At 38.7% G+C, this 60,948-nt stretch overlaps 6 protein-coding genes across 8 annotated transcripts in view; 3 read left to right on the plus strand and 3 right to left on the minus strand.

Moving 5' to 3' along the window:
* laptm4b (lysosomal protein transmembrane 4 beta) overlaps nt 1-8,692 on the plus strand; it is a 12,934-nt gene extending 4,242 nt beyond the window's left edge. The window contains exons 3-7 of the mRNA XM_072674794.1: nt 1,345-1,418; nt 2,822-2,944; nt 3,586-3,684; nt 3,832-3,927; nt 6,138-8,692. Coding sequence (XP_072530895.1) covers nt 1,345-1,418; nt 2,822-2,944; nt 3,586-3,684; nt 3,832-3,927; nt 6,138-6,212 — 467 coding nt within the window. The 3' untranslated portion in view covers nt 6,213-8,692. The remainder of the gene's footprint in view (nt 1-1,344; nt 1,419-2,821; nt 2,945-3,585; nt 3,685-3,831; nt 3,928-6,137) is intronic.
* Nucleotides 8,693-14,638: 5,946 nt separating this feature from the next.
* Nucleotides 14,639-17,110, minus strand: rpl30 (ribosomal protein L30). Its single transcript, XM_072674795.1, has 5 exons — nt 17,059-17,110; nt 16,894-16,942; nt 16,014-16,159; nt 15,186-15,316; nt 14,639-14,737 (listed from the first exon to the last, which is right to left on the minus strand). Exons 2-5 carry the CDS (start codon nt 16,912-16,914, stop codon nt 14,685-14,687), a joined length of 351 nt encoding a protein of 116 aa, XP_072530896.1. The 5' UTR covers nt 16,915-16,942; nt 17,059-17,110; the 3' UTR covers nt 14,639-14,684.
* A 1,552-nt stretch (nt 17,111-18,662) lies between these two features.
* Nucleotides 18,663-23,786, plus strand: LOC140552055 (uncharacterized). The gene is made up of 4 exons (XM_072675991.1): nt 18,663-18,884; nt 20,430-20,609; nt 22,977-23,030; nt 23,117-23,786. Exons 1-4 carry the CDS (start codon nt 18,794-18,796, stop codon nt 23,134-23,136), a joined length of 345 nt encoding a protein of 114 aa, XP_072532092.1. The 5' UTR covers nt 18,663-18,793; the 3' UTR covers nt 23,137-23,786.
* On the minus strand, nt 23,698-28,101 carry rida (reactive intermediate imine deaminase A). Of its 2 annotated transcripts, none has more exons than XM_072675990.1 (6): nt 27,989-28,101; nt 26,842-26,947; nt 26,616-26,670; nt 26,429-26,497; nt 24,631-24,686; nt 23,698-24,063 (listed from the first exon to the last, which is right to left on the minus strand). In XM_072675990.1, the coding sequence occupies exons 1-6, from the start codon at nt 28,051-28,053 to the stop codon at nt 24,004-24,006; spliced, it is 411 nt and encodes a 136-aa protein (XP_072532091.1). In that variant the 5' UTR covers nt 28,054-28,101; the 3' UTR covers nt 23,698-24,003. The 2 variants fall into 2 exon arrangements, with proteins under 2 accessions (XP_072532091.1, XP_072532090.1); XM_072675989.1 differs by lacking the exon at nt 27,989-28,101 and adding an exon at nt 27,688-27,777.
* A 1,425-nt stretch (nt 28,102-29,526) lies between these two features.
* Nucleotides 29,527-35,566, minus strand: stk3 (serine/threonine kinase 3 (STE20 homolog, yeast)). The gene is made up of 11 exons (XM_072675992.1): nt 35,372-35,566; nt 34,922-35,002; nt 34,633-34,761; nt 34,375-34,489; nt 34,097-34,261; nt 33,824-33,991; nt 33,597-33,734; nt 32,984-33,109; nt 32,663-32,864; nt 32,393-32,565; nt 29,527-31,650 (listed from the first exon to the last, which is right to left on the minus strand). Exons 1-11 carry the CDS (start codon nt 35,392-35,394, stop codon nt 31,492-31,494), a joined length of 1,479 nt encoding a protein of 492 aa, XP_072532093.1. The 5' UTR covers nt 35,395-35,566; the 3' UTR covers nt 29,527-31,491.
* A 2,628-nt stretch (nt 35,567-38,194) lies between these two features.
* nt5c1aa (5'-nucleotidase, cytosolic IAa) lies at nt 38,195-59,114 on the plus strand. 2 transcript variants are annotated; one of them, XM_072674796.1, is made up of 7 exons: nt 38,195-38,614; nt 44,511-44,555; nt 50,756-50,923; nt 51,246-51,375; nt 55,391-55,513; nt 56,594-56,778; nt 58,013-59,114. In XM_072674796.1, exons 1-7 carry the CDS (start codon nt 38,471-38,473, stop codon nt 58,367-58,369), a joined length of 1,152 nt encoding a protein of 383 aa, XP_072530897.1. In that variant the 5' UTR covers nt 38,195-38,470; the 3' UTR covers nt 58,370-59,114. The 2 variants fall into 2 exon arrangements, with proteins under 2 accessions (XP_072530897.1, XP_072530898.1); XM_072674797.1 differs by lacking the exon at nt 44,511-44,555.
* Nucleotides 59,115-60,948: the final 1,834 nt, after the last annotated feature.

Genomic DNA, 60,948 nt, shown 5'->3' on the forward strand with positions numbered 1-60,948 from the left:
GAGCCTTAGGTGCACATGACCCTTTGTTGGACCACTTTTGGTATGCATACCAGAAAGAAACCCACAAGACCTTCTTTGACTCAGTTGTCTAGCCATTCGCAATTTGACCTTGACAGATTTACGTCTCCTGTCAGTGGTGCTAATGCCAATTAGCTAGAGTGACATTTCCCTAAAGCACAGCAGTTTGGGCTGTAGTTGAGTTGGCCAGAGTGCAGTGGGCAGACGCAGGATCAGATGGTTAGGAGGATCTGATCGCAGAGGCGTATCTTTAAAGATATATTTCACACAGCTTCAGTCAGCACTTGTTGTTTTTAAATGTTTTACATAAATCAGTTTGTAAAAAACTGAATTCTTCTTCACCACCTTTTGAATTAATGTTTGGTTTAATTTAGGGTTGACCCGAGCTGTGTAAGTACAAGATAGATAGATAGAGATAATGCTGTAATTTTGTGCCAAGATTTACCTGATGGCGTCAGGCTTCATGATGCTCGCTCATAATCCTAAATGAAGGGTATTTCAGTAATCCTTGTAATCCCTGGTTGTGTCAGGCGGTAGTTTCAGATGTGAAAATTGTGTAGATTAGGAGAAAACGCAGCACTTTAGGCGAAAATTCATCCGCAGGCTGAAGTGCTCTTGGTGTTTTAATAGGTGTGGCCATATAAATCACTCATTTTAGCTGAAGATAAGTGTTACAGGCAAAGTTTTGGCAGTGTGTACTTTTAGTTCTGTATTTAAAGCTGTGTTTCTTGTTTTTCTGTGCATTTACATATCGCTGCTGTCCAATGAAAACCATGTATCTCCATTTTTGTCTACATGGTCTGAACTCTGTAGCTGCTCTGTACCCTGTGTGAATAATTCTAGATGAAATACTTCTTGTATAATACTGCTCCTGTAAAGTCACCATAATGGAGTGACGAAATGTAGATTTGTGCTCTTAACTGGAGTTTGTGAAGATTGTTTTTAAGTAAATCAAAAGACAGAGAGATGAACAGAAAGACTCCCTCATCACAGAACAAAGAGTGCTTTGTTGAGAGTAGGGGATTCTGTTAATTCTGTCAGTAAACCTCCTTCAGGTTCTAGTAAAGTTGTGCAACAACATGGTTACAGTTTTTTATTCAAATGATTGAAATCTACCACAATGTCAAACCAGTATTGTAAATCAGATTGAAACCCTATCTACACCTATAATATATAAATAATAATAATAATAATAATAATAAAAACATAAAACAAGCTTGAAAACAGCTGTCTTTGTTAAAGAGGGTTATTGGTTGCTCTTCATAGTTTTCTGTGGGAACTGAATCTGAATTTTGATTCTAATGTCTGTAACTATTCCCTTCACAGACATGTGCATTGCTGCAGCAATTTCCCTACTGATGATTCTGATCTGTGGGATGGCAACCTACGGTGCTTATAAGGTATTGCTACAATTGTTAAGATGGATAAAAATTAATAATAATAACCTAGTGACAGCAAAATATATTTTTACAGCTGTATATCTGCATGCAATACTGCAGATACGTATTTACATCACCACATTTCTGTAATTGAAAAGCAGCACAATCACCACTGGGCTCTAATCACAGCAAATCATGCTGCTTTAGCCTCAGTGTTTTCTCAGTTTGTCTTATGTGAACAAGGATCCTTTAAAGCCATTGAAAGGAAATCAGTGTATGTTGAAGCAAATATTTATTTTTTACATTTGTGTAGAAACAAAATTCTGTCAATCAAAATGAGGTAGTAGTTTGCATTGTTCTGTACATTTAGTCAGGTGCACAAACATCTGGTGTGGTGCTCGTGGGCATTACAGATTTATCGATGAAAGGCTACGTTCAAATTGCCAGGCTGACTTTTCCAGAGCTGTGTGGATATGTCAAATCTGATCTTTTCAAATCAGATTTGAGTCACCTATATATGTGGTCCTAGATTGGATACATATCTAGTTTGTGGGCATGCAACATGAATGTGAACGGTCAGATTAGATTTCATGCTTTTTGTTTTGCCATTTTTATGATTTTTTCACTGTTTTGTTTTGGCTGTATGCATGTGCTTAGTGCTGTCGTCATCAGCCAGCACCGGCAGAACGGCAAAATAATAAAAGACTGGAACAGCTATGACAACAGTCAGTGGAAGGACAATGAAATTTGCTTGATATTTGGGGAAAAGTGACTTGAAGGAGCATACCAAAATTGAATCGTAGGTGATTGAAGCGACGTCTGTAAACTTAAAGATGTCCGCATGCGTGTTTCTTCAGGGACAGATTCATTCACATTACAGACAGATGCAAGTCACTTCCATTCATTAATGTGAATTGTTTAGCCAAATCCGATCTGAGCAAACAATCGGAAGCCAAAATGTTTTTTTCTGTTACTTTGTTGACTTTTTTTGGAGGGGGGGGGGCAGTTTTTCAACAGTTGGACCAGCCATCTAATTCATTAGAGTACACTTGCTGGTACAGCCAAATTGTGTCACAGATGAAAAAATCATACTATTGAATAGATGCTAAATTGAAAGTAATAGAAAATAATAGTTTGCTCTCTTCTACTCTCAAAATTAGTCATGTTCTGAACTAATGGCTTGTTAAGTGGTCATAATTTACCTTCTCTTATACATTGAGGGTACATGCATGCCCTTTCCTGTTATCCTTTCTGGTATGTTTTATATTTAACATACACTTTATGTTTTTGTGTTCTTCATTTTAACATTGGAGCATGTCTGTGTTAAAACCTGCTGGCTTTATTGGACTAGCTGTTATGTGAAATGTAATCCTAGCTGTGTTAAAACTACTCTGTAATTGTAATCATTGTGTTTTCCTTCACAGCAACATGCTGCTTGGATCATTCCATTTTTCTGCTACCAAATCTTTGATTTTGCCCTTAACACCCTGGTAGCAATAAGTGTTGTGGTTTACCCGAACACTATTCAGGACTACCTTCAGCAATTGGTAAGCTGAGTTATGATATTTAATTAGATTATTATATGTCTGCAAGGACTTCTGTGTTTCAGAGATTATAGACCCTGTTTACACCAGGTCTCTTTAGTTGCATCAGGATTATATCTGGATAAAAGTGTAAGTGTAAACACACCCAAGACGCATTTATAACACCACTTCAGAATGAGGGCTGATGTGAGCCACGTTATAACTGTGTAAACACATCCCTCAGTCCAAAATGTGTTCACCAACCAAAACCCCACCCAGTACAACCGTAACACCTCCTCATTCAGTACATTGCTTGGCACGTGATCAGTGTCTTTGAAAAAGATAATCATGACGGACGACGGCATATAAACTCATGCACAATGGCATATAAACGTGTACATTTCAAGACAGCAGCCATCTTTAGTACAGCACAGGCTGAACGAATAAACAACTAGTTACCGTGTTACAAGCAGATTTGCATATTCCATCCCGCACCGCAATTAGATTTCAGTCTGACTAACTGGAGATGCATTTGACTACCTAGTGTAAATGCATGTGGTAAAATCTTGATCTGGATACAATCCAGATACTAGTCACATGAAGTGACCAGGTGTAAACAGGGTCATAGACTGTCTCTGAAAGTTTTTGTCTTTATATTTTCACAGCCAGGGACCTTTCCATACAAAGAGGACTTGATGTCCACAAACAACATGTGCCTAGTTTTTGCAGTTCTGCTCTTTATCGGCTGCATCCTGGCCTTTAAGGTAACTACAAGCTTACATTAATAAGTAGATAAGAAGTAGTAGTAGTAGTATAAGTAGTATAATAAGAATAATAATAGTAACTATTATTTATAATAAGCACATTCAATAAAAGAGTCAAAATGTTCATGTTGTTCCCCCCCTCACTAGGCTTACCTGATTGCCTGTGTGTGGAACTGCTACAGATACGTTAGCGGAAGAGGCACCACAGAGGTCTTGGTTTATGTCACCACAAATGATACCACAGTAAGTCAAGCAAACTCTACTATGTCAAAAAATGGATCTTTTGTAATTTTTCTAAAATCAACACGATGTGAAAATTATACATACTAGTGTACTTGGATCACTAGGATCATTATTCTATACTCATTAATTAATAACCTGCCAAGGCCTCCTAACTTCTAGCTAGTGATCATGATTGACTATGGCTGGTAGCTTCTCTGAAGAAGGGTTTCTTTGTTGATTTGTTAAAAGAAAGCAGTTCATTGAAAGCCCAGTATTGCCTTGACATTTATGTTCATGATTAATGTTTGTCAGTTTAGAGTACTACACTTTAATAAAATGGTCATACATCTTCTGACACATCGAATGATGATAGTTACCATCCCCTCATGTTCACAGTGGTGATTAGTCAGGGATTGAGTGGAAAGTAATAACGAGGGTACTGTGCTGTGTCTGCCCAAGCCTAATCCCCTACAATGTCTGCCACAAGTAATCCAAGCTCCTGTCTCACTGCTTCTGCCTCATCGTAGCCTCTGGACAATGCCATGTTATATTTGTTTATTTTTACATTAGCTCTGTAAGTAACTGGATTGTCAGTATTGGTTAAATAGATTAAAGTTGTGCTTTGGACCAGTGTTCAGCTGCTTTGGGAAAAAAACAACATTGAAAAAACAGGGCTTTCTCGCTCTTCAGCTCCAACCCGTTACATAACTGGCCATGCTTGTCCGGTTCATTTGAAATCCTCTCATTGATGCAGTCGGACCCTTCTTCCAAGGTTAGAATAGCATCCCCTTCGAGCATATTCTGGGCGCATTTGAAATTAGCCCTTGTTTCATAATGCAGTTAAGGCTTATCTTTCTGATTCTGTTGCTGGTCAAGGGCAAAGAGCAGCCACATGATGCCCTGCAGTTACAGGCAAACACTGAGCTCTATGATGAAGGTAAAGGAAGCAGGAAAAAAAAACCTTCATTGTAGCTCTGAGTGATATCATCTACACCAGTACAGTACAGTGTTATTTTTAGTGATATTGAAAGATAACCAAACTGAACTGCAATATTTAATTTACTGGGTGCTTCAGATATTTTCAAAAGGAAAGGAATACACATGTGTGCTGATGTATTAGCGCTGTAATTTTCCCACTCTACTAATACTACTTATTAAGAATTAAAAGAAAGTAAAATGTATTTTTAGCACCGTTGTAAATTGTATTCTATTAAATAATTTTCTTTAGCTTTGAAACTGTAAAATTCACACATGATAAGCACAACTATCTGTGACTCACTTTCATGCACCATGTTTCTTTGGTCTTAAGTCATGTTTGTTCACAAATAATTTTGTGAGTTCTTGGGTTTTAAGATACAGGACACATTCTGAGAATGTGAAGAGGTTTTGTTTTTGGCTTTATTTGTTGTAGTGTAGGAGCCTTTATAAGGATGAAGGATGCAATGATAAACATTATGCCATTATGTAAGGGGTCTTTTACATTTTCCTCACTGGTTAGGATTTTATAAATCTTGTAATGTGAGCCAACCATGCCAAAAAACACACCCAGGGCTGGCCAGGCTTGTTGAGCTGGATGACCTGTTTAGCCCCTGACCAGCATAGAGAATGTTTTTGTTTGATTTTGATGGTTTAGTTAGTCTACTAGCATTACCAACTTGACCTGGCTAGTCAGCTAGTATGACCAAGCTGGTTGTCCTCCATGACCAACATGATCAAGCTGGTTGTCCTCCATGACCTGCATGACCAAGCTGGTTGACCACCATGACAAAGTTGGTTGATCACAATGACAAACATGATCAAGCTGGTTGTCCACCATGACTTGCATGACCATACCGTTCGATAACCATAACCAAGCTGTTCAAGCTGTTTGACAACTTTGACCAGTGCAATCAAGCTGGTTGACCTGCATTGCCAAGCTAGGTTGTATCTGTATGAACAACATGACCATGCTGGTTCACCAGCATGATTAGCCTAGCTTATGGGCGTAGGGTATGTTTTCCACTGGATGCCCAGCTTTTCAGTCAGCTTGGTTCTCAAAGACCAAGATCAGTTACCACCAAAGCTTGTCCCGAGCTTGATGAAGGAAAAAACCAAAGTTTTCTGGCATATAGTAGCAACAGTCCGGAATCATGAGTTAAACTTTTGATGGGTTCACGTTTTTTTCCAACCCTAAATACCCTCTAAGAGCAACTTGTCCGATGCTAACATTCTATCTTGTGTCGTTTCTTTAGGTACTGCTTCCGTCCTATGAGGAGGTTGTCGCCATTCCACCGAAAGAGCCGCCCCCTCAGTATGTTTCAGCATGAGACATTTTCCTCTCTCTCCGACTCCCCCGCTCGCCTCCCCAACCCCCTCCAAAGAAAGGATTTCTCTATCACTATTGCCTATTGCCCTCTACTTCTTACTATGTGGCGCTTTTCTTTTCTTCTGTGCTCCCTGAAGGCAGTAGTGTGACTTTGACATGTCCTTTCCTCTCCAAGGCACAGCTGTTCTGGCAGCCCAAGTGCTGTGCGTCAGCTCCAATTTGATTTGCACTTCCCGTGATTATGCACAGCACTGACCTCCCCTTTTTTTAAAACTGTGAACTTCTCAGTACTGCTGTTGTCTACTGAAATACCTGAAAAATGCACCACGTGCAATAAACATGAGGGTTATGTAAGAGCACTTTTCAGATGGCAGTTTGAAGCCCAGGATCTTGCTGAATGTAGTGACCAGGGTATTTTTGTCTAACCTTCTTTGTATTAATACTGAACTGTAAGAAAACCCAGAGACCCAAGTTGTGGTTGAAACGTACATAGATCAATCCTGAATAAAGTCCTCTAACAAAATCAGGTCTTTTATACCAACAGTATGCCAGATTTAATGGAGCCTAGCAGTTTCCAGTCTTTTGGTAAGGTTGTACATTGAATAATAATATTATGGTGAATTCAGACAATGCAAGGAGTCGAAAGGCCACATGCTTTAGTTTCAAGGTTAATGCACAGAGATATACTGTGTATACAAGTGCAGTTTAATTGGTGATAATGACTTGGGATCTGTATGTAATGATTTTCACAATATGTTCATTATTCTTCATGCATAGTTCCCCCCTCTTTGTTGTGGTCTAATCTGAATTGAGAGTATATGAATAAAAACAGCCACAGATGAGACGGATATGAAGATGAACTGAACCTTAAAGCTGACACTTGCTATTTTATTCATTACTACTTTGTTACCATTCGTTCTTTGGCTGCATGCTGCATTATTTTTGCACATAATTCATGATGTTCGTTCTATACTAGGTCAGTCACTGTAATGATTGAATAGTGGATTGTAGCTCAGTACCATAGTATAGCTAGAACGTAGCCTTTTAGCGTGCTCTGTTAACCTGACTATGAGTAAAATGAAATCTCTGGGTGTCTTCCCCAGCTTCATTCTGCTTCTTAGGTTATTTAATCATTTGTAATGTTTTATATTAAAAGAGCTATGCAAAACTATGTTAAAGCACCCTGATGCTGTATTTCTACACAAAGCTCAGTATCTTTCAATGCTTTTGTTACTGTACTTATATTGTAAAGTCTGATATAGTGGAATTGAATATTTTACTCGAATACTCAATTTGCAAGACTACAAAACCTCAAAGAACAGGATGTTTGTCCTCTTTTTCCATTCAGTTGAGTTTTCATCCTATTTTTTTATTAAGACACCCAACTAAACATGATGAACTGCCAACAATACACTAATAACTAATACTGCACCACACACTACCACACATACAAATAACGAAAGAAAACTTGCTATTGTAATTTTTGTATTGGACTTTTACTTAAGAGAATTTAAGAGGACTTGTTTTTCTGGGCAAGCTGAGAGACACATAACCCTCACTGAAAGTGAAAGAAGCATGTGGACTGAGGTGGTAGTAGTAATATTACCGGATAATAACATGGATAATAATTTGGTTTATGCAGTTCTCGTGAGTGTTATCCTGCCCGCTTTTCCAAAGTTACATACTGCAGTTAGCAGCATGCTGAGCTCTAAGTTACAGTGGGTCATCAATATGATTTTGAAGCTGTTAGTTTAAGGTAAAGACATTTCATCTGTACAATTTCCTTCCCCAACCAAAAACAGCCATTCATACATTAGGAGAGCAACGGGTAATAAATGGCTAAAAGAAGCCTCCAAACATGTTTGGACCTCCCGAATAAGTTGAAGCAGTGTGAGAGTCTGTTCATGCCAGAGAAAGGTACAAAAGAGCTTTGTGTTGAAATATAGTAAAATACTGCTTTAAGTACTTTCTACCATGCATCAACAAGTTACAGTAGCCAGCTACTTGCTGTTTGTTCCTATGAAACACGTAGAGGGGTAGATTTAGATCATTCTGTTTTATAACTGCAACCTTTCAGAATCCAAGATTATAGCCTGTTCCGGCAAATCGTTTGAAATTTGTAAGGGTATAATGAGTTGACTTAGGGGGGAAAAAATCATGTCACATTGTACTTCCAAAATGTACAATTTATTACTGATTTTTATTGTTGGTCTTTAATGTCGTCTGTAATCGAGGTTGTTCAAACAGACTTGTGATATTCCATTGGCTGTAATATTTGTACTGAACCTGTATCAACAGTAACAGATTGACACACTGTAATGTGTTTAATGTAGAGTGAATGAAACTTGCTGAAACCTCCAACAGGTCTTATGAGTAAAGAGAATGGGTGTGTGTCCTGTCCCGTTACGTATTCTGTTGTTGGGTCTGCACTTGTTTATGTCTCATTTTTAAACCATAAAGTATTCTGATGGTGTTTAATCATCCTGGCTGTGGAGGTTGTCTTTCCTCTTCGTGAGAGAGATCTAGATTGTGCATAGCTGAAATCCCATCAGATCCTGTCTGGGATGACTAAGTGGAGGCCTGTAAATCTGTCTCTGCCCTAAACAAAGTCACGTGCCTGTCTGCTATCACCCCCACCCCCTCCCCATCTCTTGCCCAGTTTCCAGAAAGGGAGTGGATCATAGTGGATTTGTAGAGATGGCTCCAAAAGCGAGGGATGGCATTACCTTTGCCTTACCAGAACAGACATGCTCACCTACTTTCCCCCGCCCGCATGTGCGCAACTGGGTCAGTTTTAGTCAGGCATGGGTCAGAGCAGTCATTCTGTCGTGTAAAGAAGACATGAAACAAACTCAGCAAGACACTCTGCAGTCCCTCCAGTGACCCATTTCATGGCTCAGCACTCTAAGGCTATTACTAAACACTCCACTTGTTCACTTCATAAACATGCTGCTTTTGACCGCCTACTAGCTCCTCATTACGCATTCGTCCTCATTTTATGGCAAGCCCGCTGCACGTGCCCAGCTGATTGAGATACTTTGACCTGTGAGAGCATTTAAGATTTAAGACTTAGTAAACGTGCAGTTTTGGCTGATCAAACTGGGGCAATCACTTAAGACAGAGATTTCAGCACAAAATCCCTGAAAATTAAATCACATCAACTTGTAGTAGCTGCACCCTTTCAAAGCTTCAGCTCCACTTTCCCTTTTCAAATGCTGCTGGATCACAGACATTCAGGCTGCAACACTCCTGAATATGGGCTGAAAATGTACTGTACTTAAGTTTACTGTATATATATAATTTAAGAGCTGGTACAGTGGTATACAAAGATTGAGGCACTGTGAATAGTTAACGAAGTAAAAGATGACCCAAATTTCCAAATGGTGTAAAGTTAAAGATGACACCATTCTTTTTATATTTTAAGAACGGTAACCTTCTATTTCCATTACAGTTTAAAAAAAACAATTAAAGAAAAATGATCCAAAGCAAGGGTTTGGGCACCCTGCGTGCTTAGAAACACCACCATTGGTTTATAACCAGTTTAATTAGAATAAGACAATTCTTGTTTAGGGGATTTTCACCCAATTCTTCAGTGCAAAAAAAAAGTTCTGTGAGATTCTTGGGGTGTCGTACATGCTCTGCTCTTTTGAGGCCTATCCGCTAAAAGTTAATGATGCGAGGGATTGAGGTAGTTTGTTGTGGATTTGGAAGTGTTTATAGGATCCTTGTTGGTATTTCATGAAATAAAATTTCCTCTACCAGAGAGATGTTCCCTCTGCAAAACAAGCCCAAAACATGGACAATCCACCCTCCATGCTGAACAGTTAGAGAGGTGTTCTTTCCATTCAATTCTGTTTTTCTCTAAACATCTCTAAACTTTGCTCATTACAGCCAAACTGTTCTATTATAACTTCATCTTGCCTCAGGACTTTTTAGATGGTCATATTTGTGCAGGTGTTGCTGCACAGTAGAATAGTGCACCAACACCCCAAATGTGTGAGTGTTAAATCTTGGTGAAGGTCTTTTTTGCAGTACAATGGGGTTTTCTTGGTCTTCTATACCTTAACATGACCACCATTTCTGTGGTGATTTCTGAATTACATTATGAACTGAGGAAATGGCTCCTTGAATATGTTAACCGGGGTGCCTAAATACCACAGCACATGTATATAATGTAGGTTGTTATATCCAAAAACAATGAACTTGCATGAACTGGGGAGTGAATGGAAGGTTTTCCTGTTCCATTTTTATGGCAAGTGAACAGTTAATGCATTACATTGAAAAAGAAGTGATGGAAAAAGTGTCCCATGATATGAACCCTTTAAGTAAGTGCAAGTGAAGAGTTATTTTTAGTATCATACCAAGAACACACTGCAAGAACATACCGCCTGTCTACTGCAGGTGCAAGTCCTTAATGTATCACATTAGCTTTATCCACCTACAATACAGCCATATAAAAATGTATTCACACAGTCATGACAGAAAATTTTCTCTCAATGTATCAGTGCTTATCCAAGGTGTTGAGTACTGGAAATAACCCTGCTTAGAGGGATTATTGTGAACCTTGGATGCCACTTTCACACAGCTTGACAAGCACTGGCTGACTGTGCTTTATCTTTACATATGCAACTAAGCAAAAGGGAATCAAATGCACTGTGTTCTAAAGCTTTCAGAGCGTGCCCTTCCCGGTAGCTCCTCTACACTCAAAAGAGGGCACAGGAAGAGCGTGTTCCTGAGGGCACAGTGCTTATGCCAGCTGCACTGGCTCTCTTCAGATTTCACATTGGTCAGCAGAGCCTGTGGGAACCAGCAGTGTTTACTATCAGACGCCGCATGAGAATCCATATAGAGTATGTAAAAATCACTGCCAACTATAAAATCACTTTAGGACTTTTATGTTCGGTGGCTGCATCTGCTGTCATTCCACTTCATTGCAAGACTGGGATTAAAAAAAGGATTCATTTTCACAGTGGGAAGCAATATCAACATCATAAATATCAGGCTGTTCAGATTCCAATTTCACAAATACTGTAAAAAATGCAAAGGAAAACCCGGGCTTGCACACGCAGAGCTGATTTCAGATCTTAGCGCCCTGTGATGCAAGAACAAACTTAAACCTGTAAATCCCTTAATGCGCCTGGTGTAAGGTTTACAGAGTGTCCTTACACTGTTACTGTCACCGCCCCAAGATACCCATCATGGCCACTGTTATGACACAGATTTAAAAAAGGTTACGAAACAGATACGCCTCATTGGTAGTTGCGTAATTTTAATTTTAAGTCTTAATTCAGTTATTTCTGATGCTGTGGTCTGATTCCTCACATTTTAAATGGTACAGGACAGTCTCATATTTAATGTGGGTATTTAAAGACTTTGCATATCACTCATATTATATATATATTAAATATGGCACCTAGAACAAGAAATACTTGCATTAAGAAAAACCCAGTATTACAGTGCAGTAATACTATCATGCTTCTCTTTGGTACATTCATAGGCACCAGACTTTATGTTTTTAATGCTGTTCTGAGTCAAAAACATGCATATAATTTTAATAACATGCAAGAAATGTATATATTCATATTAATCTCTCAGATGCATCATCTAATCGTCATCTAATTCTCCGCTGGCCACAATTTAACACTAAATAAAAAACTAAACATTAAGTTAGAATGATTGACAGAGCTTGAAACTTGCTCTTTTATGAATATCATAACTTCATTAAACCCTTATGCATTAATGAAATCTGCTCCAGATTCACACCACCTACACCACCTTATCATACACTAAAGACACTAAAAGAAAACATTACTTTTATACCAGTTGACCAAGCAATTTTCTTTGAAGTTTACATTTTTTAGACTGGAAACTGATTACATGCGTCTTATTTAAAGTGAACATATTCTAACAATCCCAGGGAAAAGTCCAGGGTTTCACGGCAGCGCTTGTTTCTACAGGCTCCACTTTGTTCAGTGTGCGGATTAATCAGTAAACACGACGCTCTAAGTCCCGCCTTCTCGACGATACGATTGGTCTATATGTGCCTGAATCTAGTGAACCTATTGGTCAAACTGCTTCACACCACAACCGACTGAACACAGCCTAAAAACGCCTAAACGCAAACGTAAATAAACACAAATCAGTTACAGAGAGAAAATGCTGTGGTTTGGTCTTGGTGACACATGTGGACCAAATATTCTGAAAGATCCAAAGTCACTGACTGTCAAATCAGCGACACACAATTATTGCCAATCAGGAGAATCAAAAGTTAACAGTGCCCAGTAGAATGTTTTTTTTTTTTTTTATGCAATTGACGAAGTATTTTTATTTGGTCATATACATGAATATATATATATATATATATATATATATATATATATATATATATATATATATATATATATTAATTAACAAAGTCAAATTGTTTTCAAGGTATTTACAGTGGGCCAAAAAGTATTTAGTCAGTCAGGATTTATTTATTTGTATTTTTATTTTATTTTAAGAATTTATTTATGTAAATTATGGTGGAAAATATGTATTTAGTCACCCACAAACAAGCAAGATTTCTGGCTCTCACAGACCTGTAACGTCTTCTTTAAGAAGCTCTTCTGTCCTCCACTCATTAATTGTATTAATGGCACTTGTTTGACCTAGTTATCTGTATAAAAGACACCTGTCCACAGCCTCAAACAGTCAGTCTCCAAACTTAACCATGGCCAAGACAAAAGGGCTGTCGAAGGACACCAGGAAGAAAATTGTAGACCTGCACCAGTCTAGGAAGAGTGAATCTTCAATAGGCAAGGAGGCTGGTGTGAATAAATCAACTGTGGGAGCAACTGTAAGAAAATGGAAGACATACAAGACCACTGATAACCTCCCTCGCAAGATCTCATCCCGTGGGGTCAAAATGATCATGAGAAGGTGAACAAAAATCACAGAACTACACGGAGGGACCTGATGAATGACCTGCAGAGAGCTGGGACCAAAGTAACAAAGGCTACCATCAGTAACACACTACGCCGAGAGGGGCGCAAATCCTGCAGTGCCAGGTGTGTCCCCCCTGCTTAAACCAGTACATGTCCAGGCCCATCTGAAGTTTGCCAGAGAGCATATGGACGATCCAGAAGGGGATTGGGAGAATGTCATGTGGTCAGATGAAACCAAAATAGAACTTTTTGGTAAAAACTAAATTTGTTTTTCTGCAAAGGGGACAGAACGACTAATCTGTGTTAAGGGAGGAATGAACAGGACCATGTATCGTGAGATTTTAAGCCAAAACCTCCTTCCAATAGTGAAAGCATTGAAGATGGAACATGGCTGGGTCTTCCAGCATGACAATGATCCCAAACACACCACTCAGGCAACAAAGGAGTGACTCCGTAAAAAGCATTTCAAAGTCCTGGAGTGGCCAGTCTCCAGACCTCAACCCCATAGAAAATTTGTGGAGGGAGTTAAAAGTCTGTGTTGCCCAGCAACAGCACCAAAACATCACTGCTCTAGAAGAGATCTGTATGGAGGAATGGGCCAAAATACCAGCTACAGTGTGTGCAAACCTGGTGAAGACTTACAGGAAACATTGGACCTCTGTCATTGCCAACAAAGGTTATTTTACACAGTATTAAGTTGAACTTTTGTTATTGACCAAATACTTATTTTCCACCATAATTTACAAATCAATTATTTAAAAATCCTACATTGTGATTTCCTAGATTGGTTCTCATTTTGTCTCTCATAGTTAAAGTGTACCGATGAGGAAAATTACAGACCTCCCTCATCTTTCTAAGTAGGAGAACTTGCACAAACAGTGGCTGACTAAATACATTTTGGCCCCACTGTATACATGTTCCCCAGGCCTACTTGAAGCTCTTGGCCACATTATCTTAACCACAATAATGGTGGTTTATAACCGCCACTCCAACAACACATCAGCTTAGCTACAAGACCAATAAGTAAATCATGCAATAATTCCACAAGGTTATTTTTCTTCTAAAAATGACCCAACAGGCCACAGGACCCTGAACACCCAAGCACAAGGCCCACATGGTCATGCTGATCTGGACCTCACTTAAACTCTTGGCAAGTATGGCTCAATTGTTGGGAGAATCTAAACCAAGGGTGGGCAATTTTGAGTCCCCATTTTTTTCTTTTACAGACATGAAACAAAATATGAATGTGTGTTTATCCAGCCACTGTACTGTGGCCTTACAGTACTTACAATATTTCATGCATTGAATTAAACAATTCAAAAACTAAATCTGGTGACTGATTGCAGTTCTGTGTTTGATTAGGCACACTGCAGTTGTGGAAGTATGAGACCAAAGTGAGACTGGTTGAAGCACCTCCCCATTAGAAGAAAATTAACATTAGAACCGCAACACTTCATTTACACAGCCCAGGCAGGATAGAAATGAAAGTAAAACACAAACATTGTCCATTTTAACCAGATTTATTTATAACAACAAGGAAAACTGCTCTACTTCTCGCCCTGCTGCTGGTCTGGCATGCTTCTGATGATATCAGAATCGCCTGTGGGTGGAAAAAAAAAGGATGATTAGATGTAGAATTAACTTTAACAGTCACATGTATATTTCAACTAAAAGCAAGGACCACTAAAGGACCACATGGTAGATAAATGTTTGACTAAACAACTGTTGTGACCAGAAAAGGATAGGGACGATCTGTACATTAACAATATTGAACGCTCAAAGAACACAAAACCAACCACTCTTCAGTCCCAAAACCACATCAACCTATCGTCCAGTTAAAATGTCTACTGCAGCCCTCATTTGTTATGGTCACTTCTAAGCAAACTGATTCACTACAGAACTCATTTAGAATTATGGGAATCACCCATTTAAGATTAAAAGATGAGCAAAGTTAGAGAAAAACAAAGAACTGGCTGTTTCTTAAAAAAAAAAAAAAAAAAAAAAAGTTTAACAGAAGACTGTAAAGTATTAAGGACATAATTACGTACCAGGATCAATGATGGCCAGTGTGCACACCCTGTAGTATTTACCACAGGCTGTGCCAAGCTCAATGTTGTTACCACTGTAGTGGTGGACACCGGTTTTGGCCAACATGGCATAGTACTCAATTTCTGATTTCCTGTAACAAACATGATAAACTGGTAATTAGTTTCAAAGAAGAAAAATAAACACCCTTTACTAATTAGTAGGCAACAAAAATACACATGATCATATCTAGTTCTTATTCCAAATGCAAAACAACTTATATTCAACATATTTTCAGCCCTGGATCTGAAGTAGCTAGCTTAAAAAAAGCCATCAGTATATCAAGGCGGGTGGTGGCTCACTGACAAAAAGGTATAGCAACAGGAACTTAAATTGATTTAGCTAAAGCTACACTACCCATACCTGCCTTGATCTTTTTGTTTAACTAAAACCTCTGATGTCATTTCTTTACTTCAGCATCACTAATGCACATTACCATAAATTGGCCCAGAACTCAGTTACTTAATTTGCCCGATTATTATAAAGATTCGTCAGAGCTGAAATATCCATAGTCACTGCTTTCCATGGACCAAGCAGATTTGCCATGCCTATCCCCTTAAGTGTGGTTCATTGTCAAAGCCAATTCATCAGAGATTTCATCAGCAGTTCAGGTCAGCTTCACTGCACATTAGTCTTGACTGGCTCATATGGTTAATGAAGGCTCATTCAGTTTAAGAAAGGTGACTTCTATATATTTACAGAATATACTGAACCTATTACAATTTACAGTAGCAGCATGTACACAAGCCAAACTGTAGCCATGTTAAATGAACAGTGCGGACTGCGATTACCTGAGGGCAGGGCAGTTGTTGGCCAGGATGACCAGCTTGGCTTTGCCCTGGCGAATCATCTTCTGTGACTGTCTGTATCCCAGGACATATTTGCCACTCTTCATCACCAGCTGGAGTCTGGAGTTGATGGACTCCAAGGACTTTTTCTGGAGTGTGAAAAAACCCATGGGAGGTATGGATAAGAGAATAGACCATGCCTTCACAATATACAATTAACTACCCAATACATCTTAATATACAACTTACATCTAATCCTCTGGGTGCTACATTTTTGTCTGTATATTCAATCAGTGCCCTTAAAAAATATACTTTTGAGGTTTAGTATTTTTATTGTACACAAAGGATCCATCAAAGACACGAGAACGAGCCCGACAGCCTCTCGTTACCCTGCTGATAGATGCTGGATGTACGCTAGCTAACGTCAGCCAGTTCGCCATGACTGGTGGTCGTTTTCCACCTGGTCCTTCTGTACTTTAACTCCACTTTAATACCAACTGTTTCACACGACTGTGAGCTTTGGCTACTTCCCCATCTCTGTATAAAACATAGTGCGTCTAGATGACCCGCTCAGACTGCCTGTACTAGAAAACCCCCCGAGCAGCCTGGTCCCACTTTAGCCGGAAAACCCTGCGTGTCAGTGAGCAACCGGACCGTCTCCGACCAGCCCGAGGCCCATTACACCCCACTCTGGCCGGAGCTTTATCTGGCAGGTTTGCAGCACGGCATATAGCTAACTATGTGCAAGTATCGTGCCGTTAACACTACAGTACAGTGTTGCAGTATTACGATATTTCTATTTTTCAGGCAGTCACTGATAACACAACGCCGAGGAGCTGAGACTCCCGGACTCGAGGCCTGCTGCTCCACGTGAATCACTCACCGTTTTCTTCGCGGCCACCATTGTAGCTCTTTAGTCCGTTTCGGCCAACCTGAACACAACAATACGACAGATGAGTGCCTTCCCTTTCACAACTGCACGAAAAGAAATCTCTACACGCGCGTTTAAACAGTATTTTTTCTCAATTTGCCGGAGAGCCGCGCTTACCGCCTGGTGAATCCCAAGATGGCCTCGTAGAGAAAGGACTTCCCAGCGTGCATTGCTCGCATAGAAACACACGCTGTCATCGCGAGATTATGTGCTCCGTGTGTTCAGTAGAGGGGGGCTGATTCCGTATAACACACAGGGCTGGGTTCGGCACAACACTCCGCTAGGCTTCTTTGCGCGACTTCATTTGGGCAAACTAAACGTTTTATATTTCAAATTGAATGTATTTATGTTTCATATAAAATAATCAATTATAATTGTTGCCATGTGGAAAAAAGCAAATCCCCCTCCCTAATGCCAGTATGAAAGATTTTAAGGCATCTTAATAACTTTAAGAGATGACTGAATCTGTTTGTTTGGGAAAATAATCATTTTCAGCATGTTTGCGCTCTTCAATGCGAGCTTCACCAGCTGTCATCACACACTGAGTGTAGGTTGCCTTTAAAACAGCGCCATCTGGTGGCGATTCTTAGGAACTACAAGAGGGGACAATGTAGTGCAACCATTGACAGTCACGCACCCCAGCACCTGTAGGCCTGTTCATTCATGCACTTATCTAATACTCCAACCGTGTAATTGAACTCATACAGATAATGTTCACATATATAATTAGAATAAGGAATATATGTGATTTTAAACGTTGTGATTTTAAGCGTTGCATGATTGTTGTTTGAGTATTTCTGTGATCTCCAGGGATTTTCAGCACAACAGTCTCCAGAGTTTACTCAGAATAAGAAAGCACATGTTGAACATGAAGAAGGATGGGATACTACAGCAGAAGATCAGGGTGGGTCCCAGTTGTGTCAACCAAGACCAGAAAGCTGAGGCCCGCTGGTGACACAGTAAAAAATGGTCATGGCCACAATTTAATCATCATAGGATGAGAATTTGGTGCCAACTGTATGTCTTCTTGGACCCAACAGTTCAGGCTGGTGGTGGCAGATAAGGGTGTGGTGGTGATTTTTTTGGCACGCTTTGTTAATACTGATCAATAATCTCTTAAACAAATACGGGTGATTATTATTTTAGGAGGTTAAAATAAAATTATTATTTGGCTATTTGTTCAGTATATTGAGTGAAAGTGACAAAAATAAGATATTTTGACAAAGTAATTGAGTACATTTTCTTCACAAAATATCAGCTAATACCCGCAGGTGGAAACCCTGTCCCATGCTAAGGTAACCTGAGTTGCTATGGATACCTGAAAGGCGTGGCCACAGCGGTTTCCCCAACCGCATATCGACTATTCTGATTTTAAAAAAAAATAGCGAAATTTATTAGTAATTTTTTTTAATTAGTAAATTGATCGGTAATAACCAGTGGTGAATTACTAAAAGAAAAAAATATTGAAATAAAAATTAATTAAAAAGATAAATTTAAATCGAGTCTTGAAAGTAACTATGAATTATACACTTCACTAAAAACACCTTCCAGTATATCTACAGCAAAATATTATTCGCAACTTTTAAACCAGTTATGTTTTATATTCATGAGGCGTGGCTTGACGGAATACGGGTGGGAACCGAAATAACAGAGTAACACACTGACAAACCCCCCCGTAGTCATGCGCAAAAGAGGCTGGCTGTGTGCGTGAGTTCAGTAGAAGTCTCCTGACGGTGTGATCAGCACTGCCCTCCTGTGTGTCCATACACAGCTCGGGCGAAGGAGCGTCTATCCCAGGATTTTTAACTTCCACAGACCCAGTCCCTTTGTGTTTCTATGTTAGCAGGACACAATGGGATGTACAGCTAGCACTCACACAACAGCTCAAGACACAACTCGACCAAACTCTAAACCAGATGAATGCAATGGGGCGAGCACTACAGGTGAGGCTTTTTTATTCATGTATACAGTCCATAAAAAGTTCCTATTGTAATTCCTCAGACTGGTAGGCATATTCTCTTGACTGGGTAATGTCACTGCTGTCATTTATGTCAGCTTTGCATTTCTCTTCTCTAGATTCAAAATAGCTTTTTATTTCAGACCTTGGCTCAAGGCTTCCTTTTCCTGATGTCTCAAGAGAAAAGTGTTCCACTGGAAAATAACTGTTGCCTTTGTTTCTGATGGGAAAACCTTGAAACAGCTGTATGCTCCCAATTCCCTATGCTAATTAACCTCCCAAATAAAAGATAGGCAGTTACTGTACTAGGTAGTATAGATGGACATATTAATAAATAAAATATTATAGTTAATGTTGTTAATAGAAACGTTTTAAGTAAAGAAAAAAATATTTCACAGAAACACCTCCTTACCTTCTTATTTGTTCTCCTAGTGGGATATCTTGTGCCATACTGTTTCAAGAGCCAGCACTTCCGATTCTAATCTATGGGAATCTAAGGGATATTTTCTTTTCTGATCTGGGCAGTTCAGTTGGTTAGACTACCTAAAGCAAGAATCTATAATAATAATAATAATAATAATAATAATAATAATAATTAGGTGGCACATTTAGGATTAAATAAATAAACATATAGGCATTTTATTATAAGGGCTGTGACACCATCAGGGGTGTGAAAAGTACCAACAGATCATGCTATATTAGTTTGTATAGCAGTGAAGTACAGTTACTCAATGTTCCACCCCTGTAAAACCAGAATTTATTTGTCTGAAGTGTGTAACTGATAAAAACGAGAGCAAGATCAGTATCTAAGGAAATGTCCATTTTATGGAGATGCAGTGCAGTCTCTATGACCAAGCCTAGGAGTTAATGTATCAGCAAGAACTTGCAATGTTACACAATGATTACCAAAAACACATTTCCCTCCAACGCAATGAATAAACCCGCAAGCATTAGATTACACATGTTATGAGGAAGGAGGAACTTTGGTGGTCGCGAAAGAGCAGATTATGCAGGCCTCGCTCTGCACTATGTAGAAAATTACTGATCATATCTAGATTTGGAAATACTTCCAAAAAGACAAGGAAAATGAAATGGAGCTAGGAAATTACAGTTTCACCATAATGTCATCCCATCCTGCCAAGAGTGCAAAGAGATTGCCCTCACAATTCACCTCGTCCAGTTGCGAGCGTAGAGTGTAATCTAAGATCACTCAGTTAAATAATGAAGTTTCCTGCCTAATCCACTAGCGATTCACTGACCTGCTGTTTGTTTGTGTTTGACTCCATCCACTATTATCTGTCACTTAAGTAAATGTTAGCTATCCAGTGCTGTACTGTCCTTCAAGCAGTAACTTCTCACAAAAATGATCTCTGGGCACCTTTAAACATTAAACCTTTACATTTAGGCCATTATGTGTCTGTGTGAGTGAATATATGTCATAAAGAAGTTGGTGTAAAGTATCTTTGGTCCCTGACAAAATAAACATAATAAACTAATCCAACATGGAAATGTCCCAATCTCACATTCAAAGGGACAGGTATTGAAAAGGCAGAGAACGAGGCGGGGAATATGTCTGCCCCAGAAGCAGAGAGTTCAGAGGCCCCATCAAGCTCTGAAGCTGCAGCTGCAACTGAAAGCCAGCCTGCGGCAGAGTCTTCTTCGGCTGAGGCTTCTGCGGCTGACTCCACTGTGCCCGCAACTCAAGATGAAGGTACGGAGCACATGCTCCTCTCCTGCTCCTGACCATGCAAATAAGCTGGCCAGTTTCAAGAAACATATCTCCACATGCAAAACAACCAAATGCTCTCTTTCTGTGGCCATGCAAAAGAAATGTCCTTCCAGTCTTGAGAAAGCTTAGGAACTTAATAAGACCAAATATGCCTAAAAATGCCACCAAAGCAGTTTAGCATCAGATCCTTTAACTCTTGTCAGTTGCAAGGTAGATATAACACAGATCCAGTTCATCCCACAAAAAAAATCTGCACACATTCCCAGCCATAAAACAGAGCTCATCAGGTCAGGTCATCCTGTTCCATTGCTCCTATGTGTAGTCTAGACACTTGTGTGTATGTTGTAGGCACTTTTTTTGGTAGACAGGTGTTAGCATGGGCACTCTGCCTGGTCCGCAGCTATTCCTCCAATAACCACTATTCCTCCCATAATCATCATGGGACCAGATAAGAAAGCCTTCATTGTCCTCTCACATCGATAAGCTTTGGGCAGCTAACACTTTGTCACCAGTGTGTGCCACAGCTACCTAGAAGCGTCCCACAAATCTTTCTATTTCCAAGATGTTCCAACAGTCATCTGGCCTTAATGAGTTAGTGCTTGTCAAAAGTGCTCAGGTCTTCACGCCTGCCCATTTCTCCTGCATCCAACTTGCCGACTACAAGAACCATCCGCTCATTTACAGTCCCAGACAAGTTGGCATCTATATCTGAATGATTTCAGGATAAACGCTGAATCACACATCTATTGGATTGACTGGAATGGTGACTTTAAAATGTATCTCAATGTAAATCAATGTAACAAGACACTACTATACAACTAATAATAGTTTCTAATATTTTCTTTTCCTGGTATTTTGATCATGACATTCAAACAACAGCAGATGTTTTTAAATAATGCAAAATATTTTCATCTACTCCTAAACTGAGGAAGAATAATCCAAAATGTTCCCTTATTTACTGTTCAATGATTGACAAAGTTCATATCTACCCTGGTTAAGTTTCCCTTTCCTCTCCACAGGCAATGTTTCTAAGGGATTCTATTACACAAGAACTTTCTATCACATAATAAATTGAAATTGAGAGGGTAGACAGAACTGAAATAAAACACGTCAGGCTGTAAAATATGTTGTGACCTTTTTATTTTTAAGACATTAAGAGTTTTTTTTTAATGATTGTCTAAAATATGACATTTAACTAGTTCAGTATGACTCATTGAGCAAATAACCCTTCATATGGCTTGCTACATCTTCCTGGACTGGGTCAATAATTGCAGGTTTATATACCCTGGGTATGAAACCATGCCTTACTGTCATGATGGAGATTACAAATGTAAACGTTGTTGAGTCGACTAATGCAAATGTCTGTGCTAATGTGAACAAGACTCTTTGGCAGTATTACATGCAAAATGGCCAACCACAAAGTAGAACTTCATCAGATATGATTGACAGGAAGTACTAAAGAAAATTCACTTTAGATATCTTCTGTATTGTCCAAAGTATCCAGTCAAGTGATCGTCCAAACATTTTTCTTAAAAATGTATTAATCGTATGACTTTGTTTCCTGCCTTACTAATATAAGAGCCTGCAGTCTTCTGGGAAGGCTTTCCACTAAATGCTGGAGTGTTACTTCTGGGGTTTTATTCCATTCAGCCACAAGAGCATTAGTGAGGTCAGCACTGATGTTGGCCAATTAGGCCTGGATCACCAATGGTGCTCTAACTACACCCAACGGTGTTCAGCAGTACATAATCAGCCCAGACCATCCCAACAGTGCTTTCTGCTGCTTTCTCACCCCAGAGAATGCATTTCCGCTTCTCCACAGTCCAGTGCTGGGCCCGTTACGTCACTTTATCCAGCACTTGACATTGCCCATGGTGACTTTAGGTTTTAGAGATGAATTGAGAATGTAGCGTTGCTGCCGTTTCTATACTACCAGTGCTTTTGTATGAAGAGTTTACAGCTATATGTGCTTAATATGTCATTACCACTAGCAGACAAATGTACTAATTAAAATGGATGTCTGGATACTTTTGGACACACAGTACTATGCAAATTTAAAAAAAAGAAAAAAAAATACGTGCACCTTTCAAATGACCATTCCTTACTTACCCAACTTTTGTTTAGGTGAGGAAATTGCAAGTTACATGTAGTCATTTAAGAAAATGAGGCTTTGATAAATCTGCAAGTTGGCTCGCAATTCTCATATAACACTGATCTTAATCATGTTTTTGGGGGGGGGGGGGGGGGGGTATTCAGAGATGATCAGAACTCGGATATAATGGCAATCAATGAAATTCCATAAACGAGTCGTAGTTTAATGACTTGTTTTTCTTGGTCCTTCTTCAAAAGCACCAGCTTCAACAGAAAGCGAGGCAGCGCCAGCCGCACCGGAGGAGACGCCAGGTAAGTAAACGTTTTGCAGAACCAACCAGAGGTATCCTCTGATCTTATCTCCCATGCTAACACCGCTTTCTCTCTCTGTCCTTCAGCACCCAGTGAGGGAAGTTAAGGCTCCATTCCCAAACAGACATCACAGCATCACGATTGGAGAACTGCTCAAACATTTCACGACAAACCAGAAGTTAAGATGCTTGAAACCTGAGATGATTTAGGATTATTAGCCTGTTGCCAAGATGCAGACCAACTGATCTTTCAGATTGGGGTCTTGCAGACATCACAGTGCCTTTCTTTATCTTCGTCGGTGGTGTTGGGAACTTCTACTTTTGTATATACTTTATCTTTCTTTACCTTCTTCAAATGAGAATATTAATATTATTACATAAAATGTATTACTCATAACTATAGTGCTTATGGAATAGAACGTGTATCTATGAAGATCCCAACAATAATGCTTATGGCATTTATATATGTTCTTTGTGTATGTACAGAACCAAAAAAACAAAATGGGACATCACTGTAAATGTACCTACTACACTACAAAATAATTTAGACTAATAAATCTTTTACTGTGTTCATGCAAAAAATCTAATCTTTTATTAGTAACAACAAACATTTGAGCTTTTCTGCGATATACCCTTGACATTAACACTGTTTGAAATAAGGATTAATGTGATTTGACTGGCATTTTATTGTCAGAAATGCAGAGAAAAATACAAATCACACTCTGTCTGAAAAGCCTTGCTACAAAGTTCAACATTTGGTAAAGCTATGGCAATAATACTGTTCATTAAATTTAACCAGTAAATCCTGAATTACACTGTATAACAGTTACAACAATTTATTTCAGTGTTAAGGAATGTACTTTCTTTGTATGTGTACAAACTCTAAAAGGCATTTATTAGGATGAAGGCTGTCTGAGGCCTAATTTCAGGCTACTCAATTTAATTCACAACTTATGCATGCTTGCGGCGGTTAGTCAGGATGCATCCGTGATTGGTCCCAGTACTGCGATTGCTTCGATCTCAACAAGACCACCCTTTGGAGAGGATGATAAAAACGAAATGAGGAAAAGCAAAGGGTGGCCATGCAAACGTGAAACATGCAAACACTTTAACCAATGTTTAAAGGCATGGACCTTTGTCAAAGGAAAAGAACAGGAGTGCAATGCAGTTCAGTTCATTACTTTCTAGTAATGTGTGTTTAGATACAGTGTTTAGACTAGACAAGATAATTGTGAACTTAACTGACTGAACAGGCTCATTCTTTCATTGACACTGCAGTAGAAACTGCCTGAAATATTAATTATAAATATAAATTTAATTCTGAGCCTAAAAGCCCATCTTACCTTTTCATGTTAGTTTTTGAAAATAAAAAGGTTTTGAAAGTAAATTTATAAAACTAGTATTCAGTCTGTACAGCACAGGTTTAAACATGAACATAACTGTAAATAATTTGAATTTCTGATTGGTTAAAGAATTTACAACAAGCTGTTAATTCTCGCATTCAAATTATATGTACAGAACAAGAGGCTTCACAACAGAAATTCAGTGATTCGGTGTGCTTCCGTTTTATATCCACCACACATCCACAATAGCAAACTTACTCTGGGAAGAGCCGCAACTTGATAGGCAGCCCTGGCTGGGAAGTTTCTGTTGAAGACTTGAGAGAAACAGAATCATCAAGATGACCAGTATATCAAACAATACAAGAGGTAAAATACATATTTATGGTAATACATATACAGTACTGTGTAAAAGCCGTAGGTCTCTAAACAGACAGTGAATTCAGTTTCTGCCTTTACCGACATTTGTGAAAGAATGGGTGGTTCTACAGAGCTCAATGAATTCCAGCGTGGTACTTTAATAGGATGCCAGCGTGTACTGACAACATTGACAACATTCAATAACTAAAAATAAAGTTTCAAACCTGCTGTTTTGTCTGCCAGAGTGGGGTGCAACTCTATATTTATGCCTATGGATTTAGAATAAAATGTCATTAAAGCTCCTGTTGGTGCAATGTGTGGGTGTCCCAATACTTTTGTCCATACAGTGTATTTTCTTGCTTGCACACATTAATACAGTAAAATGTAAGAAGAGTGTCCTGTTGCATGTAAAAATAGAGGCTATCTTTTAAACTGATTAGAAGTACAAATGTTTGGCTGCAAATTTCTGCTCAGTGCCCCCAGCCACGGCATGAATTTGTTCCATTCCACCAGCAGCAGCACATCTGATGATTTAACTTATAAGAGCAGGCACCCCCTAAGTCAGTCAGCTTTACCCTAGCAAAAGCAACTCTGCCTGATAAAGCAGACAGGATTGTTCATCTGGTTCTGTATCTATGATACAAGCCCTCATATCCTATTATAAAAACAAAATGTGTTTTGTTTCAGGTCATGTTTGCATGGGGGGGTAAAGGAAAGTTCTGTGGAGTGGGACTCAGTGTAGACAGGCTGTCTGGAACAGAGGAAGCTTTATTTTCACCTCATTGCACTGTATCCCCTTACACACAGATACTACTATTGAATTACCACGCTGCATGATATCAAAGAGCCAATAGCCAACCCTGGCCAAAGATACCCATGTGTGCCCTTTGACCAATGAAGCAGAAGAGACTAATGCAGCATCCTGCAAAGACACCAACCTGCTGATAATGTATTATTAGCATTATTGTTATCGTTATTATATACACTGTTATTATAAAAATAGCTTAAACTTCTAGTGTTCTTTTAGACACTAGTTTCGGTCTCAATACTAACATACACTGTGTCTAAAGGTATCTATAGACCCTTTTTAATTAGTGAATTTAGCTATATACAAGGAGGATTGTGCTATTGGTATTTTTGCTCATGGGCTCCCCCTACAGTTGGGGAGTGTAATTCACTTCTACACCACTGGCGTGAATACAAATTTGTTGACAAGCTGAGAGATCCAGAACTGACATCTGAAATGAAAGAAGAATGTCGACTGACATGGCAGAGTAATATTAAGAGACACCATTCTCCCTACCTTAGTCAGTGTACCATCGAAATCATTTTGCTATTATTAAATATTAAAGCTATTATTTTAAGGTAAGAGTGCAACTTAATGTAGCATTAAGGTGCATCTACATACTGAATCACCTTTAAAAGAAAATCATTGGATGCTCTGAAGTAGCTGCACATGAGCCTAGGGGTATAAAGCCTCCCAGCACTGACTGCAGAGCAGAAGAACAGTGTTCTCTGGAGTAATGGAGCACCATCCAATAGCTCTGGGATGAGTTGGAGAGCCAAACTCCCTAATTAAAATGAATGAGCAGGTATCTACAAACTTTTGGACATAAATTGTATGCTGAGGCATACAGTGATGTAGTTGTCCAAGATGTCCAAGCCTTGCAACTTTGCCGTGCTGACAAGTCTTACTTACATTGCTTATAAACTTCATTGACACTGTTGAAGTCATTTATGTCTGCCAGGAGGACGGTTGTCTTGACAACTGCAAGAAAAAAACAACAACAACAACAACAACAAAAAAAAAACAGGGCAACATTATACGCATGATTTACAAACCAACAGGACATGCTGAACACGTCTTCATGAGGGAGGTAACCTACCGTTTTCATATCCACAGCCAGCTGCTTTCAGGATCTCTCCCATGTTAACAAGGGCCTTTGAATAGAAAAAAATATTTATTTAAAAATATATATGTACACAGACCATCTCCATATTTCATATTGCCTTAGATGGATTATTCAGATCTCAGCTGGATACTCTAAACTGAAGAGGTAAAGCTTAAAAAAAAACAATATTGCTTTTTATCCAGGTTGCTCTCATGCTCACCTGTTTGGCCTGGGCCTGCACCCCTCCAGCTACTAACTGTCCTGATGCTACGTCCATTCCCAGCTGCCCAGAGATGTACACAGTGCGATCCACCACCACTGCCTGGCTGAAGTCATAAGCAACAACCATGTATTTACTCACAGAAGCATGCTAAGACTTTGTGCATATGTAATGAAAAGACAGCAGCATACATTAGACTTTGTACTTCCCTGCCCCCTGCTGCATTACTGCTCACACTCCGGTTAGTAATTGACCTACATTAGATTGACTTCTTCCACTATGCAATGGAGTTAAATGAGAGTCATCAGATCATTTTTTTTAATCAAGCATAATTGATGTTATTAAAAGTGATCTTAGAACCATTATATATTCAAACAAGTCTTAGATTTGCAGCAACACATTTCAGGAAAATAAAGAGGCATGAGTCCAGGTTCAAGCCTTGCTTAAACTCCATACTAATCCACTTGAGAAAATACACTTTTCAAAAAAAATAAAGGTGCTGCACAATGGTTGTTTGTGCAATACCACAGAAGGACCACAAAGCTTCAGAAGTTTGGGTCAAGTCTGGGTCAACTTGACCACCCTGCTGCTGGTCATTGGCTGAGACGGGCCCACCCCCAACCCACCAGTCCTTATAATAAAATCTAGACCTAATTCCATGACTTTTTAAAGTAAGTAATGCTGGACAACAGCTACACAGGGTAGTAATGTCTTCTGCAAGTTGTTACAACCACCTCTTCCATGTCTACAGACCTTTCTTCCAGAGTGAAACTGTTCTAAGGAAGTCTGATCTTTCAGTTAACCTCAATAAACTAAAAGATCAACATATCTAGAGGAGCAACCTACCTATATATGCCCTGTCTAACTGGAGCTTTGGGTGTATAAGGTGCATGTCTTCGAATAGCAGCCATCTCGTCCAACATGAGAAGAGAAGCTTTGCTAGGATGGCTGTGTTCACCTATAGCCTAGTCGAATCGCCTCCCCGAACAAACATCACACTGATCATTAACTCCTGGTCACTTCTGGCACAGATATGCCAGCTCTGTCTTATTAAAGCAGATGGACTGAAAGTGCAGAGATATTGATAACCACGTGCACGAAGATTCCGACTCCCAGCACCATCGCTCAGAAGTGCTCTGTCTGTTACCTGTACGGGCCAATAGCCGCTGGTGCAGCAGCAGTGTTGATAATCCGTCTTATGAGGGCAGACATGTCTGACAGCTCCTTTCTGAAAACCACAGGCGAAATCTCGCTGGTTTTTGCTGCCAGAGCTGATTTTTTTCCACACACGTTTTCCGACAAGACACACCTCCTCCTGGACAATCCTAACAGGAGGTCTGGAATTTCCGACCAATGACAATTCAGAAGGGGTGAATATTAGCCAATCAAATCTGGCGCAGGAGGCGGGGGTTGTCGGAATACGGGTGGGGAAATGACGCAGGACACCACATGACCTGGATGAACCGTAGCAACCAAGATATGAACGCATGAGCTCTGATTGGTCTTTAATAAATGAGTACACCCCAGGCACGGTACTAAATCTATACATATTCTATGAGGTGGATATATTAAAAATGTTAATGCAAGATTATGAGCTCCACTTACCACATAGGGGCACTGTGTAGTTCTATAATTACAGACTGTAGTCCACCTGTTTCTCTTCATACTTTATTAGCCCCCTTTCTTCCTGTTCTTCAATGGGCAGGAACCCACAGGGCTGCCCACCACAGAGCATGTGTTATTTGGGTGGTGGGTCATTCTCAGCACTGCAGTGACACTGACATGGTGGTGGCAGTGTGTTAGTTGGTAGTGTATGTTGTGCTGGTACGAGTGCATCAGACACAGCAGTGCTGCTGGAGTTTTTAAACACGTGTCCACTCACTGTCCACTCTTCCCTGGTTGATGTAAAGTCAGACAGAACCTCATGTGTAATATCATTGAATTCTGCCACTGAAAATCGAGTTAAAGCCCAGAGTGCCAAATATGGGCATAAAGCCCACTACAGAAGGATGCACGAAAGTAAGTACGTGGCTAGGTCAACCGCTAGGCTGCACTAAGGGATTCCTATATTGTATTTGTATGGAGCATTAAAGACATTTAATATCATGATATCAAATTGATCATGATGATGATGATGATATGTAATAATAATAATAATATTTCAAATTGTGAATTCTGTCAAACTAATTAGAAACAGAGATGTATTACAGAATACTGCATGCTAAACACTATTCTAGGCCAATTGTTACATTATGTTAAATCATCCAGGTACAAATATCCTAACTAGTCTTTTTTATTATTTTAAGACCCATTATTCAGTAAGTACTAATGATTTAGTAGCTACTGTAAATTAATCAGAGACTGCTATGAAACAATATGCACTATATCATCACTGTCCAATGAAAAAACATGTATCTCCAAAATGGCGAATTTACAGAAGACAAAAAAAGCTCTTTACTCGGAATGGAAGTTAATTCCAAGTAACGTAGAGCATATCTACTGGTCTATTCGTCCAGAATGCTTAAAACAGTGTACAGAAGCAGCTGAAGGGGTCAAACCATGGAGAAAAATGGAGATGCATGTTTTTCATTGGACGACAGCGATATGTTGTTTAAGGGTAAGGAATTGGAAGTGTTAGGTCTTCTTTAAAACACATAGATAGTCAACAAAAACATGCAACACTGGTTAGTTTATGTATCAGTCTTAGTTTATGAGATCCTTCATGAAAGGTGATACAACTTGGGTAAAGCAACGACTCCACGAGAGAGAGGGATCAAAACATTGCTGTAAAAATTAAGGAAATTCTAATTGTTGGAGTCTGAATATTGTAAAAGTCCACATCAGCTGAGATGAAAACCCCATGATACAAGAAACTGAACTTCATTAAAAATCACTCCCCCTTGGGGAGTCCCATTGCAAGAAAGCCTTTCTCCAAAACAACCTTTTTTCCTGTTATTACAAACCAACACACTTTTGAGGGAATTGAGAGGAGCTTGCTTTCAATTTCAGTTTCTAAAGGTTTTCATGCCACAGTAGCAATAATCAATCAGAATAATAAGTTAGTGTACGCAGTGGAAATGTGCCTTTGATGCATGTTAGAAAGTATGAAATATGCTGATATAATTCACAGAAAGAACATAAGGCATTTTGAGCACAATCTTACACTAACTTCATTAACAATTTCTTGCAAAACCAATGCAACCATTAAAAAAACATACTTCACACAATCCTAAATTTTAAAGACTATATTAGCAAAACGGCCACATAAAGTCCACATACCACATCATTCAATATTGTCTTCTCATACACAATCTTTTACTATCCTCATTTAGGACCGCTTGGTTGCAGAGGTTTTTTCAGATTATGTTTTGAGTTGTGTGGTATTGCTTAGGTACCAGTAACAGACAAACCAATAGTAATACTTCTTATAATAATAATAATTATAATAATAATAATAATGCTGGTAGCCATAGACGTAGTTACATTATAAAAGTCAATCGATCCTTGACCAAAAAAAAAAAAAAAAAAAAAAGAATAAAGAGAAGCTGTTATTCAGCAACCCCTGAGATAAAGTGGAGGAGTTTGAGGGCATGTGATTCACACTTCCTCAAAGGAAGGTTTTCCATACAGAACATGATTCAGGAGGCACTAGCAGAGAAGAGAAAATATGAAACAGACAGAACTTCCGACAAAACATTCAAAAATAAGAAAAATGACATTCAGAATGAAAACCAAAGCATATGAAACTTAAATAGTCCATGCATATTTACACAGCAAGATTGGGTCCCTAAGAATTGTTGTTGTAGTGGTGGGGAATACAGTCATATAAATTGCTCTATTTTTTTTTCAATTTCTGCTGCAAAGAAGACACATACAAAATGTCATTCAAATCCTTTAACAGTCGATCTCAGTCTACTAAAACATGGTCCCGTAGGTGTGAAACTCTCACTTCAATTTTACACCAAAAAAAGGGAAGTCTGTCTAAAATGATAAGTTTGGGCTGACAACTGAAAGCTCTCGAAGGCCCTTGTATGATTGTCTTTGGTTTCTTCTTTTTAATCAACGCTAAGAATTCCAACCAATAGCTTCTGGTGTTGTGTAGTCATCCTTCACAAATCCAGACATCATCATACTCGTCACTGTAGCTATGTTTAGAAAATCAGCTAGGTATTAGCTAGGGAAATAACTACTACAGGGGGCACACTGAAATAAGCTCCTTACCCTTTCTCCGCTAATCCCCTGTTTAAGGTGTGTTCAATGTTTTCCTGCACTGTTCACTGAATTTCACTGAATGTTTCTTCATATAACCGTTTGCTGACTATTATTTAATGCATGCAGCAGATTTTTTCCCTTGTCGATTTACATTAAATGAGGTTGTGTTTGTAATTTTGCATACAGGGACCAACTGAAGATGAGGCTCAGGTCTCAGGAGAGTTGCCATATTACTAGATATAAAGAAAAAGAGGAGGAGGGGGAAAAAGAACACCCTCATACTTAGTCAGATGCTCCCATGTCCAACAAACAGCAGGAGGCTTACAGTAAAAGGCGGGGTGTCAGTACTAAAACTGGATATAAGACTCGAAGGGGAACTTAATATCTGGCCTGCCAGTTTTGAATTCAATCCACTGATCTTCCTTTCTTCTGTTAGTCTTAGAAGTTCTGCTGCCGACGCTTCTTGGCATCCATCGCATCGAGGATGGGCTGCCGCTTAGCGGTGTAGCGCTGTCGTAACTCCTCAATTTCTCGCTCCATCATGGGGTCCAGAGCACTGAGGCGCATTTGCAGCTCCTCAAAGTCTAAGTTTTTCAGCTGTATACAGAAAATATAGAGCATATACATAACAAACATTATCTTGTAACTTCAAATCTGTGACTGCCTTCCATTTTAGTTATGTGCATTGTAAGAAATGCTGATATTGCTTTATGTCCACATAGTTTTTATCAAAAGTATCTCTCCCTCTTTGAGTTTGAGCAATCTAGAGAGCTATAGCTAATATGAGCGCAGGTAATCTGGTGGCAGAATTTCTCATTCACAAAATAAGCACCTCTAGATTCACATGTACAGGACTGAGTAATTCAGATTCAGAGTAACTATCTCTACTGTCCAGGAAAGGATTTCAGCTAGATTTTGGAGCATTGCTGTGAGGATTTGATTGCATTCAGTAACAAGAGTGTTGGTGAGGTCAGGCTGTTGGATAATCACCACCCCAACTCATCCCCAACTCTTGAAAAGTATTGACCAGCTGTGTGCATTTGCACATGTGTGTCAACAATGGGTACAACTTAAAGTAGCTGAACACATTCTTTAGAAGGGGTGTGTAAGGAGCCTTTTAAAAGGTTTCAAGTGGATGTAAAGGTTCTTTTCCCATTTAAAATGTTCTTCATAGTCACATCTTTAATAACAAAACAAATGTATTATAATGCTATATTGTGCCCATTTTGAGCTGCATTTGATCATTGTCTAAATTAGTTTAAATCATTGCTGAGAACATTTGGTATTATACAAATTGAGCATCAACAGAAGACAAATGACAAGAAGTACATGTACTTACAAAATCAAAATCGCCATCTTGTGGAACTTTCCAGTTGTCAGGGAAAGCAGTCTTGTGTATAAGGTAAGGGTCTTGCTGGTTGTGATTGTAACTCTCCTGTGCTTTATTTGAATCCTGCTTGTCAAAGTAGTCCATAAAAGAGGGCCGCTGGGCTTGCGGTGCCGTAGGATTTCCTACAAGTATAAATAAATAAATATTAAAAAACATATCAGAATGGATAAGATCCAGAGTAAAGCTAGAGAATACGTCTAACGACAAATCAACACTCACTCCTCATTGAGCCTACATCTTCGTCCTCATCTTCGTCATCACTGTTGATCACCATGGTGCCCAAGTCTGACTCTAGCATGGTGCTACCGTGCTCGATCATGGTCTGTGCCCCATCACTCATCGTGCCCGTTGCCCGCATGGTGCCGGCGCTCTCTGAGCCGGATTTCACCATGGTGTGAGAGTCCACCTCCACCTCCTCCTCCTACAGGACAGAAATATAGCATTTGCTATAAACAACATATGCTGCCTCAATAAATGAACAAGTCAAGCAGTCAATACTGCAAGTTCAACAGAAAGAATAACATTAAATGCTACTCCTACAGAGTTGTCATCTTCCTCTTCCAGTTCTCTCTGCTGTTCCTGTTGTCTCTTTGCTTTCATGTCCATGGCTTCTGTGATTAGGTCCCTCAGTATGGTCACTGGCTTGGCATTGGTAATGAAGGGATGCTACAAAATAAAACAGAATTAAAGGCCCAACTGAAACAGAAAAACACTACAGGAATAGCACTACTAGTCCTGAATGTCAACATTTATAGGTCCAGATCCCATTAACAAATATATCGTCACTATCCTGCACATTTATAGGATGAGGAGGACGTAAAATATTTTATTCCAAGGCATTTCTATTGGTCTATTCTAATTACGTTGATGGTAAAGAAATGTCAAAAAAGGAGATGCAACATGCATTTTTGTGCAACAGCGATGACATGAACTCTGATAAAACATGGATGTCATTTAAATCGGCTTAGTGATGAGACCAACTGTATTCCAAAAAAGATAAGAATTACATTCAATTACAGTACGGCACAATTTCCATCGTTTTGGACATCTATTAATAAATGGACCAAACAATACATTTCACAAAAAAACAGCACAAAATGAAATTGTTATAGTTAACTGCATAAGGACTAGATAGCTGTAGTTTTACACACACCTGTAAGAGCTGAGTAGCTGTGGCTCTCTGTTCAGGATTTTTTACAAGACATTTCTTTACAAAATCTGTGAAATCATCACTCCACAGCTCTGGCTTCCTGAAGGTTGGTGGGGGATTTGTTGGAATCATGAAAATAGCCTAACAAAGAGGAAGGGCAGTTACAAAAACAATAAAACAAACCTTTTCACTATTTAATGTCAATCATGAAATTAGTAAGTCAGACTCACTCTCATTGGATGAATGTCTGCATAGGGAGGCTTGCCCTCTGCCATTTCTATGGAGGTGATGCCAAGGGACCAGATATCTGCCACACAATTGTAACCGATCTCCTGAATCACCTCAGGAGCCATCCAGAATGGAGTGCCAATTACAGTGTTCCTCTTTGCCATTGTGTCCTTTAGTAGACAACCAAACATGGCTGAAATTGATCTGACACTTCAAGACCGGAAGCTAAAATAGATTTAAAAAATTTATAATAACAAAAATAAAACGATACTTACAGTAAGTTGCCCAGCCACTCCAAAGTCAGCAAGTTTAGCATGTCCCTCAGTATTAAGGAGAATGTTCCCAGCTTTGATGTCCCTGTGGATTTTTCTCATGAAGTGCAAATACTCAAGACCCTTCAAGGTGGATTTAAGGATCGTAGCAATCTCATCCTCTGTGAGCTGAACGTTCGGAAATGGGAAAATTAAGTTATCATGTCGATCCCGTCATTATGTTATCGCAGGTCAAAAGCCATTTCCATTCTTTCCAAGCACCATGTGATCAGTGTACTTACTGTTTTGTTACGTAATCTGATGATATCGGATACAGAGCCAGCACCGCAGTACTCCATCACAATCCACAAATCTGTGTTCTTAAAATAACTGCCATAGTACTTCACCACATAGGGACTAGACCGAAGACAGACAGAAAGAAAGGGTGGGGAATAGAGAAAGGAGGAGATACAGAGAGTAAAAAGCCATTCACATCAATGTGTTATAATGTGTGCAGAGTCTTAAATGCTGCAGATTTGAGAGACGTGGGCCTGTTTTACCTGTCACACTGCTGCATGATGGAAATCTCCTTAATGATTTCCTGCAGGTCAGACTCCACAGGAACCTGCTTAATGGCCACTACCTGGCCCGATTCTTTGTGGATGGCTTTAAATACACTGCCATAGGACCTGAACAGACAAGTTGCAGCAGATACAAATGACTCAAAGACATTTGAAAAATCAAATGAAACTAATGGTTGTACAAAGTCTAGGCTTAAATTGATACTAAAAGCTAATATAGATTATAAACATACACTTCTACCATATTCTGTTGATCAAGTTTCATTACCCTTCTCCAAGTTTTTCCAGCACATCGAAGACCTCCTCGGGCTGCTTGGTTAGACTGTCTTCACTGAGCTTCTTCAGTTTACTGTCAAAACAGATAAGAAGAGGTTTAACCACTAACTATCATCAAGAAGGGTTGACTAACGACACATCTGTGTACAGACAGGATCCACCAGCTGCTGAGGATTTCCGTTGCTACTGTAAACACTGGTTAGCTACAGCACTAAGTTAGCTAGCTAACTATCAACCAAAGAAACCTAATAAACTGCCGGACGTCGTCAGGTAGACATCCATGGGTGACAAAGTGACATTTTCTGAGAATTCAAGAGACCACAGGGATGTCATTGTGTCCATCTTAGTGAACCTACACGCTCGGGACTGGAATTCAGCGCGATATCAGGCCTGTAAACAGCCATGTTGGGTAGCTATAGCTAGCTAACTGGGCGCTACTTACTTTTTAGGCACCGGCTGCTCCATTGCGCATAAAATGACTAAATAAATAGCTACTGTGTTGTGTCCTTCACCGATCAGAGAAGCTAAAAGCCTAATGAACACAATGGCAAATCATGTCCCGATAACTTGTAGTGAGTTCTTTCGTATTGTGAAGAACACTTGGCTTCGCTCTTCATCGCCGTTTGCTCACAGCCGAATGAAGTCGCAGACAACTGACACTCGGAAAAGCTTCAAAATAAAAGCCCCAAGACATTTTATTGCACTTGATAAAATATGTTACACAGGGATTAAACAGGGACGGAGCAGTAAGATCCCTATGCAATGTTTCCCTGTCATGATACAGTTCAGATCGGTTCCACAACATAACATACTAACCTAGCTACACAAATCAGGCCATTTATGTCTGTATCTAATCTCACTCACTGTGTGTAAATGAAAAAGCTAGCTAATTCGTTAAATGTAATACAAAATAGAAAATATAATTTTATTACATAGCAGTATATCATATCATTACATATTATTATTTATCAGTAACATATCAGTTGAGTAATAAATGTCATCCCCAAGCTAGAGGCTCTTTATATATAGGCATATAGGAAGGAAGTGGTCTGTTTAGTTATTTATGTTCAAGTACTGTTCAAGTCATGGATATCAAATTTACACTGGTTAAAGTTCATATGGGGAGATATTGTAATAATAATAATAATAGTAATAATAATAAAAATAATAATAATAACAACAACAATAATAATAACAACAACAACAATAATAATAATAATAATAATAATAATAATAATAATTCTCTTTTATTTTTTGTTAGTTAATCTTTGGAAAGATAAATATAATGGTTAAAAGGAAACAAGACTCCAACATATATACAATATGTTTTAAAAAATTATTTTAGAAGCTCAGAAACAAGTTTGTATGGTTTTGCATTTCCAAACAAACTCTTTGTTTTATGCCAATTTTGTGTCAACATAAAATTGCAAGACATTATTTATGATCACTATTACTATTTAAAATAAATATTAAGGGATATAACAGCTGCTATGTTACCATGTTACTGGTTTGGCAAGAAATCGTTCATAAGCACTCTATATTATATGAAATAACCCCAGGCCATCACTGTTACGGTGACATTACAGATGACATTAATTGTACCTAGTTTAGAAATAATTGTACCGTGTTTCTGCCTGTATTCACAGCATGTGCTGTCACAGTAGATTGCGCTGTCAGCATGAATATATCAAGCCATACATCACAGTAAATTGACCTGTCAGATGGGGCCCATGGTCACGATAAGGACAGAATCAGAACAGCCAATCAGTGATAAGGAAAAGAGAGTTAGTCTCTGTAGCTTGTCAAATACAAAACACAGTATGTTAGAATGAGTTCTGTGCAGAAGTTTGGATATCCTAAGCACTGCAAAGGCTCAGATTTCTTTTGGCAACCCTTTAGCAAACCAGGCCTAAGACACATCACTAACTGTAATCAGAAACTGTCAGTCGAATCAAATTTCCAGGTTTTTATAAATTCTCTGCCTCTTCAAACCGTGTGCTAACACTCATGAAACATAGGCTTTTAAGCCACTGTCTATAGATCTAAAAGTAATTGATGCACACAAGGCAGGGAGGGGGGGGGGGTCTATTCAATTCAATTCAAAATGTATTTATATAGAGCCGTTCACAACAAATGTCACAAAGCACTTTACAGAGCTCCAGGTCCACGCCTCTTATGAGCAAGCACCACAATGGAGGTGGTAGCGACAGTGGAAAGGAAAAACTCCCTCATGCTAAGAGGAAGAAACCTTGGGAGAAACCAAGACTCAGTCCGAGGAACCCATCTGCCTTAGGTTGACCCACACTGCATACTACAAACAAATAACATCACACAAAGAACTAAACAATGAAGATATATAAAAAGGTAGTCACGTTTTTTCAGCTGGTGGTTTATACATTGAGGGATAATATTTGGAACAATCTGTTCTGGGGAACTGTGGAGGTGAAGCTCAAAAAAACTGGCTTCCTAAATAGGATAATAATCCAAAATATACCTCATAACCCACCATGGACTTCATAAAGAAACACAAACTGAAGCTTTCAGAAAGGCCCTCACAATCCTTTGATCTAAACATCATAGGAAATTTGGAATAAGACCTTAAATAAGCTTAAACAAACAACATGCATGCAGAACAACCCATGATTATCTCAGAACTAGAGGCCTTCTGCACAGCTTCTACAAGAACTGAAAAACATTTAGCTGTTGCAATTTTTTTTTAGAATAATTTCCCCTATTTTTAATTTCTGTTCCTACATTTTCTCTGTAAAACTATTGCCTACATTTCTATTTTATTGTTATCCTTATTTCAATGTTTAATCTGAATTTTGTTTGTTTGTCAATCTTTCTGTAAAAGAGACAACAAAAGCAACAACAATAACAACAACTATTAGTAGTGGTAGTAGGAGGTGGAGAAGGAGGAGGAGTATTTTCAGGCCACTGCACAAATGCACGAATCTTCTCCACAACAAAAGCCCTTTTGTGGTTTAATTGAAAGGTTTGGACCACGTCTTTACATATTCCCATACTCCAACATTCCAGATCAGGCTTAAATATCATCATAATATTGGTCACAGCACTGTTGCCTGTGCACAGCAACACACACAGTATGTAGTAGCTTGAAATAGAGGGGTATAGATGGGAGGAGAGGGGTGGACGTGTGTCTGTGTGTGTCAGAGTGAGAGAGGGAGGGAGAACCGGGAGGGGGCGGACATCAAACCAGAGCACAAGAAGCAGATTGCAGGCACCGCGTCAGAGACGAGAGGACATACAACACAACACGGCTCATAATACCCCAGCCAGAGCAGCCACCGGTGGCGGTAGCAGCAGCAGCAGCAAAACCAGCACCTCCACTAAACCCAGCATAACCCAGGAGCAGAGGCTTTACCATCAGCAGCATATACAGACATTTACAACATGGGGGTCATACAGAGGGCAACTGAATGAGTGTGTGTACTTGTGCAAGTGAGTGTGTATGCATCTGAACAGAGTTGTGTGAGTAAGGAATCCTCAGAACAGCAGTTAATGAGTGGAGTCCAGAAGAATGAGTCTTGACCCCGTGCAGGTCATGAAGGGCCAGGACCCCATGGCCCTTAGCCCTCCGCCAGCCTCTAATGGAGACAGCAAAGTGTCCTGGGATGAGAGCGAGAGCTTCTGTGACAGTGTGGGTCCCAAAAAGCCCAAATCAGTAAGTTCTGATCCTTTCGGATCTCTTTTCTGTGTTATTCCTCCCCCTCATTTAAACATTAGTGTTGAAAACGCCTCAGATGTTCCTCAGTGGTTCCTCAGGTTCCTTAGATTGCAAAAAATTGAAAAAATCTTTAATATTAGAGAGATTTTACAATATAATAATCCTTTAAACAATAGGCTTATTCTTTAACTACAAGATATAGAAACTACTCTACATTATTCAGTGTACTGTGTAGTGCAGTCAAGGTAGTTAAACTTATTTTAACCTGAATGGTTGATTAACCAAACTTTACTGGATGGTAACAGTACATACTAGAAGACCCCTTGAGGAGAGGTTGAGAAATGATCATGCTAGCAATCACAGCGCATTGTTTGTTTGTTTATACATATTTATTCCAGTGTTTTTAAACAAACAAATACTTACAATTTCTTAGACATGCAGGGTTTAGTAACTACTATGTAACTACGACCACTACAACTGCAGGCTTATTAACTGTAAGTATTATAATAAAAGTATAAAGTATTATAATAATTGTAATCAGCAATTACATACATTGTTAAATAATTGCTATGTAACTACAACCTCTTAAACTGTATGCCTATTATCCAGATAATAACCAGAAATATTATTATTGTGAAACTATTAGAATGTATAAGTTACCTTTTTTATAACTGCAATCACAAACTGCCGGATTATTAACTTTAGGTATTACAATTCAGTAATTACTATGCATGGTTTAGTAATTGGTATGCAGCTTCAATTAATTATATTGTAGGCTTATTATTCAGTTATTAACCTAAGTGTTATGATTGAGAAACTTTTATAAATTAATTGCAACTATAATCACAAACTGCCGCCTTATTAACCTTAGCTTTATAATTCAGTAATTACCACACAAGTTTATTTATTACTATGTAACTATGACCTACTAGACTGTAGACTTATCATTCAGTTATTAACTTTAATACTTATTGTTTTATTATTATTTATTACCTTTTATGTAAATACATCCACTTAAACTGCAAGTCTATTAAGCCTACGTATCATAAAATTAAGTAATTAGGTACATTGTTTAGTATTTACTATGTAGCTACAACTCCGCAAACTGTAGGCTTATGGTCCATACGTCATACTATATATTATGTTGTAATTATTATTTAACCACAGCCATTTAAAGTGCAGGGCCACTGTCCAGTTATCTATGTAGGTCTAAGAAAGAGAAATTGAACCCCTTACAGGTTAAAGGTCATCTTCTTTAAAGTTAATTTAGTGAACCAGAGGTGGTTCTTCTATGTCATCAATCCAACAAACCTTTCTTGGGCCTTTATTTTCTAGTGTGAGCTTTATTTCAGCTGTGAGCTTATGCATCACTGTGATGTTCGACCGTTGGTTAGTCTTTTTGCTCTGCTGGGTGGAACACAAAGGGCAGCAGAACACTTCTATACAGTTCAGCACGTCAGATGTTTACATTGCACACGTGTTTCTCAGGTCACCCCTGCAGCTGCTTATTCACTGCTCTCTCTCTCTCTCTCTCTCTCTCTCTCTCTCTCTCTCTCTCTCTCTCTCTCTGTCTCTCTCTCTCTCTCTCTCTCTCTCTCTCTCTCTCTGTTCTTTCCCTCCCTCTCTCGTTGTCTTGTTCTGTATCCATACCCTGTTGTTTAAAAGAACAAGCTAATGTGGCCTTGCACTTTACAGGGCATACATACTGTCAGCATTACAGATTTGTTAATACTTCTGATACACTGCCATCAAATTTAATCTATCCTTACATGAAAGCCATTCATTTTTTCAGTGACTAATTCTCTGGCAGCAGACGGCTCGTAGCCTTTAATGTTCAGTCTCAGGCTGTTTAATGTTGTTTGTGTCAGGCTTGATAAGAGAGAAATAGAACATAGCCACATATCCAGGGCTGAGGTGGTGGGGGTCGGGGGGCGAGTGAGAGTGGGGCTGTTAAGTAACAGAGCTAAAAGTGGAGGGATAATTCCATTTGAGCTGCAGCAGGTGCGGCTCACGTCAAGCTGGCCTCTGCTTATTTAGAGTGTGCTAACGCTGCGCTCAGGATATCGCTATGCTGTCTGTCAGATGGGACAGCAATAAAAATGTGAGACTGCTGACGAGGATGGGGGGCTGAATTACAGTGTGACTTGCTGTACACACTCCGTAAGTAAATAAAGTGCTGTATGTGGTGTTAAAGGGGAATTAAAGAGGAATTCCACCACTTTTTCAGAATTGTTGTAAAAATTAATAGTTATGATATAAACAATGGAAGAGAGATGAAGAGAGATGGAAAAAACTCTAATCTAATTTCTCTAATTTCCTTACAGTGTTGGTCAAGTCAAGTCAGGTCAAATGAAATTGTATAGCGCTTTTAAACACCCCTGGGCTCCCCCAACAGTTAAAGATGTATAATTCACATTTACACCGCTGCTGTAAATACCAAATGTGCTTTGAGCTCCCTCATGTGGAGGTATGCAAGCTATTAACATGCCTTTGTCAGTCAGAGAGTCAGAGAAATTTATTGACTCTAATTTCCTTACAGTAGTGGTCATGTCAAGTCAGGTCAAATTTATTTGAATAGTGCTTTTTACAACCTGATGTTGTCACAGAGCAGCTATTCAAAAATAAGACAAAAAGAAACTAATCATTAAACCCCAAGTGAGCAAGCCGAAGGTGATAGTGGCAAGAAAAAATTATGATCTCCAACCTACCTCATCAGCAACTCCCCAACTTAGGTACTGGATGTAGCATCAACCATCAGTCCAGTTCTTCACAGTTCACTGCTGAGAGGCTTTCTCCTATTTTAACCCATACCTGGCATTAGCCATGCTGCCAGCATATTGATGTTAAATCTGCTCCAAAGTGTCCTATTCTATTGGGAATACTTCTCTACAGGGCTTGTGTCAGCAATAGGTGCAACATAAAGTAGCTGAAAGCATTCATTAGAAGAGGTGTCCACAAACATTTGATCAGTATTAGAATCAGATTTATTGGCCAAGTATGTTCACACACACAAGAAATTTGTTTCCGGCTGTTAGTGTCTCTCTAGTATTAACGATATACAGCTATACAGCTACATATCATTTACATTGGACATACAGTGTTGTTGATTCTTACAAAAAATCTCAATGTACCTCCCTGTGTTTAGAAAAGGCAGTTATAGTTTTTTTATACTTATTTATATTTGTCATTTATTAAATTTCAAATAGATTAAAGCAGAATTATACAAGAATTGTGCTTATTTTGCTCCTGGGCTCCCCCTACATTTGAGGAGTGTATTTCACTTTTACACCACTGCTGTGGAAAGCTATAAACATACATTTCTTGACAAGCTGAGAGATACAGAGCATCTGAAGTGACAGAGACATGTGGACTGAAGCAGTAGAGCAATACTGCAGGATTTTATACACTAATGTGACTTGGGCTAACACAACTTTGCACAGTTCTCACATAAGGTCCGGTGCATCTCCACCAGATACATAGTGCAGTAGCAGCATTCTGACCTGGAGTGGCAATGATAGTTTTAAAAGAATATGAGAACTTCATTCAACCTTCTACTCGTGTATATTTTGGCCCTTTTTAAACTATTTTCTCCCATTAGTAGATAGTTTAAAACCCTATTTCCTAAAACATTAGCATATTAAAACCTCATCACAAAGAGTGCGAGAGAAAGTGAGAGAGATAAGATAGAGAGAGAGACTATATGAATGATGAGTTTTCTTCTGCAGTTTTGTGAATGAGATATGTTTGCATTCATTGAAGCGAACAGCCAGTTGGTCGGCACCCAACCATCCCTGCCCTTCTCTTCCATAGCCTTTCATTCTTTTCTGGCTCCAACAATCGCTGGCCTTTTCCCACTCTATTAATAAACTGTTTCCCTCTTTACCCTTTGCTATCTTCCCCTCTCCTCTCATTTACTCGGTTACCTGGCCTGTCTGCCCCCTACTGCACTCTATTAGCAGAGGGGAAACACCAAAGTTCTCAGAGTGACTCATAGCCCTAGAGAGCGCTTAGAAAGGTTATGGGGGATTAGACCAATTATGATTGAAAATGTGGGGTGCAGTACAAACAATGCACGATAAACATTTCATACTTTATCCCACAGGCAGATATTTGCAACTCTTCCCACACATTAGGAACCTTTATTAAGGACGTTGTCCGAAGACTTGTGACTGTGTGCATCAGTCACATCTTAAGGGGCTGCACCCATTGTATGTACATACAGTATTGAGTGTATTTAGCCTACAAATGGTTTTGGTACATAAAACCAATCAAACATCCTGTGCGTAGACCTCATGGAAAGAAATGTAACATATGGGCCATCAAGTTTGAATTATGGTCTCAAAAACCTAATTCACGCCTATAGGCTATACACTGTTCAAAGGACAAGATATTTTTTGGAACTGTGGAGGAATGTGGAGGAGGAAGGTCCAAGAAACCTTTTTCTTTTAAAAAATCTTCTTTTAGAGGTTCTTTAAAGCATTTTAAGAGATTAATCCACAGTTTCAAATTAAAGAACCTCCAAATGTTCTTCAAGGATCTAATCCTTTTAACTGTGTAGCTCTATACTTTAAATTCACCTTGCTGCTTCATCAATAAACACCAGTGACCTAGTTCCATTGGCAGCCATACATTCCCATGCCATAACAGTGGCTCTGCCATGTTTGACGGATGATATGGTTTGCTTTCGTTCTCAAAACTTTCTGTGCCTTTTTCACACTCCTAGTTTCATCTGTCTAAAGAATCATGTTCTAGAAGTGGGCCTCTGAAAATAGGGGGACTGTCTAAAAATGACTGTAATTCCTAAACGCCTAATGCAGTCTTGTTAAGTTAATGCTCAAATTCTACACTTCAGTATCATCTTGAATGTTTAATTACAAATCCATTAGGTTAATGTAGAGAGGCAAAATCACAGCAATCGTACTACTGTTCAAAAATTTATGGACTTGACTGTATGCCATTGCCACCATTTTCATCAGTAATCAGTAAAGAATCAGTAAAGCAGCACAGTCAGTCTTTTACTGTCCACATGTTTTACAGACTCTCTGATTTGTCCTTCATCGCCCCTTGCTCAGTAACTTAACAATGCATGTACAGTTTCTAGAGAAGCACTGTAGGTTTGTGTTAATCATGCATTGCCAGCTTTGTTTGCATAGATGGTTGAGCGTGTTCCTGACCTGAGTGAGCTGATTAAAGTCACTTTAGGGAAAGTTACACTTAAGCAGGAAGTAAGTTACTTTACATTTATTATTTTTTACTGTTAAAAACACATACACTATACCAAAAATGGCATAGTATAGTCCTTGAGTATAGTATAGTATAAGTACAGTCCTTAACTAAGATGAACAGTTAATGAGTTTAATGTGGTTCTGTGATACATACGGATAAACATGTAAGCTGTTTAATACAAATGGCAACTGTCATCTATAAATATATAGTTATACCAGCAATTAAAAGGTTTGTATTAAATTGCGAAGAGAATGCACTATGAATATCATCACGACAGGGGCAGCATTAGGGGAGATTTTCCAAGCACTAGGCCTACGCTATATAAAACACTGACGCAGCATAGATCTGTCCTTCTAAGATCATACCCTCACTGCAGCTCTTCATCATTGCCTTTCCACCATGCTAAAATGAGCAGTGCAAACAGAAAGTGACACGACATATAAAATAGCACTTCTATCAACATGAATGACACATAGCTGTGCTGGAAATCTTATACTGCGTATAATATACAGCAACAACCTTACAGCTTACATTGATGAAACTGTCTGCTGCCTTAATCTGCCTTAATTATGAAGGTGTTACAACCACAGCTTATGAGGCTTTTCCATGACTGTATTTGAACTTATACTACATAATAGAAACTGACATGAAATGTGCTTTTGTAAAGGGACCAGTGAGACGGGCCAGGAAGGTGGAGGGAGGCATTTTCTTTGTAAGTATTCTGAATTGTGTGGTGGTGGCTTCATCTCTACCATATTATTAACATCCTGTCCCAGGACAGCTCTGCACTAAATGCATGGGGTATTGCTGGGTCATACTAACAATAAACATGTTAATGCTTTTGTTGAGAAGCACTGACTTAACATGCAGCTAATGTTACACTGGGCACATGTCCATCACATCATCTAAGGTCACTATAAATCTGCACATATCTGCCTACAATTTGTTTGACTTAATCCCTTGAACTCTGGTTTTATATTCAGATATAAATTCTAATGCAGCAACTATTGTGAAATATTTGGCAAGCGTTATATTTAGCATGTGGAGCTTGTGGAGTCCCACAGGGTTTTATTTTAGGGTCTATGAAACTGATATTTAATACGATGATGATGTTGACATAAGAGTAAAAACTGTAGTGTGGGCTTCCAGTTGCAATCGAAAGTATTCAACCTCACTGCAAATTAGGTTTCAAAGCAAAATGGACAAACGTTTAGCTGTTAACCAATAAACCAGTAAACCAATCAAACAAAAACAATTTAAATATCTCAGCACAATTGAAAGAACAAGTGTTCTCCAAATTCAACACAAAATGCTACTTTTACCGACTACTGCAGCCTCAGAATTTGTCAAGCCCTTCACAACAGGTGTCTTTAGTAATTAGTACAGAACCCTTTTGCTGTTATGACCTGCTGCAAACATGATGCATAGCCAGACACCAGCTTCTGGCAGCATTCCTGAGGAATCTTAGCCCATTCCTCATGGACAGTGGCCCATCTAATTTAAATCCCACTAAATATTTTCGATGAAGTTCAGGCGACTGTGACAGCCTCTGCAGAATCTTCCAGGACTTGGGATGTTGGGAACATTGTTGGAAACATTGTCCTGTTGAAAGGTCCAATGTCACCCAAGCTGCAGCTTTTTCACAGAAGGCACAACGTTTTCACCTAGGACTTTCTGGTACTTGATTGAATCCATCTTGCCCCTCACACGCTTCAGGTTTCCAGTACCAGAGGAAGCAAAGCAGCCCCAGAGCATTACTGAGCCACTGGCATGCTTCACTGTAGTCAGGGTGTTCTTTTTAGCATATGCTTCATTCTCCCTCAAGCGTTGTTTTATTTATGTATAAAAAACAAAATTGAAAATTGTCAGGCCTATGGATCAACAGTATGTCTGGGGGAAGAAGATTTTTTTTTGCGTTAACATTCTGTGTTGAATTTGGGGAAAGCACCATTACTCCTTAATCTTTAACTTCAATATCCTCCTGGGACCCAGACTTTTGTGCATTTCCTTTTTTGGGATAAGTAGGACCTAACAAGTATAAAAGCTAAACGTAGTCTTTGTATAAGAAGTCGTTTTGGCAAAAAACAATGTTCCCATATGAGCCACATAACCACAACCTCTGAAGCTTTTTCATTACTGTATTTGCACTCATATTAGCTTTTTAAATTATTATTGTCTGGCTGTTCTATTGCAGACAAGTTTGTAATTGTTTCTTTTTAATCTAATTTGCAATAGGGGGGTTAATATTTTTATTGCAACTGTCCATACATGGTCTAAGCGGTTAAACAAATATAGAAACCTACTATCTGGGGAAACAATGCTTTTTTGTATACCCCATGCAAACAAAAACACCACAGGCTATGTGTGTTTCTTTTTGGAATAGGTGTCTATTAGAGCTTGAAAATCTGCTTTAGACAAACTACAATAATAACAGCTCATTGTCTTTTTCTGTAGACTAACAATCTTTCCTTGTCCAGTCATGCATGTACAATTTGACACTTGTACAAATGTTATATTGTAATGTTTTTAAACTTGGATCCTATAATGCTTCCTCAGTCACTGCAAAAGCCAATGGGCAAGTGTAAGTTTGAAGGTGCCCTAGAATAAAATATTTGACTTATCTTATGGCCTAATTCTTCTGTGATGCTTGTTATTTCACACCGGATGCAACACATACATCGTAAGAGGATGTTGTTGGTGATGGTGCTGTTAACAGACCTCGTGCTATCTGTATGTTTCGATTTTGTTAGCTGGCTGTTTTGTTTATAATATCATTTAGCAAATTGCCTATTGTTGTGGGATTTCAACAAATACTTTTGGCTCCAAAGTGGCTGTTTGTGGATGTGTTTATTGGCCTAGATTGTGCATTTATACATTTACCAGAATTCTTCACATATAATACTGCAGATACTGCATTTTGTACTGTTTCTGTATGTATAAGTAACACTGGGGATCATGCATATTACTGCCAGACACTGCTAGAATTTGTAAAACTGGTTTGCTATGTAAACCAGACCAGATTCTGGTTGCAATTTAGTTATTTATTTATTTTGATCTATTTGTAGAATTTCCCCCTTTTCCTCCTATTTGATACTGCCAAATAACCCACTCGTTTATAACTCCCAACACTAGGTGGGTAAGAACATAGCACATGTCTTCGAAACATGCAAAGCCAGCCACTGCCTATTTTTGAACTGCTGCCATTGTAGTCTAACCGGACGTGCTAGGTTCAGTGGAAAGCATTGGGTCCCCAGCTCCACCACACCAGCTAACGGACACCTGTTCTAGTCAACATCACCTAAGAGTGATGAGGGAGGAGAGCTTCATCTCACTGACTGTATATGACAGATATCTTTACTCCGTAGAGCTTAGGCTGGAAAGGACTGGAGTACTCCCTTGATACACTTCAGTTTCATTTTGAATGGTGGAGCTCCTCCATCTGCACTGACATCCTTTTCATGTGTGTTTTGTGGGTAAATAGGTGAAATGTCAGCCTGCGGTATAATGGGTCACATTTTAAGGGCATCTGTCCAAACAGTACTGCTTTAGTTAAGAACAGATCATGAGCCTTCATAGGTCAGCATGGATGAGCTGGACTCAGAGTAAATACCAGTGCCCTGGCAGTGTAGAACTGTGCTATCATATCCCCAGTACCTAGCATCCTACAAGCTAATGTCAGGGTCTCGGAGTTAAATCTTCATGACCACAGCAACTAAAGTGCCCCCCCCCCAGACCCCTTATAGGATCTCCCAGACACCCCCTCCACAGAATGCCAGTCATATCCTCATCTCCTTGGATGGGGGAGCTGCAGTTTTTCACTCTGTCACAGACGCTCTCAGCTTACATGGTCTGTCCTTTTCACGTCAGCCCCCTGAGAACACACTGATTTGGGGTCGAATGCTGGCTGCCCAGAGGGTCATGCTGTTCTGCACACATGCTCACGTGCACACAAACACACACACACACACATACAGCTATGGCTGTGTCATCATGCAGAATCCCTGTAGAGCACAATATTGTAAATGTGAATGGAAATGTATGGTTCGTGTTAATTTCACATTATGAAATATATATGTGGTTTAATGGGGCATTAGTGAAGAATCAAGAAACACGCCTTCTACTGTTTTAGAGATGATCAACACAACAACACTGGGACCATATTTTTTCTGGCCTTTAGATTTCCCGCTATTAGTACAAGGCGCGCTTCTAAAATTTCAATTTCAGAGAGAGTTTTTATCTAATCATACCCCACTTGTACTCTACAGTCTGCTCTTGGTACAACAGTGGCATCAAACTCCCGTGTCTGAAGGTTGTGATGGTGTTAGCGTTTCACCTTGATATGTGGTGCTGCTCATGACAACATTTGGCTAACTGATAATGAAATTATAAACCTATAAACATTCAGAGTTTGGCTCATAATGATTATCTGCAGTGAGAACAGTCAAGTTTATTTGCTCGCAAGAGTTTATCAGTCACTGCTTGTGTTAGCTGGTTAGCATCATTAGCTGCAGTTGACCTGTGTTACATATATTTCTCTTAAAGAGATTCACACAAAGCTTTACTTTACTGAACTTGCTAAGTGATAAAGAGAGTACTACTCCATTCTTAAGGTATAGTCTGTCACTCAACAGTTTAGTGCGGATACAGATTTACAGCATTTACATAGTTATCTAGGAGGAAAGTTGCTAATTCTGCACCCAATTTCATCCCTTTGCCTGGAATAATTATTTTTATTTTGAAAAAACAAACAAACCCACAAAAAATGAATGTTTAGCATATTCCTTAAAGTTTTTAGGCAGCAGGTGTAATGCCCACAGCAATACATTAGATTCTCTAATGAAAATCATAGGATCATATGTGATGAAAATTGCTAAATCATGCCACAGCTTAAAGCAATGTAATATATATATATATATATATATATATATATATATATATATATATATATATATATATATATATGTAAAAAATGACTGCATTTAATGTACTGGTTTAAATAAAATGTTATGTGACCACAATTATGGCTAATTTGCCAATTCGAAGAAACACAAGTGTGATTTTTTGTTTCTTCTGTAATACACAGATGCTTGTGATGCACAGATTGACAATATTTGGACAATATTTCTGAAATCAAGGGTGTTAAAAAAAGAGTGTAGCCTACTTTTGTTGGTGTGACTGTCTCTACTATTCAGGGGAGGCTTTTTACAAGAGGATTTGACTGTATTCCACAACAAGAGCGTTAAGGAGGTCAGGATGTTGGATTCTCACTAAATGCAGATATATTAGCACAGTAGTCATCTAAACATTCTGCTCTTCTGGAGGTCAATAAATGCCTCATATATCAGTTTAAAGTTTTACCTAAATCCAATCATTTGTGCCTTGCCAAATAGTTTAGCTATTATTTATCTAGAGTACTTCCAATAATAAATGTCCAGAATAAATTATATTTCAAAAGTGGATATCAAATCCTCAGGCAGATAAAAAAGGCATAAATGTTTTAAATATACAGTAAATATATATTATTCATAAAAATATTTTTTATAATAATAGTCTTTATAATTTATAGTTTTGAAATACTACATAACCATTACATTATTATTGTATACAAAATAATAAATCTTAATATGGAAAGTTTTGAACTGCTTTCAACAGCTTTGAACTGTAGTGTACGTGGCCTATGCTTTTCATGTCACCCCCTAAGAAGAGAACACACTGATTGGTGGTGAACCCTGGGGGCCCTGCGAGTCGTGTCATGCTGCACACATGGCCGTGGCTGTGCCATCATTCAGCAGAAATCCCTTCTGAAGTGAACCTGTCAATCTTTCCTTTGTGCTGCCCATTACACACTGTACTTTCACTAGTCAGCAGAGATGGGACTGACTGCATGCATAGCTGTGTACTATACAGTATGTACTGGTATTAATATCTACAGCTGAACTGGGAACCTAATCCAGCAGCATGGGAACTCACAACAGTTATGTTACTAGAACTTACACAAGGTTACTAGAACTGACAAATGCTCTCAGTGTCATTCTATATTATATGACACTCACATGCATTGCAATATAAAACCTCTTTAGGTATTTCACTGTGTTTGTTTATGTCTTAAATATGGGGAAAGCAGTCCAGCGTTGAGTTATAGGCACTGTGTCTTTGTATAGGTTTAGTTAAGTCTACATTCTTCATAGTAGATAAAATAAATCATAGTAGTTCCTAAATCATTTATAGCAAATACTGAATATTTCATAGTAGGTACTTAATAATTCATAGTAGATGTTCAATTATTCATAGTAAATCCTGAGGAATCCTGATGCTGAAAAAATCATAGTAGATACTGAATAATTTATAATGGATACTGAATAATTAATTGTAGCTACTGAATCATTCAAAGTGGTTACTCAGTAATTTGTAGTGGAAACTGAATAGATCATAGTGTATCCTGAAAGTCCACAGCAGATAATAAGTAATTTATAATAGATACTGAATTAGTCAATACAGCATAATACATAGTACATACTGAATATTCTATGGTTATTACTGAATAATTCATTGCGGACACAGGATAAATCAAAGTTGATATTTAATAATTCATAGCAGATACTGGATAATTCATACACACAATAATTCATAGTAGTTACTAAATAATTCATAGGGAATGCTGAATAATAACTTAATAAATAAGACAAGGGTTAATTTGCCACAGGCTAAAGTAGATTAGGGAAATTAACAAACTTGGCTGGACTCTCTGGCTCTCCAGGAGCAGAGTCAATTACCTCTTGTCTACATGTCCTTGAACTGGATTTTCATTCTATGTCTGTTTACTTGTTTTAAATGTAAAGGCCTCATTATAACCCTTACATTTGTGTCTCATTACACAAAACATCTTGTGTCTCATTTTTAATCTCCATTCAGCCTAAACCAGAGAACGCAGTGACAATAGCGGTGTCAACTCGGGTGCTATTCCGCACAGAGAAAGAGCAGAAGGTGTTTGAAGAGAAAGGAGTGGAGGAGTACCTCAAATACCAGATGGAACACGAGGATGAGCCTTTTGCCCCCGGACCAGCATTTCCATTTGTGAAGGTAACACAGAAAGACACAGAAGTACATGTTGAACTGACTATAACAGACAATGCAGTCAATGCAAAATTAACAAGAAGACCATTCAACATTATATAGTCCGTAAATTACATGAAGAGCATAAATACGTCCCGTGTTTTTGTGAATGAAGGTTTAATGAAAGCTCTTGTCTCCAATTAATCTGGCACTCGCTCAAACTGATTTTGCTAACAATACTTACATGCAAAACAACTAAAATAAGTTAATCAATCATTTTCCATGCAATATTTGAAGAATCATAAAAGCATCAATACTTAGCAGGGCCTTCATGTTTGTGTTCTTTCAGGCCCTGGATGCGGTTAACGCACAATTGCGGAAGCTGTATCCTGACAGTGAGGAGCTTTTTGACATTGTTCTGGTGACCTACAATCATGCACACGTAGGGGTGAGGCTTATCAACACCATCAACCACCACAGTAAGTGACCTCTGACCTCCTCTGCATCTTAAGGACTGTTAGTTAACACAAAGACAAAAAAAAAAACAAATCAAACAAACATTAATATTATTAAAACCCTAACAAAACATACACTGACACCTAAATACACCATGTAACCAATGGTATTGTTGTAAAATGTTTATTATTGTAGGGGGGTTGGGGCGGTATATACACATATACCCATACCTCTGAAATCTGCCTTTCAGTTGTTCATTCTCAGAAATGGTGAAAATCTGGATCCTTTTCATGTTCGTAAACACAACACCACCACCAACCTCCCAGACCTCCCAGCTGCGTCATCTCTGCTGACCTCAGCTAAGTTTTAGATAGACTGATAGGACCCCGTCCGCAGGGAATATTAGGAAATGACCGCTTGTCTTCTTTACTGGATTTGAATAGTTTGTTTAACAGCAGGACTTCAAGTACTCAGAATACCCCATTTTGACCATTCAGCTTGGGAACCAAATGAGATCTTAGCAGGGACATTCACAGACATTTGTCTACGTGAGTGGCAGTTACATATTACATCCTATATTACTGTGCAAATCAGGTATTTGAATATGTTGATGTAATTAAGATATGCCATCAAGTGAGCAAGGTAGAGAGTGTCTGGGATGGAAAATGTCCTAATTCTATAATATAATGTAGTTCTTATACTACATTAGTTCTTCTGCTGAGCAAAAAACACTAATGCTCGTTCTACAAACACAGATATCTCTGAAGGCTAAATGCCAAAAATGATCCTCTGCAAATACATCTGTTAATCATGTATCTGCTGTCCTTACGCCTTAGAAGGTCTCAGCTGAGGACGTACAGGGCAAATCTCACCAGGTCCTGTCAATTTACTTGACATGTGCTTTACTTGTGGTTATGTATCCAGCTGGCCAATCATATCTTCCCACAGTGATGTACTGCAACTTCTAACCCTTGTGTCATGAGGCAGCCACTTCCTGCTCTATTCCCTGCTTTGATCGTCCTGGTGGCAAATTCACAAAACCAACAAGCAACAGCCTGTTCTCCGGCCTCTCTCAGTAAAAACAACAAATAAGTGGATACTGACTGACATTTAATCAGTTTGGTCATTTAGCAACTTTTGGGTGTTAAAAGATATAATACAACAGAAACAATATTTTGTCATAATCTTTTCATGCCGATACCCACCTGTACGCATGACCCAACAATTATTTTGTGAAATAATTACACATAAACTTTTACTCAGCACACTGTTATTTTCTCCCAACAATAAATGACTATAAAATAACAAATAATAATAATATTTTTTTAATATTTTTTTTTTTAATATTTATTTTAAAATAATAAATTAATGACCCTTGTTTGTTCTGTAGTTAAATGTGATCCACTCAATCTTCAGTATGCACAGTTTCATACATATCAGTAAGATTTCTTACAGCAAGTGTGCAACTCTTTGGTTGTCGCTCATGTGAGGTTCAGTGTGCTTCTCTTTCATGTGACCGTGCTTCCCATGCATGCAACCACCTTGGCTGTGCCTAAAATGTAATAAATACTGCCTACTCAGGCAGTATTCAAAGGCAGCAAGGTACTGAGTCATGTCCGACTCGAATGTTTTTACAAAATAGCTGCCTGCTAAGGTAGCTTCAGATGATTTGTAAAGGCAGTGAGGATGTATCCTTCACTGCCTTATGTATCCCATGATCCTCTGGGTTAGCACTGCCTCGTCTCAAGACAAAAAGCAGGTGTACAGACAATCTGTACAAATGTGAGAATTATTATCCCTTGATATTTTATTTCTGGTGAGAAATTTGAATTTTGGCTTTTTATGTCTAACGAGTTAGTTAGAGTAGTTGTCAGTATCCTGGCAATGTCATGACATACTGCTGCCTTCAAAGTGTGTCTCAAACGAGATCCGGTTGTAGGTGCTGTCATAACAATGTACTAAGGGACTGACTTGTGACACAGCTTAGGCATCAAGGCAACAAAGCAGCTGTCATCCGTTTCAGACACAGATATTATTAACATGAGTGCTTTAAAGGGTAGAGAGACAGGGTGGACCCCTTTCTGGTCTAAAATGATAAAAAAGCCGATACAAGCACCGCTCTAATGGACAAAATCTAATAAACTGAAAAGGCTTCCTCAGCCCGACGCTGTGACCCACAGTTTAAAAATGGATAAAAAAAAAAGGAATTTTGCATAGTTTCAAACTTTCCAAAAACCTTCAAAATATTAACTTTACTGGACAAGGACATAAATGTTCTTGACTTTAATGTAAGTTAATGCAATTAGATTTTACTTATAGTAATAAAAGTAGTTTCTGTTGGTTAGTTCATTGTGAAATAAGCATTCTGTAAACAGATTTTTTTATATATATTAAAAACAAGATAAAAGTAGGGTCACTGATCTGTTTAGAAATCCAATTTTACAGTGAAAGCGGATTGTTGTTATAGTGCTGTTATACAAGTGTGCCGCAGCCAGTCGTCAGATGAGCTGCCCAATTCTAATGAATGAACGTTTGAACTAAAACATCAAGGACAAGGTTGAAAAGTCTCCCACGCTCCGCTGTTCATCTCATGGGGAAATATGTGCTTTAGGGTTCTTCCTGTACCCCCACTCTCTTAAAATAAACCAGTCAGCTACTGCTCACTCACAATCACTTACACACTTTCACACTTTCTTATCTATAGCATATCTTCTCTTTTTATTAGCTCTGTCCTTGAGAACGTTCCTCAGCGTTCCTGTGTATTCCCAAAATGTTGTTTCTTTCTTTTATTTTCAGACAGAACAATATGGATCAATACCCAGAGTTTCCCAAAGAAAGATTAAGCCTAACCTTAAAATAGTTCATAGTCCATTACCACTGAAGTTCAGTCCAAGACTAGAATTAATCCATGTCCAGGAAACCAGTCCTTTAAGCTTGATTTCAGTTTCTCTGTAGCACATCATGCTGTATCTCTACACCTCCTTCTTGCTGTCAGCAGCCTGACGCACACCGATGTAAAAGATTCCACCTGCCAGTGTTAGCCTTGAACCGAAACATGAACCACACCAACCATCCTTCCTGTAATACCTGCTGATGACTTCTCCTTCTGTACGTTTGGCTAGGGCACTGTGTGTGCTGATGTAGAGTGTCATTAGCTAAAGAAGGAACGCACAACAGACCTTCCCACCAGGATCTGTTTCCACCATCCTGAATATAAAGACAGTAATCTCACCATACTGGGATAATGCCACACTGACAAAGCATCTTAGTTAAATGTCTGGGTGACATTTGATTCTAAAAGATTAACCCACATGTTTTGTGGAGATTGGCTTTCTCTCCTACTTGTTAGAGCCACAGTGGTCTGAATGTGAGTGCGCACAAACAACAATAATCCTTTCAACCCTTTTTTTATGTCCATTGTTAAGATGTGGAATAACAACAGTGGGCCTCATTCACTAATGCACTATATTTCCAAATGTCTGTGGACATCCCTTCTAATGCATGCATTCAGCGACTTTAAGATTCACCCATTGCTGACCCAGATGTGCAAAAACACACACACAGCCTATCTAATCCTTGTAGAAAATTGTTGCCAATAGAACACGACTCTCTGAAGCAGATAAACATGAACCTATTGGCACCATGCCTAAAGCCAGACATGGATAGAGATGTAGAAAGTCCCCAGAATTGAGCTGCGGAGCAGTGGAACTGTGTTCTCTGGAATGATGGTGCTCTATCCAATACTTTCGGGGTAAGTCGGGAAAGAGTTGGGGAGTTGGGAATGAAGTGGGGTGGTGATCATCCAACATCCTGACCTCACTGCTCTTGTCAGTGATTGCAATCAAATCCTCACAGGTATGCTTTAAAATCTAGAAAGCCTTCTTCCCTGGACAGTAGAGACAATTTCTTCAACAAAACAAAAGCAGGATTCACTCTTTTTAATACCCTTGATTTCGAAAGAAACAATGAATGAGCAGCTGTCCCAATACTTTTGCCCATATAGTCTATATGCTAACTCTATTTTCTCTTTCTGTTCAGATTTGTTCATTGAGCGGTTCTGCATGACAGGAGGAAGCAGCCCCATTGGCTACCTGAAAGCATGGCACACAAACCTGTACCTATCTGCTGATGCAGCAAAGGTCCAGGAGGCATTGTCTGAAGGTGAGCAGGCTTGAGAGATCAGCGGGACTAAATGGGGGAACATGTAGTGTAGTGTTTAAGCACTGAATAAACAGTACCGGTTGTGAATAGCAGCCACTAAACAATGAAGGCTTGGAAACATAACTCAGCACTGAAATGTGTCCTTAAGTCCTGAATTTCTATTCTTTAAGGCACAAATTCAAGCCTAATTTACACCATTGTGTTTCAAAGCACATCCAGTAGTATGTTGTTTTTCCACATTGGACAAGGTAAAGAATACGTGTTACAGGCAGAGTAGATAAGTTGCAGTGGTATATTTAGATGGTAATCTGAGAGGTTACCTGATGTGCTGCTTAGCCAGCTGGTCATGGTCAATGCCTCAGTGTGATGTCAGAACTAGAAGTGCTCTGATTATGTGTATAAACTTTTAAGAGATTATTTATTCAAATTTGCATAACAGACTTTACTTCTGGCAATCACACCCAGACTGATTTGGTTTATGCGTGAGTGTACTGTTAATAATACTGTGTAGCCCAAATGTGTTAATGGCATGAGATTGACAATGGATAAAAGGCCTCCAGTGCTGCATTTCACACAGCTTGAGCTGAATGAGTTTGAGTTATCCTTGTGTAAGAGGTACCTGACAGATAATCAATATTTAGTGTCAACTGATGAATCACCCTCTACAAAAGCTCTTGTTCCATGTAGAGTCCACCAGGGTTAAATTGTAGGTCCAACAATATTGCTTCTACAAGGGGAATCAATTTTTACAGCTATGTACATAACACATTCGTACGTGTCTCAGTATCTCCTGATAGTTAAAGCTCTATTTTTCCAGTTCATTTAGGAGAAGGTCATTGGAGCTAATGCAAAAAAATGCTAATGACATTCATTTACCAAAGTGAAATGTTACACTGTGCCCAAGTGCTGAGGGTTCTGTATATGTGACAATCCAATGACCTCTTTGCATTGCCATCCTCTAATGGGTTCCATTTGTCACTGGCTTTTAAGTGTCATGAATCCGACTTGTTTGCCCTCAATTCTGAACCGTAGGCAGACTTACATTTTTTGCTTTATTTATTTTGTTGTGTTTCCTCTCAGGCATTGCAGCAGCCACCATGTTCATGCCAGAGAAGCAGATCGAGGTGTCAGAGACCCAGCTGAGAGTGGCATTTGACGGTGATGCTGTTCTGTTCTCTGACGAGTCGGAACGCATATTTAAAGCTCATGGTCTGGACAAGTTCTTTGAGCATGAAAGGGAAAATGAGAACACGCTGCTAGATCATGTACGCACCAACATTTGATTGCTTGTTAATGATAAGGATTTTCATTTTACATTGATATTTTATGTAATTCTTAATACTTGTGGCTAGATACGCACAGAGCAAACAGCCAGTGACCGGAATCAGACAGTTTTCAGCATGATCGGCCATAATCAGTCAGTTTGATTTCACAGAATTTAACCAATTCTGTGCTGATTACATTTACACATTTACATTTGTGCAAGTGGCATAAACACAGGCACACACACCATGGATGTGACCAAAATGGCTCCCTATAGACCTTTCTTACAGTGACTGTGTTGTCCACCTGCACCATTTAACAAAGCACTCGCCGGTTTTTATCATTCCTTTTAAAATCTTCATTGGGCTTGAGCACAGCCAACAGGAGGGCAGTTAACATGTCTGGAAGTCCCTCCAACATGGACCAAAGGCTAGTCTGTCTTGGCTGAAGCGTAACATGTCTGCCAAGTGTGTTTGGAATAAGTACTGGCGTAATTAGCAATGGGCAGTAGCCTCAGCCATTGTACAACACAGCCGGCAGACATTAACACTACTATTTATGCTACTGTGTTGATGTTTGTTACATGCTTTAGAGAAACTATATAGAAAGTTTGATTTCAAGCTTTAAATGTCTGTGCTTAATCTACAACAGCTAAAAATGTTCAAACACACTGCTATATATTAATATAATTTTAATATAAATATAATATTAATATATATGTATATAATATATATGTAATAGTATTAATGAAATGTTAAACATAAACGTTTATGTATGCTGTATGCATTTATTTAAGTAAAAGTAGTAATTTAAAAAAACAATGTTGAACAAAACAAAGCAAATAAAAACTGTATAAGTAAGAAAACATTATCTTTACACCTATAACATTTAATAAACCTACAACAGCGCTTTGTTGTCCACTCAGAAAAAATAACTCAACTAGTGTGAACAGCTTAGTCTAAAAATATCCTTGTAGTGCCAGACACAAGAGTTAGTGCTGATATGTTGCTACAAAAACACACAATACTTGATACCTAGATACAAGATACACACAATAAGACATTTCACAAACCTTGAAATAAGTGCAATACGAGTGACCCTGTTGTTCATTTCATCACCTGGTTTCCAGGATAGATAAATTCAACAACTCTAAACATCATGATCAAATGGAAAATGAAATATTCTCTTATGTTTTTAATAAAAAATCTATTTTCTTTAAATCTGTCCAAATTGTAGGGCCCACTGAAGGGGTTTCTTGAGACCCTTGGAAAGCTCCAGAAGAAGTTCTATGCTAAAGGGCACCGGTTGGACTGCCCTATTCGCACCTACTTGGTAACTGCCCGCAGTGCAGCCAGCTCGGGTATCCGTGCCCTAAAGACACTCCGTGCCTGGGGACTGGAGACTGATGAAGCACTGTTTCTGGCTGGGGCTCCTAAAGGCCCCATGCTGGAGAAAATACGACCCCACATCTACTTTGACGATCAGATGTTCCATGTAGAAGGAGCTGTGGAGATGGGCACCATTGCTGCACATGTACCCTACGGCATAGCACAGAAATACCCTCATAAAAAGAGCACCAACTCTGCCAAGTAGCGCAGACAGAACAGATCCGGCAGGACGGTAGAGATTCGAATGAGTGCCCTGCACTGCACGCCTGAGTGGGTTTAGCGGAAAGACTCATGTTGTGGATATACATGTATTTTGACAAGATGATTTGCCATGAAACACTTGGTTTAAACACTGGTTTAACTGAACTGAACTGAACTGATCTGACTGATTCGATTGCTGACTAACTTTTATTCATAAAATAATTTCACCCAACATTGCCCGGTACAGTTCAACCCTGTATCTGTCCTGTCTTCACTGTCACACAGCCTTATTCTGCTCATGATTGTGTGTCAGTACCTCAGCATAATCCCAAGAATGTTCATGTCCTGAGACGAACATTATCTCAATCTTTATCCTCGTTGTCTTTACCTATGAACACATGGAGTGAACTGTGTGTATAAAGGAAAATGTAAATTAATGTATAAATGGACTTGTCTTGCTTTATATAAGAGAAATATACTGTAACTGTGTTTGTTTATTCTATGTTATGATGGTCTGTCTTGTATATTCATATGACCATTTGGAATGAACCAGGCAGACTGACATGACAGACTGATCAGAGCAGCTCATTCTACAAGATAATGAAAGCCATAAATAATAATAAATAATGTTCTTGCAACATTAATGCCAACTGATTTGCCTGTAAACAGAGTGAAGTTTATGCCAATTATGAGGAATGATGAAACCAGAGATGCATTGTAGGTGGAATGATATCTGTAGGTAAATGTAATGTGACTGTCTAATTCAGTGTTTACACACATCATAATAAACTGAAAGATATATTTTCAAAATGTATTATCATTCACATTTATACATATACAGTCATGTGAACACATTAGGACACAAAATTTAAAATTTTAAGTGTTTTTAAAAGACGTGTTTAGTTATATCACCTCCTTTTTTAGGACAAGTGGTCAATTTTTTCATATGACTGAAATTAAAAGTAAATTTCATGTGTCTTTTATTTATTTAAATATATATGAGTGAAATGTATAGACACCTAATCAAACTGTTTTGCATACATCTCTTTTTACTTGTGAAACTAAATACCAATCAGCCATGACATAGGTAGTAATATACGTTGCCCCCCCCTGTAATTATGTCAGCAGACTGCATGGCTGTGTGCTTGATTTTATACACCTAAACCAATGGGACTGAATGAAATGCTTGAATACAGTGATTAAGAGGTGTGTCCCAATACGTTTGTCCATATAGTTATTGGTGGCAAATTGATGTCCAGAAAAATTAAAATCTGTGCCCAATTTTTATTCCGACTGCCTCAATTTCCAGCCATTCAGAACAAAATAGAGACATTGCCACAGCTACATCTCGTTTGCCACTGTGTATCACATCCCACAGAAGCTGGATTAAATTTGGTATCTGGGAATTTTTTAAGCAGATTAGGGTTGCCAATAAGATATGTAGATATGTTTAGGTATGTGTCAAAATAATGTCCAAATGAATGCTAGGTCCCAAGTTTTCCTAGCAGAGCACTGCCTCTGCCGGTTTGCCTTCTTCCTATATCCTAATGCCATCTCTTCCCTAGGTTAGCAATCCACACACTCCTAGCCACATGATGTTAAAGAAAATGTGATTTATCAGACGAAGCCAGCATCTTCCAGGCACTGCAAGGAAACAACCAAAGTCAAAGTCAGTTAGATCCTTTCACTTGCTTCTAACACATCAACTTCATGTAAGGAATCTGACACTTAATATATCCAGCCCTTCATAGATGCCATTACACCGAGATGATCAATGTAATTCACTTTACTTAATGCCAGTGGTTTTAATGCTATGGCTGATCAGTGTGTAGCATTGGAATACATTTAACATGGATTTTTAATTTTTAAAACTTAATGAAGCACTGATTAACACAATCAGGTAATATATCATAGCTACAATGAGTTCTGGTCTTTTATAAGGAAATATTTCAAAATGGTTACACAAGCATTTTAACACATGAAAGAATTAACATTAGGAAATGAATCACTTAGTGTACATTTAAATATTTTTTTGGTGCCAAAGGCTTTTACAGTACTCTAAACATTTTTAAAGATGTTTTATTGGATGCATGTGCAAATACAAATTAGAATTTTATGTTAACTTACAGTACAAATAAAATGCAAGTTGTAATGTAAGTTTACTAAAGCATGTAGACAAATGACTAAAAAACATAAATAGACAAAAAAAAAAAAACTACCAAAACAGTTTAAACATTTAGTATCAGTATACAATATCCCAACAATAACATGGGGTTCTGAAGGAAAACACACTTTGGTAATTTGACAGTATTTACAGATACTGCTCTCTGCTGGATGGGACTGGTTTCACATCTTGAATAAGGGAAATACAAAATAAAACAACAAAACATTTTGATCTATGCTGTGGTGTTGTTGCCAATCTAGTGCGCTGGTGATGTGCGCTGGTGATTGCGTTACAAAAACATTCTTAGTTTGACATGCCACAACTTTATTTTGTTCAAAACTACAATGCTTCAATGCTTCACCAGCGATTGATCCCCCTTAAAACAGGTGTGATTTGTGATTGGGAACAGTCCACCTCAA

This window comes from Salminus brasiliensis, chromosome 3 (assembly GCF_030463535.1).
Source record: "Salminus brasiliensis chromosome 3, fSalBra1.hap2, whole genome shotgun sequence".
Lineage (NCBI taxonomy): Eukaryota > Metazoa > Chordata > Actinopteri > Characiformes > Bryconidae > Salminus > Salminus brasiliensis.

Excerpts from the sequence above, each read along its gene's own strand:
- nt5c1aa (XM_072674796.1), top strand. The coding sequence starts at position 38,471 with ATGAGTCTTGACCCCGTGCAGGTCATGAAGGGCCAGGACCCCATGGCC. Across the intron at positions 38,615-44,510 it reads GTCCCAAAAAGCCCAAATCA|GGACCAGTGAGACGGGCCAG; the intron begins GTAAGTTCTGAT and ends GCTTTTGTAAAG. Across the intron at positions 55,514-56,593 it reads CCAGGAGGCATTGTCTGAAG|GCATTGCAGCAGCCACCATG; the intron begins GTGAGCAGGCTT and ends GTTTCCTCTCAG.
- stk3 (XM_072675992.1), bottom strand. The coding sequence starts at position 35,394 with ATGGAGCAGCCGGTGCCTAAAAA. Across the intron at positions 33,110-33,596 it reads CAGCTACTCAGCTCTTACAG|CATCCCTTCATTACCAATGC; the intron begins GTGTGTGTAAAA and ends TTTATTTTGTAG. Across the intron at positions 32,865-32,983 it reads AAGAGGAAGATGACAACTCT|GAGGAGGAGGTGGAGGTGGA; the intron begins GTAGGAGTAGCA and ends TCTGTCCTGTAG.
- rpl30 (XM_072674795.1), bottom strand. The coding sequence starts at position 16,914 with ATGGTGGCCGCGAAGAAAACG. Across the intron at positions 16,160-16,893 it reads TGGTGGCCGCGAAGAAAACG|AAAAAGTCCTTGGAGTCCAT; the intron begins GTGAGTGATTCA and ends TTCACACTCCAG. Across the intron at positions 14,738-15,185 it reads ACTGGCCATCATTGATCCTG|GCGATTCTGATATCATCAGA; the intron begins GTACGTAATTAT and ends TTCCACCCACAG.
- rida (XM_072675989.1), bottom strand. The coding sequence starts at position 27,764 with ATGTTGGACGAGATGGCTGCTATTCGAAGACATGCACCTTATACACCC. Across the intron at positions 26,671-26,841 it reads TGCAGGCCCAGGCCAAACAG|GCCCTTGTTAACATGGGAGA; the intron begins GTGAGCATGAGA and ends TTCTATTCAAAG. Across the intron at positions 24,687-26,428 it reads CAATGAAGTTTATAAGCAAT|TCTTCAACAGAAACTTCCCA; the intron begins GTAAGTAAGACT and ends GTTTCTCTCAAG.
- LOC140552055 (XM_072675991.1), top strand. The coding sequence starts at position 18,794 with ATGGGATGTACAGCTAGCACTCACACAACAGCTCAAGACACAACTCGA. Across the intron at positions 18,885-20,429 it reads CAATGGGGCGAGCACTACAG|GGACAGGTATTGAAAAGGCA; the intron begins GTGAGGCTTTTT and ends TCACATTCAAAG. Across the intron at positions 20,610-22,976 it reads GCCCGCAACTCAAGATGAAG|CACCAGCTTCAACAGAAAGC; the intron begins GTACGGAGCACA and ends CTTCTTCAAAAG.